Source organism: Rhinolophus ferrumequinum, chromosome 4, assembly GCF_004115265.2.
Source record: "Rhinolophus ferrumequinum isolate MPI-CBG mRhiFer1 chromosome 4, mRhiFer1_v1.p, whole genome shotgun sequence".
Classification (NCBI taxonomy): domain Eukaryota; kingdom Metazoa; phylum Chordata; class Mammalia; order Chiroptera; family Rhinolophidae; genus Rhinolophus; species Rhinolophus ferrumequinum.
In genome coordinates, this window is record NC_046287.1 from 68,811,864 (window position 1) to 68,883,952 (window position 72,089).

The window sequence follows — 72,089 nt, forward strand, 5'->3', positions numbered from 1 at the left end:
TTTTTCAGGGCTTTGCGCTGTTACCTTTCTTTTGTACAGTTTGCTGATCACCAGCCAAAGAAGATTGACATCTCAGAGCTGTCGTTACAGACCCAGGGTCACGAAAACCTAATTCTGCCTAGGTGTGCTAGGGAGGCAGAGAGGGAGTCCTCTCCAGAGAACAGCCCCAGAGACCAGCAGGCACAGCGTTGCCCTCAGTTTGGAAGCTACTGAACACCTGCTTTGCAGCGGGAGGTCTGAAAGCCAGCAACAAAGACGTCACCGGTGAGTTTGTTAAAATCTCACACCCCGCCCCAGACCTGCAGAAGCGGAGTCTGCGTATTAAGGAGCTATCAAGTGATTCTTGGACATATAAAAGTTTGAAAAGATTTTAGTTAAGTGTCACTGACCACCCAATCTTGTCCCCAAGTGTAGCAAGGGCCCTCAATTAGCTGGGTGTCTGCTGTTTCACTGCAGGAGGGGGCCCGGCGTCCTGGCCCTTCCTTGCCACCGAGGAGATGGAGAGAGACGTACACAAGGCGCAGCGATGTCCCCGAAGCCTCCGCTCCTACCTGGGCGGCACTCCCCCACCGAGCGACAGCGCCAATTCTTCCCAGTCCCTCGCCCCCAACCCAGCCGTCCCCAATGAGCGGCGGGAGCGGGAATAAAGCCCGCCTCCGGCGCCCCCGCCCTCCTCCCCGCCTGGGGTTTCCTCAGGCGAGCGCGGCTCCATCCTGGAGGCATCGCACGCAGCGCGGGTCCCCCGCTCTCAGTCCCCTGCGGGTCCATGGGTCGCCGGGCGTTCCTTCCGTTTCTGCTGCGGGTGCTGGCCGCGCTAGGCGGCCTCGGGGGCTGCGGGGCCGGTGAGTGGGGCTCGCGGGCGCGCTGGGGAGAACTGCACCCCGCTCTGCGGGGAGCAGGGGGCGCGGGCTGCGGGGCGCTGCAGGGGCGGGGGCAAAGGAGATCTTGGGATCCTTGCTCGTTGTGCAACCATACCTCCCAAACACAAATATTGTACAGTGACCGTTTATCTAGGAGGGCGAGGCTGACCTGACGGGACCGCCAGGTAAGTCTTATGCGGTTATCCTGTACATGCCTGCCCGGCGGGTGGGAGGGTAGGGGGACTCAGCGGAAGAATTCGATGTCTTTCCTTCTGTGGTCCTCCAGCGGGTGGGAAAGAAGCTCTCGCCACACCTGAGGGCAGGGCGCACCTTCCTGTCCCCAACGTCCAGGCCGAGCGGGATTCGCTTTCTAGCCGGTCTCTGATGCGCGCGCCGCTCGGGGTTTACTAGGTAGAAAACTGAGGCACTTCGATGCCAGGCACCTCGAGGAGTGGTGCCTCACTCCAGAAAACCCTCGGTGAAATGGGACTTGGGTCTGAGGTGCAGTTAGGAAGCCACTTCCGGCTGCAGTAGGTACCACTCAGGTTTCAGCCGGCCCCAAGGCATAGGAGAGCTGAGTTGCAATGCCAGGGTGACTGAGACACCCACAGTTCTGAAAGGCCGGTGGCTGGCGACCTAGCCAGGTGTGGTAGGTGCCCAGCATTTGTCAAACCACCTGTCCTGCAGGCTTGCCTATCCTTCCTGACAGGTGCCCCTCAGTGGCCCCCATGGATAGAAGGCAGGCTTTATGTCATTTTAACTTGTGCAGACCCTTTCTTGGTCAAAGTGCTGTTAAGTAGTTTGGAGGAGGAGCCACTTAACACCTGAGTGGTTTGTGTTCCAGGAGGGATGCTAACCATCCCGATTTTTGCCTCACCGGGTGGAGCAGTTCTGCTGTGGCAGTAAGCTCTTGCTCTGTGGGGTGTTTGCACTACTCCTGAAATAGGATTAAAGTTATTTGTGTTCTTTACTAAGCTATGCTTTCCAACACCTTCTGGTATGAAGACATCGTTATAATGTCTGATTTGGAACAGCACATGATCTTTGTGCTTTGTATATTGACAGACTATGAGAAAGCTACCATAAATTTAATGCATAAATAACTATGTTAACAAATAAATTTCTTGTTTATTCACAGCAAGCATTTTCCTAAATTTGGAAAGTAATGTTGAGACCCATCTGCCGATAATGTGTAGAATCTATACGCACATTTAGTCTCCAGACTGAGAATCACCAGGGCAAAGTATTTTTCAAGGTGTGACTCATTTAGTAGTGTGAGTCTTTGAGGGCTGACTGCAGCCTGAATTGGGATCCTTCTGGAAGGATCTGCTGAAAGAGAGAGCAGAAGAATTAATGCCGTATGAGCATTTATGTGGTGGGTACTGTGCCAAGTGGCTTTGTGATCATTTACTCCCTGAATCTTTTTAGGATTACTTATTTACTAGCCTCATTTTATAGACAAGAACACCGAGGTCCAGAGAGAGGAAGTAGCACTCCCGAAGTTGTGTTGTTAGTAAGTGGTCTAACCAAAACCCCAATGTGGGTAGCCTGATGACTGAACCTGTGCTCCCATATTAGTGGTTGATAACATCACCTGCTCTCAATTTCATGGTTTTGGGTGAGTTAAGTGAGATTACCTGGATGGTATGTGAGTAGATGGCAAAGTTATTACCTATTCATTAATAACCAGTACTTCCTGGATATTTTATTTAAAATAGCTTTTATAAGCTAGCCTTAAAAGAATCAAACATTGAGTAACTGCTAACAGCATTATCTTAGAGGTATACAAGTATAAGACTAAGACATGGTGCCAAGAAGGTATATTTATACAATGACCTCCCATTATGTAATTTGCATTACATAGTTTTGTGTACCACTTTCCACTCCATGTGCACGAATTGTGCCTGCGAGTATGACTGCTGGGTCTTGCAGAGACCTCTACTAGTACAGATCGTGTGGCTTATGTTTAATAGGAACCAAGGATTGGCTTTTTCTCTTTAAAAGTTAGAACAGTATTGTAAATTAATTACAGTCAGCCTTCCTGGAGCTTCCCTCTGAGGACCACATTACATAACAGGCTTATTTTTGACCACTAATCATTCAAGGTTGATAAACACATGTTCATGACTTAAATAAAACTGATAGTATAGATCAATTTCTTACAAACATCTGAAAACTTTCAAATATTTGTAACCAGGCTATTTAGAGGCATTTTTATAAAGATAGTGTGTAGGACCAAACACCCAATCTCATTTGAAGATGTGTCTCCACATGTCTAAAAGTAAACAAGAATCAAGTACTTTGAACCTAGATCTCTAAACTTGCAACTATTCATACACCGAGTCTTTAAGACCAAACCAGAGCTGGAAGACGTATGCATGTCGCTTTAAACACAAGTGTTAAGTCTGCCCCGTTCTAATAGGAAAACAGGGAGACAAATGGCAGTGCTCAAGCAACAACTCCACAACATTAGAAAGAACCCTTCCCAAGGGTCGTCACTGGCACACTTGCATGGGTTTTTATGGTAACGAATTCCCTAGTGTTCCCTAGTGCTGGAGGAAGGTCTATCAAAATGACCACTGACAGCAGCTTATTATAAAAAGGTGCTCTCTTGTACCCAAGGAAGCCAGGAACCCTCATGGCTCTGCCTCTTGGTCGTCCAATGCAGATGAAATACATTGTAACATGACGAGGCAAGTTGCATGTGGAGAGAGATGCATTCCTGTGGCCTGGCTGTGCAATGGAGAGCGAGAGTGCCCTGATGGGACAGATGAGCAGTGTGGTAAGCACTTGTCATTCCTGTGTCACGTACGCATCCATGTCTGGCCCTTACTGCTGTGCACTCAGCCGGTACTGTCACTTCTCATGGTTTTCACCCTCCTGGGGAGTATTCCGAAATAGTGGGTGTTCTGTGCTGCTGCCGTCTTCCAGTGGGTGCTTTTTAAAGTGTTAATAGCAGTGCTATCAACACAAGTAGAAGACTAGTTGGGATGGAACATCCAACAAAAGTCTGGCGCCTTACCTTAAAGTCAGGCACAGACCCCTGTGGCAGTTACTCAAACCGGAATAAAACAGAAATTCCTTTATAGGAAACCCTTGCCGACCCCAGTGAACACAATTAGTTTTATATGCGATAAGCTAGTTCAACTTTTATGTACTCAGAGATTTTATATGGCTAAAACACAGCTTTGCAAGTTGAGTTTAAAGAAAGCTACAAAACCAGAGAAGCCAAGTTAGCCATTTGGGAAATGTCTTGCTGCAATAAGGCTTAACTAGTTCCGTGCTAAAAGTGCTCAAAGCCCCAGAAGGGACACATGAGCGCCTGTATATGAGGAAAGCCTGTTAACAGATGCCTCGCGTCCTTGTGCAGTGAATATGGAAGGGGAAAATTCCTCATTAAAGGAGGAAAACCCCCAAAGTACTTGGTGAGTGCTACATTTTTCTCTATCCCCCACATCCACATTCCTGGTGCTCATTTACTGTAGCTAATTTGACATGAAACCTCTGCTATTAAAATGAGTAATATTATAGGTTAAAAGTGCATACTTGCAGAAATGCCTTGTGCTATGCCCCCCATACACTTCAACCCGGTTCCCCGAGTTTATATGCTTCTGCCAGTAGGCATACTTCGGTGGAAATACTCGAAGGTCTAATTAAACCAACAACTAACAGTTCCCAGGTTGTCCTAGATCTTAATATAGTCTCAAACGCCTAAGGAGTTTGAAGAAGTCAACCTATAAACCTGTACTCTCCAATACAGTGACCACTAGCCCCATGTGATGATTTAAATTAAAATAAAATAAAATATTCAGGGTTGTTTTTTTTTTTTTTTTGTCATGCTAGCCACATTTCAAACACTCAGTAGCCACATGTGATAATGCTGGACAATGCAGATATAAAACGCTTCCATTATAACCGAAAGTTTTACGGGACAGTAGTGTTCTAGAAGAATAGTGGGGAGGATAAGCTTTGTTGTTCTGCTAGGTGATTGCCCCTCGGTAGGGGAAGGGTACTATGATATCATCGGGGTAACATGAAAAGGTCAGGCAGGTTTTGGGTTGACGCCACTGGCAAATCAGGAAATAATTATTCCATAGCTGATGAAAATAGTTCGTCTGAAACCCAAATTGTGTCCTGACAAACACCTCTTCCTTTCTGCCTCTTCTTGAACATGGCTCCTGGCCCACAGAAGAAATCTGTCGCGGACATCCACGAGCCTGGCAGTGTGATGATGGGAAATGTATTTCTCTGAGCTGGCGCTGTGATGGCGTTGGTGACTGCTTAGATGGCTCCGATGAGGTTAATTGTGGTGTGTACCACTTATTGTTTTTTTTTTTATCTCTAATCATATTCTCTGTTTATTAACAGCATTGATTAATATCAACAGTAAAAGTGAAACAACCAAGTCACTATATAGCCTTATGCCATTATGTGTTAAACCCAGATGTTAAATTGGTTCTGGTGTCACAGGTGACTTTTTTACCCACTTCTCCATTTTTCAGAATTACCTAAAATAGGTTGTTAGCTTTACTGAGGTTTTTTTTTTTTTTCTCCTAACTTCTTTGGGGTGAAACTTCATTGCACAAAGTTGTGGCTATGTCTCCAATGACTACCATCCCTCTCAATTCTTGGTTTTCTATAGACGAAATCCATGACCAAACCATAAATCCCTAAGTGAACAAGTCTGAAGTACAGCATTTCTAGCTCACTGAGCCAACTCCTGTCTTTTAGAGATGGTGACAGCATGTCCAGACCAAAAAATCCAGTGTCCAGGAAATTCTCAGTGTCGTGATGCTTGGGAACTCTGTAATGGCCCTATGGACTGTGAAGACGAGTTTGACGACGCACACTGCCCCTGGCACCGTTGCCTGGCTGGGCAGTGGCAATGCAAAAACAAGGTGTGTGTTACGGAGAGCTGGAAGTGCGATGGCAGCAATGATTGCGGCGACTCCTCGGACGAGGAAGTCTGTGGTGAGTCTCGCCCTCCCCCTTCTGCTTCAAGAGAAGGTTGTTCCTGGTGGGTTGCTTTCTGCAAATTGCATTTTCATTCCTGTGACTGAGACTAACATCCTATATCTAAAAACACGATGTTTCCCAGCAATAACCAACATTTAGTTATCCATGGAAACAGAAAGCAATGCTTGAATAGTAACTCAAGGCATTTGAATGGACACTCAAAGCATTGCCTAGAATGTTTCCACAATTCAGTTATGGCCAATGGCCAGAACACCTGAGCACCAATGTATGAAGGAAGCCTCCTAACAGATGCTTCACATTCTGTGCAGTGAATTATAGAAGGGGAAAATTTCTCATTAAAGGGGGAAACCCCCAAAGAACTTGGCAAGTACCACATTCCTTTTCTTTAGCCCATGTGCACAATGATGGTGGAACCTCCAACTAGTCGGTGAACCTCAAGCCTATTTTGTCTTACCTTTCTACGGTTAAATCTGCAATATTGAATATATTCAGATTCTAACATTTTTATAGTAAGTTATAAACCCGGTTTCTTTTTTTCCCTTCTTCCGCCCCCCCCCCCCCCCCCCCCCCCAGTTCAAGCCATTGTTTTCTCAGTCTAGTTGCCAATCTTCCACAGCAGCTCACGTCGACCTCGGGCTGCTCACAGCAGCCCAGCTCCAGGGAGAGCCGTTGTTCACAATCTTAGCTGTAGAGGGAGAAGCTCACTGGGTCATGTGAGAATCAAACTGGTGACCTCGGCATTAGGAGCACGGTGCTCCAACCACCTGAGCCACCAGGCCAGCCCTAAATCCAGTTTCTTAAGAGAATATGTCTTTTAGGGCTAGTGTTAACTGACTTTAATACCATTTTAATTAGAAAAATTTAATACTAGTTCAGCTGAGTTTTTGGTGCTGTTTTAACCTGATGTTCAGATGTCTTAACATGTTTGTTTTCAAGTCTTAAGTTCCAGTTCCCTGAAAACTCTGCTTAAAAAGGTAAAACATTCTTTCCTACATAGACTTCTTTGGGTTATGCAAAGATTGCCACCTTCCCCACTGTAAGATTTGTCTATTTCTACTCCCCCCCCATAATTATTAGTGAACAAGAACGCTTAATTGCCTGTACAGCTTCCTGTCCAGAAGGCATGGTTAGATGTGATAAAGAGAAATGCATCCTAGAATCCTTGATGTGTGATGGGGAAGCAGACTGTGCAGATGGTACTGATGAGCCCACTACATGTGGTGAGAACCCAATTGCTTGGCTTTATGTGGGAGAGGGGAGAAGGAGATTAAATAACTTGGTGCCTTAGTTATCATTGCGGGGTGTGGGGGGGCGGGTCCACACGCTGAGAGAACACTGGGACTAAAAGTCCTACACAAGCAATTATTCTTCAGGGATGGATCCCTTACCTTTTACAAGGTCCACTCCTTGGCTTTGTTCCTGAGTGTGAGCAAACGTTCCCCGAGCTGTAAAACTTTGAGAGTTATTTTCATGGTGTAGCTTTAGGGAAACAGACTAGCTAAACACCTGAAATTATATTGCTCCTCAAAAGAACACAGACTCCGCCACTGGGAAGCAAATCATTTGCTCAAGACAAAGTGGCCGATTCTCTAAGGTTTAACAGGAAGGACTGAGGCAGATGGCTTCCAGGTGAGGAGGGAGGCTACTGAGCAAGCAGCTCTGGCCTTTCCACCCTGTGGTTCTCACTAAAAGTCACCATTGCTTCGAGTTGAGGCAGAGGGAGAATGGACATTTGTCTCCATGTCATTTTGTCATTTTTCTCTTATTTCCCCCCCCCCCCCAAATTTTGTCTTAGACATGTATGATGAAACCTTTTCAGTACTGCGAAAGGCCACAAAAAGCTTTTTTACTTTTTAGGGGAAGGAACAAAATGATACCAAGAACATAAACAATGGGACAAAGTACAGGTTTCTGGTTCCATAGAGATAAATCATTGGAATTAGTAAGTTATTGTATCACTTCCTAAAGTAAGGGTCCGAGTAGCCCATACGTTCTAAAGAAAATAGAGAAGAGGTTGCGAGGCTGCTGGTTCTTCCAGGGATAAATATACCAACACTTGAAATTGTCCAGACTGTCCACCTAGAAAGAAATTCTTTTCCCCTGCTCCATGATTGCTAACTTTCCCCAAAGTCTCCACATTCCTAGGAAACAGGTCAGGGTCAAAGGTCATTCTTCTTTTTTTATTTAATTTTTTTAATTGGGGAAAATTGGGGAACAGTGTGTTTCTCCAGGGCCCATCAGCTCCAAGTCGTTGTCCTTCAATCTAGTTGTGGAGGGCGCAGCTCAGGTCCAAGTCCAGTCGCTGTTTTCAAACTTTAGTTGCAGGGGCACAACCCACCATCCCATGTGGGAATTGAACCGGCAACCTTGTTGTTGAGAGCTCACGCTCTAACCAACGGAGCCATCCGGCCGTCCCTCAAAGGTCATTCTTAACCAGTCATCCATTCCTCATCAAGTATAGAGGGTTGTGACACAACATAGTTTATAAAACATTTGATCTTTACTATGTTCAACTTTACTTATCACTTTTCTGTCTCTACCAGGTAAAAACTGCTCTCTGGCCAATGGAGGCTGTGAGGGTCAGTGCAGTGACACAAACTGGGGTGTCCAGTGTTCGTGTGAAACTGGATGGCAATTGCAGCCAGATGGTCAGAGCTGTGGAGGTCAGAATTCATTTGGTTCATCTTTTTTAAAAAAGTTTTATTGTAGTAAAATATATATAACATAAAAGTTACCATTTTAATCATTGTTAAGTGTACAATTCAGAGGTATCAACTACATTCACAATGTTGTGCAACCATCCGCAATATTCATTTCCAGAACTTTTTCATCATCCCCAATAGAAACTCTACCCAATAAACCATAATTCCCGAGGCTCCCTCCCCCATGCCTTGGTAACTTCAATGGACTTTCTGTTTCTATGCATTTGCTTATTCTAGTACTGTAAATAAGTGGAATCATACAATATTTGTCCTATTGTGTCTGGCTTATTTCACTTAGCACGTCTTTAAGACTCATCCATGTTGTAGCATGTATCAAAATTTCCTGTCTTTTAAAAGCCAAATAATATTCCATTGTATGAATGCAGCACATTTTATTTACCGATTCATCTGTTGATGGACTCTTGGGTTGTTTCCACCTTTTGGTCGTTGTGGATAATGCTGCTGTGAACATTGGTTTACAAGTATCTGTTTGAGTCGCTGCTTTCAAATCCGTGGGTATATTCCAGAAGTGGGACTGCTGTATCATAATGGTAAATTCTGTGCTTAACTTTTTGAGGGACTATCAAACTATTTTCCACAGTTACTGTGGAAAATTTGGCATTCCCACCAGCAATGCATAAGGGTTCCAGTTTCTCCATTCTTGAAAATGTTTGTTATCATCTTTTGTGGGAATTGCCGGTCAACTGTTGACTAATGAGAAAATATTAAATTTAGCATCTTTCTTTATGGGATTTAAGAGTTTCTGTCATGGAATATATACACTTGTCACTTCACGGACATGTCTAAGATCTACGGCATGCGTGGCAGGACAAATTCTGAAGTTAGAGCCCGTTGTGTGTTTATGCCCGCTTGGTCTTCCTAGCTGACTTTGTTTACGTCAGAGTCCAGTCTCATTTCTCCCCTTTGTAGAGTGGGATTATGATGCCAGCATGACTAAAATAAATTTCAAATATCTTCACCATTTAGTAATAATCTGTAAAGGTTATGGCTGTTACTTTGTAACACTTGTCCTCAAAAATATAGAACAGTATTTTAGGTTAAAATGTGATTAGGAGGGTAGAAGATTTATTGGCTCGATGCTTTGTCCTAAAGGATAGATTGGCCCTGCCACTCTGAGCCTAGTCAGTGACTCCTATTCAATAGTTCCCCCAGTTTTCATGGATTCCACCTGTAGCCCTACCCAGTTAGGAGGGAAGGATATAAGAGAAAAGGCCCTGGTGTATTAGATAGCATCAGAGTTACATTCAGTAGTGACTGTTTTTTAAATTGTTTGTCTCGATATGGTTCTTCTTTATATCTTTAGCTATAAAACTTCTGTTCGGCTAGACTCCAGGTAGTTCTCCAGGTTGATTGTTCTATAATTTAGTTGTAATTGTAATGTGGTCACTGGAGGAGGCAAGCACAGCGTTTATTTACTCTGCCATCTTGGATCCTCCAACAGTGACTTTTATATTGAGAATTCAACAAAAAGTACAATGAGCCTGTTTTGGGTAAGACACCTAAACTTATTAATTTTTTGTTAGAAGTATGAAGTCAATATCTGGTCATGGTGTTGGAGGGGTCTGGGTTTTATACACATGCCAAGGCTCCTGCACTGTGCTTCTTGAGTTACAGCTCCTTGTAGTGATTGACTGGACACTGAGCTTGACTTGTAGCCATATAGTGATAACTCTTCTCCTGGGCTGGGAAGACATTATTCTACTTTAGGCCCCTGTGGTTTTGGAGGAATAGTATTTTCCTGGAAATGCCCCCAAGAAATCATATTCTTTCCTGCTAAAAAACAAAACAAAACAAAACAAAAAAACAACTCTCCTAGTCCTATGACTCATACTCTAAAGAGTCCCTGCCATCTGGCTTTCAGAAATGATAGTACCTAATCTAAATTCTGCCAGTTATACCTGTAAGGCTTAAACTATTTCTGTCATCTTGGATGAGCTGACCCATGGCACAGTAGTAAACCTTAGCCCCTAACATTTGTCATTCTGAATTAGGCTCTGGCTAGCTTGACAAGTGACACATTCCCAAGGGTATGTGGGAATACATAGGGTAACATAGATAGGTATTCTGTACCAACCAAATATGTAGAGTCCCTATATGGACATTTCTGCTGAATTATACTCAAAGGCATGGGAATTCCATGGAAGCAGAGATTTTCTATTCCAGCACCCAGCACAGTGACTTCCACACAAAACATGTCCAGTGAGTGTCTGAAAAGTGGCGCAAAAGAACAAAGATACTCAGTGGGGTACCTGGGCCTTCTCTAACTTTTGGCTCTCTATCATTAGATGTAGATGAGTGCTCTATGGCATACAGTCCTTGTGGCCAGCTATGTCATAATACACCAGGCTCTTACTCTTGTGGGTGTGTTCAAGGTCACCAGCTCTACAATGGAACTGACTGTCGAGTTACAGGTGAGTTCCAATATCCAAAACACAGCATATCTCCAGCTCTGTTCTTAGCAGTAATTGTAGCTGAAATGGATATATACGAGGTCTGACAGTTAAGTTTGTGAACTTGTTGCAACGATGTTGCTGACCTTTTTTTTTTTGATATCAGAGGGACTATTCATTATGAATTTGTACCAACTAGACAAACAGTTAACCAAGTTTACTATTTGGAAGTGCTGTGTGAAAAAGTTAGACGACCTGAACTTTTTGCCAACAATTCATGGCTCTTGCATCACGACAATGCACCAGCCCACACGGCACTGTCTGTGAGCCAGTAAATAAATAACTGTATTGGAACACCCTCCCTACTCACCTGATCTGGCTCCCAATGACTTCTTTCTTTACCTGAAGATAAAGGAAATATTGAAAGGAAGACATTTTGATGACATTCAGGACATCAGGGGTAATACGACAACAGCTCTGATGGCCGTTCCAGAAAAAGAGTTTCAAAATTGCTTTGAAGGGTGAACTAGGCACTGGTGTCAGTGCATAGCTTCCCGTGGGGAGTACTTCGAAGGTGACCATAGTGATATTTAGCAATGAGGTATGTATTAATAGCACTTTTTCTAGGATGAGTTTGCGAACTTAATTGTCCAACCTCATATTATAGATAAAATGGATGAAAGACTAAGTGCTTTAAGGTCTGGTATTAAAGATGACTTTATTCTTTCCATAAATAAGCTGCTATTATAACATTCCTTAGGCAACTTGAGTATCGGTTCCTATCAAGCGTCTTTAAAATGACATAGTTACTCTATCCGCTGTCCAACTGGGTGCTTCAGAAACCCAATCAATACCATCTTAACTTGGCCTGTACTTTTTTAATGATGGGATACTTAATTACATTTGAATGCTGTGTATGAGGCTTGGAGAACACTTCTGTGTAGGTGGGAAGAAGGGTTGAATCTGCAATCAAATAAGGCAAAGAAGTTCCAAAGATTATAAGATACTGGGATTTAGGGGCGGAGTTGAGACTTATGGTGGCAACTAGATCTCCTCTGGATACACCTTAGTCCAGACTTCAGGAATAAGTAGATGTTGGCATGGGAGGTGGGACAACATCTTTAGTTAAAGAGAATGGTGTGAAAGAAAGTTTCAAGGTAATGTGTCACTGATTCTCTTCTACTTTTGTAGATGATGCTGTTAAAATTCTTATAGCAGCAGATCGAGAGCTTGGCATCCTGGATCGAAGAACAGGCCTCTACAAGACTCTGATACCTATAAAATCAATGCCTACTTCTGTTGCATATGATCTTGAGAGAAGCATGTACTTTTGGGTAGATGAAGTGTTAAATGTGTTTGTCCTTGGAAAGCCGAGCTCTGTTTCTCTCTATCCAGGTACATTTCTTGATGTTAAGAGCCCCCACTTCTTAAAGGTACTTAGACATAGTATAAGAAGCATATGTATTTATCCAGACACCTTCCTCTGTGACTCACTTATCATGAATCATGAGAGTACATAAAATCCCGATTTGAGATAAGACTATGTAGTTTGTACGCTCTACAGGAGCTTTAAAGAGTATAACCTGAGAATTAAATCACGAGCAAGCAGTACGGAAAGTTTGGGGACATGAGCTCAGGCCAAGGTTAGTCTTAGACCCATACTAGGTATGTGACCTTGAGCAAGCTGTTAACCCCTTTGAGTCACCCTCTGTAAGATGAGAGTACTAGCACTTTCCTCATTGTGTGAGCGGTGGGGTTACACTGGCCAGTGCATGTAAAGAAGTGCTTAGCATAGTCCTGGGCACATAGAAATCCTCTGATAGCAGTGAAGAGGTGGAGTTCATAAGAATTCACCTGAGACTTCTGGAATAAATATTGCCCCAAACTGACGCCACATTCTCTTGGATTCCTTGGTGATGCTTCTGCTAAGGCCTTTCCATACTGCCCACTGTGTATTGGCAACACCTTAGCAGGTACTCCCTGTGTCCCGTTTGCCTCATTGTATAGTCTGAAATCAGAAGCTGTAGAAAAGTTTTGTCCAAGTCTCTTTTTTCAAGATAAGATGGGGGTAGAAGAATACAGGAGCATAATACTATTTCCTATGTCCCCAGAACTTAGAACAGTGAACAGTGTCTCTTTGGACTGGTTCACGGGACAGTTGTATTGGGCTAGCAGCTTTGCAAGGGTCATCTGTGCTGGTTTAAGTGATGGCAGAGGCTACGTCAAAATCCTGGAAAAGGATCTTGTGCCAGAGCAGCTAATCGTGTTTCCTGCAAAAAAGTAAGTAGTGTTTCTTTTGGAATATATCCAAAATCATTGGTAATCTTAGATAGGTACAGTGATAAGAGAACACTTTAACCCTTTCAACTTAGGTCTCATTTGCTCCAAAAAAAAGTCTTAATTTTGAAGTCTACATTCAATATTATGGAGCCAAACTTTTCAACGTCTGCTGAGTCTAAGAGCAGAAATCTCCAGCATTCTTAGTGCAATGATACGAGGCCTGTATGAGAGAACTGAGGAAGCCCGACTGTTCAGAACAATGTGCATACAACCGAAGGCATTCTCAAACACGCTGTGCTTCTGCTTTCCTCAGGTACTTGTATTGGGTCAATCGAGGTCATAAAGGCATGAGGACTATTGAAACTGCAGGGATGGATGGCTCCGATAGAAAGGTGCTTGTGGCTGTGAACATGGAGGAACCTGTAGGACTGACACTTGACCACGTGACTGGCAGGCTCTACTGGATCAGTAAATACAAGCAGGTACTGCAGAGAGGTCAGGAGGAAAAGGTAAACTCTTTTACTGGCATTTGGGATGACTATGGGTAAGTACAAATTTCTCTAAAGTCTTACATCAACTCAGTGAAGCATCTTTTGGGCTGTGAAAACTGAGCAAAGCAAGCTATAATTGCCCAGTATCTTTAGGTAGAGCCAGACTGGATCAACATAGGTTAGTGTGACTTTCTTAAACACTCTCCAGTCAAACTTAGCATTGGGATTTCCTGGTACTATAGGTCATGTTGTATGTTGTGCCTAGGATACAAAATCTCTTAAGATGGTAGAACACTTCCTTGAAAGCATGCAGACACTTAGGTACCTCACTGTTTCTAGTTCTTAATATTACAGTTCGTATTATCTCATTTTTGAAAGCGCAAACTGAAATACCAGTATGACATGGTGTCTAAAAGCATAGCCTTGGGAGTCACGTGTTTAAGGCTATTACTCCCAGCTGTGATTTTGGCTACTTATGATGCCTCTTTGAGCTCCCATTGATTGCCCTTTCTGAAAAGAGATAGAATGCCTACCTCAGAAGGCACTTGAGAAGGTAGCAGAAGGACCTAGTACAATGTCTGGATGCAGATGATAAGTTATAGTAGCTTCTTGTACAACATATCTGTGGCCCCGTTTTGTACAAGATGCAGTCCAGTCCACTGGTTTGGGCACTTGCTTCCATGAATCCTAGGATGAGTTCATCTCTATCATGTTGCTGTCACGTGAAGCTATTTTATCAGTGTCCAAGAAACAGAGGTGCACTAACATTGTCATTACCTCTTGCTAATGTTTCCATGCTCTCATGAGACTCTCTAACCCTTCAGTCCATAGAGATGGTGAACGTGGATGGCAGTGGGAGGTACACCTTTCTTGAGATCTTCTTGGAAGATGAAAATCCAGTAGGGCTACATGTGTTTGAGAACTCTTTCTTCTGGGCAAATAAAATACAGCTGTTTTATGCTTCAGCCCACACCCCAAAGGAGAGAGTGGTGCTGCTAAATGCTTCTATATCTGCTTTCTCAGTCCTGCACAAATCCCAGCAGCCTAAGGGTAAGTCCACGACTTGTTTGGAAATGCTTATGAAAAGCAGAACGCTAAATGGAAACTACCTAAATTTCTGCCGCGGTCTGTAGTTGGAACTTGTTATTTTGAGGCAGAGGAAATGGTCTGGATATAATTCCAGACTTATGTAGGACTTCTAAGTAAGATGAACTGAACAAAGACTCCTATTGGGAAACTCATTCCAAGCATGTGCTTGTCCAGTGTAGTTACCAGGTTTTTTTTAAAAAAAACTTTTATTTTAAGTGTGTTTTTCCAGGACCCATCAGCTCCAAGTCAAGTAGCTATTTTAATCTAGTTGTGGAGGGCGCAGCTCACAGTGGCCCATGTGGGGATGGAACCGGCAATTCTGGTGTTACGAACTGAGTTAACCAGCTGCCCCTAGTTACTAGGTTTTTAATGTCTGAAATACACAGAACAGAGTAGTAAGATATTCACAGAAGAGTTAGAATAGCTTACTTATGGACAATATCCATTGATAACAGAAAATTAAACCAAGTCTAGCATTCTTATATTCCTTCCTTATAGAAGGAAGTCAAATATCCATTGGCTGGGAGTTAAAAGCTTTTGCTCATCTGAAATTGTATGTCACTCAGATGTTGCTTCGTAAATGGGTCGGAGGAATTAACTAAAGTAGAGAGCCTAGACCACTATTTGCTTATAAGGGAGTCTTCCCGTAAGCAACTTGGACAGTCACTTTACTTTAACTCTGAGGGAGAAGATGCTATTGGTTGAGGCATTACTGGTCCAAGCTTAATATAGATAAGTAATTGCCACTATCTGAAAGATGGGAGTCCAAAGGTCAGCATGCCCAAACTAGAAGGTATCAAGTACATGGGGATTCCTCTTTAGGCAAACATGGCTTAACCTCCCTTTAGTGGTAAATTTGGAACTAGTATGCATAAATAAATATGAAATTGTATCTAACCTATTTCTATTTTAAAATAGGCAGATACCCGGCGTGTGTTCCAGGTTCTTGTAGCCACTTATGTCTCCTGTCCCCGATCCTTCCCAAGGGCTATAAGTGTGTTTGTCCAGAAGGGATGTTTCTTTTACCTTCTGGTATATGTAGTGGTAAGTATGCTGGGTGAAATGGGCTTGGCTCAAGGCGGCATATTCCAGGAAGGCCTAGAAATAATGTAGCTTCCATTTTTGGATAAATCACATTTATACTGACAACCTACTCTGATCACAATTTTGTTATCAGAAGACCTCAAGTAGGGTTTTTTTGGTGCTAAAATATACGTAACAAAATTTACCACTTTAACCATTTTCAAATGTACAGTTTAGTGGCACTAAGTGCATTCACATTTTTTTTGCAACCATCACCACCATCCATTTCCAGAATTTTTCATCTTCCCAAACTGAAATTCTATGCCATTAAACAGTAACTCCCCATTTTTCTCTCCCCCAGCCTCTGGCAACCACCATTTTACTTTCTGTCTCTATGAATTTACTACTCTAGGTACTTCATGTAAGTGGAACCATACAGTATTTGTCTTTTTGGGACTGGCTTATTTCACTTGGCATCATGTCTTCAAGGTTCATCTACATTGTAACATAGAATTTGCTTTCTTTTTAAGGCTGAATAATATTCATACACACACACACTCACTCACACTCATATATATGAAATATATACACACACACCATACACACTACATTTTGTTTATTTATCCATCAGTGGATATTTGGGTTTGATTAGTTTTAAAACAGGAAAACATAGCTTATATCACTCAGTGTCTGTCATGTGAAAAATTAATGACTAAGTTGGTATAAGAAAGAAATGCTCTATAGTCTCAGGATTATTGTGTGTTCTGACTTATGTTTGTAAACAGTGTGTACTTCAATATTGTTAGCATGAACCCTTCATGCTGCTGTTCCATCTTTGAAATATTAAAGGCTATATAATCACTGAATGTTTCTATCCAAATTACTTGACTTTTTTCTACAGAACACTGAGGTTTTAAGAATAATAAGTGACGTAAATATGTTCATGTTCCAACTACCTCTAAAAAACGTACTTCACGGGGTAGCCATGGGATACAGTCAAGTAGAGTTTAAAATTCTTTGTACTGAGACTTATGTGCTGTAAGCAAGGATTTGATGACATCACTGAATCAAATGGACTAGTACTCCAGCCCTAACCCTCATGATTCTGTGTTAACCTTTCAGCAGAAATTCAGAAGACTTAGTGCTTTGGGAAAGCTGATCAACACTTTATACTTTCATTTGCCCAAATGACTCCCTTCTCTAAGGAAGACAGGGCTTTCATGTGTGCTTAAGGGATTCCCTTAATAAAGGGAACTTTATTTAAAGTTCCCTTTCTAGGGGTGCCTCAGCTTGAGACAGGAGCATTGCTCAACAAGGGAGTGTGGGGCTGATCTGACAAATGGTCAAACGGTAAATCTCTCCTTTTCCCTTGTAGAGTTAAAACTAGTGTTTTCTTCTGGCAAACGTCTCTACTTGTTGAAAGTTGGTTTTATGGGAACTGCGATAGAGAGAACCCTAGTTCAAGAGCATCGTAGGAACATCTGTCTACTGGATATTGACTGGAAAAGAAACCTCATCTACTGGGTGAATGCCGAGGGACATCTGTTCTGCTCAACTGGCTATTCAGGAGAAAAGCAAAAGATTTGGTTGGAGCATACAGGTAAGTTGGGGTGGCTGGTTTTGATTTTTCCTTTATTTTCTGGCTCTAAAATGAACTAGGGCCCAAAAAACTTACTTACCTGTTCCTGATCTGAATCAACCTTAATGCCAATGAGTGGTTTTTAACTAATTTAAATATTGAGTGTCTCTGATTTACCCTTGTTCTTATCAGGGATGTACCGACTATTAAAAGGCTACCATGATTTGGGAAATCCTAGGGTCAATGGTAAGGTTTTTACAATTCTATTTTTCTGGCCTTACGTCTGGGTAGAATAGAAATGGACCTTGAATACTTCAATTTTGCATTGCAGATTTTGTTACACTAATTTAGAAGTACTTTGCAATGCAGATTTTAAAGAGAACTCGCAAGATATTTTCTTAATATGGTAATCTATACTTTCTCTCCCCTCCTACACACCTAAATGCCACACCTCACTCTTAACTCCTTGCACTCAGCCTAATGCAAACATCTCCTTTATAAAGGAGAACAGACTTGAGCTCTCCAGTTTCTGAATGTCTGTGCCCTGTGTACTCTAAGTACCAAAGATATACTTTACTACAAAAAGTGCTCTATTGAAATACATGTTCTGAGATGTTCTGCAGAGCAGTAGATTTTACCCAGGGTCCTGTGGGCAAGCACAGTGCCTGGCACATAGTACCTGTCCTAGAGAACGTTCAGGAGAACCTGAAATGGGCAGTGGTCTTTGTGATACATCTGATGGCCATCTAGGAAACCCCTGATGGTGAATTTCTTCCCACTTAATTAAACTGTTACCTTTCCCCAGCTGGCTAATCCTTGCTAATTGGTTTCTGTGTGACAATTATTATATCAGCGATTTGTAAGAGGATGACAATTTGATTTGAGCTTCCTCTAGTATTGAATATTCAGTCCCTGTGGTAGGTGGCTGTGAAATTATGTAAAAATATATATATTTGTCTCTGCCCCAAGTTTCTGGCACAGAATTCTTAAGACCTTTGTAATTTCCTGAGTGATAGAAGGATCCTCAGACACAGAATTCCTAAATCCCTTGGAGTTTCCTGGGTGATAGGAGAATTTTTATTCTAATGAGGTGACTGTTGGTGGCTCCTGCATGGGGGTCAGTCATCAGAAAGACCAAGCAATGATTAGAAGCATAGAACTTTCAGCCCCACTCCCCATTCTCTGGAGAGGAAGAGGGGGTGGAAATGGAGTTAATAATCACACAAGTGTGATGAAGCCTCCATAAAATTCCCCAAAATATGGGGTTCAGGGAGCTCCTGAGTTAGGGACCATTTCCATGTGCTGGGAGGGTGGTGCACACCAACTCCATGGGGACAGAAGCTCCTGGGCTTGGGACCCTCTGGACATTTCCTTGTGTATCTCTTCATCTAGCTGTTCATCTGTATCCTTTATGTAATAAACTAACAATGTAAATAACTGTTTCCCTGAGTTCTGTGAGCCATTCTAGCAAACTATGAAACACAAGCAAGGGGTTCTGGGAACCCTGATTTAGAGCTCGTCAGTCAGAGTGCAGGTAACAACGTGTGACTTGTGATTGGTGTCTGAAGTGGGGGACTGAGCTCTTAACCTGTGGGGTCTCTGGGCTTCCTTAAAACCCATGAGCATTAGCTTTCAGCTTATTCTTTCGTCAAAGCATCCTGACATCTGTGTTGTTTCCTCTTGGGTGTGTTAATCTTGGCCTCAGATTGAAAATTGAGACTGGAAAATACAGATGAAATTCCTAATCAAAAATGATACGGCTTCAAAATTCTGTTTTAGGAAAGAGTGCATGTCTTTGAGAACCTGTGTAGAATTGCTCAAAAACATTCTGTGACCCTGGCAACTGGACTTTCAACCTTGAATCTGTGTAGCGCCAAGGTTAAATCTAACTTCAGAGAAAGCGCGTGCTCTCTGCAGATGGCAGAGCCCAACAAAGAAGAGAAAAGCTGAACTGAGTGTGGCCAATCTGTTCTTAATAACTTGCCAATCTTAAGTCACTTCTTTCCTGGGCAGGAGTGAGTTGACGAATGAGGGGAGAATTCAGAAGTACAATTCTAGGCAAGTTCCTCCATATGAAAATGTGAGGGAGAGTAAAGAAGTGCTCCCACCCTAACACCCAGGAAGTAGGAAGAACTTAACAGCACATCGTGTACAGTACACACACTAAGCCCTGTGTGTCCTGGCTTCTCCGTTCTGTCACTGTGCCCAACTTCTGTATCTTGCCTGCTTGTCAACATACCCTGGAGTTAATGTATAGGTTCTTAATACCCACAGGTATACTGAGATATATTTAACTACCACTCTCTGGGGGGAAAGTGCGCGTATTCCCACCTACATATGTTTATAATAAAGCTTACTGATACCGGATGTGTAATACAACTTACAAATAATAAGGTGTACAGCATTCTTTATTGTAAATTTTATATAGCCAACTGGTTTTCATAGATTGCTTTTTTATTCTGAATTCTTAGATCTGTAGCCCATCTATAGTCGCAATTCAAACAAGATTTAATACAATCCAACTATGAAGAATTGCTCGACTGCTGTCTGCTATGACAAACAAGTGGATGCTATTGTGGAGTGAATGTAGTCTGGATGTGAATGCTGTTTGACACTTTCTATAAACAAGATGAAAGTGAAGCAATGAAGACTATTTGGAATTAGTTCGTCAATGACATGAATTACACTTGTGGAATTGGATAATAGTTTTCAAATACTAGAACAATATTTCCTCATTTTGTTGTGGTCTTTAAAATGTAATGAGTATAGACAGGACACATGTACCTGTCCAATCTACAATATTAACATGTTCTCTAGCCTAGATGAGGCATTGTAAAGTTCTTTCTGTAAAAGACCGGACAGAGATATTTCAGGCTTGTTGGGCCCTCTGCCATTGTATCTGAATAGCAGGCATAGACAATATGGAAGTGAGTGGCCTTGGCTGTGTTCCACTAAAACTTTCAGACCATAGCTGGATTTGGCCCAAGAGCCATCATTTGCCAGTCCCTGGTTTAGAAAACAAAACCAAAACCAAATCAAACCCTTGTAGTGTTTGCTTATTTCTGTGGTGTAAAAATCCCCACAGTGCCAGATGTCAAGCTCTGAATGTACCATCACTAAACGTGGAGTTGGGAGGGCTTGTGCTGCAGCAGTCCTTAAGGTAGTTTTTCCACCATACAGACACAATAGGCATCAGTAACCACGAGCATAACTAACAGTAAGATTTAAGAAAATAATTAAGCGATGGTTGGAGCATTTTAATTTTGTTTCAAATATGACTTAATTTGATGTAATCTAGTGTTTAATAATGGCTGTGTTGAACACCAAGCTTACAGAATTCCTGAATTTACCAATTGGCTGTGATGAGCTCATGTAAGCCAGCTCCAGCACACTGCTTTAAAATAAGGGACATTATGCTAAGCTTTTCATAGGTACTAATTCTAGTCCTCAGAACAGCTCTATGAGACAAGCATTATTCCTCTCATACGTTTATAGAAACCGAGGCTCAGAAATTGACACCTTATTTTGGAGCAGTATTTCAAACAAGGCAGTCTGATTTGCTACCCTAATCCTGCTCTTAACCCTTATGCTGTACTGCATCCCAGAGTAGGCGATACCTAGCTTAGAACCGACTGTGTAGCCACAGTGGGAGGGTTGGGAGGAGGGCGGATTCTTTGTACGTTGGTGCCTATCTCTGTTCTATCTGAAAACCAACACTTGACGGTTTTTATATATTTGGTCCCTATCCTATCTGTGTCTTCTAGTTGTAGATCTCCTCACTAACCATTCTGCTGATGACCTTTCATACCACTGCTGGATGTCACTTTGGCTCAATCTTTGCTTTCCTATAGCAATTTTAGTCCTCGTCAGTCGCTGTGTAATTGACTGATTTTTATACTTAGCTAATGAAGAAGAAGGAATGTGCATCCAAAGTTGTAGACCTGCATTCCAGGGCAAGTCTTGCAACTTAGATATCTAACTTATAAAATGCAGTGAATTGCAGGGATCAAATGCACTCATGTGACAGACATGGTGCTGGAACCAAAGTAGACATGATGGCACTCATCCTGCAAACCAGTATGTCGGCTCGTTGTGTCTCTCAGTCTTTGTGTCTTTGTGTCTCTCAGTTGTCTCCCTTCCACCCCTGACCCAAAGCTCAGGGGCATGGACATATTTGAGTGCCCTTTCTAATGGGAGTTGTTTTTTCTCCTTACAGTCTGCTCAGCAAGTGTGGACATATCAACTGGGAACTTGTACTGGCTGCCCTGTGACAGAAGCGCTATTCAGAAGACTAGAATTACTGGCCCAGAGACACATACCCTCTACAGAACGGACAGCAGTATACGTCATCTTCTTCTTGATTGGCCGAAGAGGGTGCTCTACTGGGTAGAAAGTGGGAAGCACCTGCAAAGTATGACCCTTGATGGCAAAAACAAACAGGAAGTCTGGACAGGCACCTGGACGACAGACACCCACATGGCTTTAGACCTTGGCTCATCTAGCATCCTCTGGACTACCAAAGGGTTAGGTAAGCATGACATAACCAGTATCATTAGAGAAAGCTTGAGGGGATGAGTGCGAGTCTTGCTTTTAGTATAATGATATCAGGCATTCTTAGAACCAGGCAGACATAAACTCAAGTTCTGATTTTTACAAAGTTTGGGCACGAGTCACTTACCTCAAACTCAGTTCTCATCTATAAGTCTAGACTTACTAGTTAAAAGAGAAAACTTCTGAAATAACATACTTAGTAGCTTTTTGCAGTGTTCGGCATTTGTTTCTATTTCTATTAGAAGAAGTAATGGAACCAAACTTCCATTGCAAATGAAATACAGGTGCTTCCATTATAACCTTGATAACAGGTACAAGTTGTACCTTGGAGCCAGATTTGATAGTCTTCTCACCGACAAGCCATCCTTGAGGCCTAGCAACTATACCAGTTGTTTTAGTGTAAAGAGGGTCAAGTCATATCTGATGTGCCCACGGGGCCAACCTAAGCCCCTGGCTTTCCCGAAGCTTTAAACATTTCAGTGGACTATTTTAACTATGTAACTAAAACCTACAAAACTTGATAGGAAGAAGCTGTGTTTATTTTCAGTGTGAGGTCATTGAACCTCAATCAAATGGTACTCTCGTCACATGTTATTCTAGCTCAGCTTGTAAGAACTTGATTCTTCCTTAGGGTTGCAAAGTCTGAGTCTCCTGAAAAATAGAACCTATACTTTGAACAAGACCTGGAGTGATGGCATTGTAGCGGCCCACGAGCCCTACCTGGTGACTATGAATGGAGCCGGTGTTGTGCTGTGGAACAGAAGGATACTGGAGCCCTTCTCCGTGTCAAAAGAACCATACATAAGGAAAATCATCATCCTGGCAGAGAACCTGGAGGTTCCAGGCGAGTCTTCCTCTGTGGGGTTATTCGTTAAGATCCACGTTCCCTGGCTCTCCTCAGTGTGTTTTTATAGGATAAAAACCTGGGTAGCTTTGTGTTTGTATTGGCAATTGTCCCAACCCATAGTATAGCAGACCTTATCCCTAACTTGTCCATGTCCTGGAAGAGTAAGAATCTAACACAGTTCTCAAAGTTGCTAAATGGCACACATCCCTGAGACGTCTGCATGGCATGGCCCCTTCTGAGAATCATCTTGTACATTAGCATATCAAAGCTCTTGGTCTGGTCATAAAGAGATCCACCAGATTTGCTCTAAAGCAGCTTCCCAAAATGATTTTACTGAGGAACCCCCTTTGCTCATAGTAGTAACATCCTGTAGAAGACCCTTTGCGAAGCGGCTCTGGAGCTGTGGATGCCAGGAAGGGCAGTGCTCTCCTACAGAAGCTTCACTTTTTCATTCAGATTAACTCACTTAAGGCAGGTTTACTTTTTTTTTTTTTTTTTTTTTTGTATAAGCCTCTGGCACATAGTCCAAAATCTGATCTTGGATCATGAGGCAGAAAAAAAAAAGAAATCCTATCACAGGATTCAGGGGACTTTGTCAGCAGAAGTGGCTGGAAATCCCAAGGGAGAGTAGGAACAAAGAGGGACAAAAACATTCCTCTTTTATGTACCCAATCCGCCGAGGTCTCTCATTTCCCTCTTCTGTATAAACTGCCTTACTTTTTGAGTCATTGGTTGGTTTAAACTGATCTTAAGGGTTCAGAAGCATTCGGCATAGGAGGTAAAGTATGCCAATAAACAGTTAACTTTTTGGTAACAAACCCAGTTTTAATGGTTCTATTGACAAATCTGTTAGGTTGTTGCGATACTTGCTGAAGAATATTAATTGGTAACTTTTTGTATTGTAACTTCAACATCTCAACAAATGTGTGTCCACGTTATGCTGGCCCCTATCCTAGACCATAAGATGCTATAGCAGGGAACCAGACAGAACAAGTCCCTTTCTTCAGAAACTACCAGTATTATAGCATCAGGTGGTGAAAAAACTAAAGTTAAAGTGAATAGACTTGAAAGGAGAAAAAAATTTGCCCAGATTCAAAGCCATTAGATGATGGGTCAATGTGCCAACTTAGTCTAAATAGTAGGCTTTGGGTCAGTTTCACTTTTTCTTCCTATGAGGTAGGAAGATGTAGCTACCTAGCCATGACCTGGTTTTCTGGAGGAGGAAGACACTAGAAGCACATCTCCATTGATGAAATCTAATGGAATGACTTGCTGAAGCAACTGCTTATTCTAGATCCTGGGGTTGAAGGAGCAGCCACAACCTCCCCTCCTACTCTTCCCCCACCACCCCCTCTTCTTTGCACCCGATCCTCTGTCCCCTGTCGGAATGGGAAGGAATGTATTTCTCGGGAGTATCTCTGCGATGGCAGGCGCGACTGTCAGGATGGCTCCGATGAAGAGAACTGTTCCCAGTTCTGCAACAGACCAGGTCTGTTACCATCTCCTCTTTTGTTCCCGGTATACTGAGTCAGTTTCGGCTGCATGGTATGAATTGCCAGAGTGTTTATTATAATCATATTTGCTTTCCCTAGATAAATGATCATAAATGAATAAATTATCATAGAAGTCATAGTCTGTCAGATTACTTATTTTGTGCGTGTCAGTTTTCCTCCTTGCTTCCTCAAATTTGCTTCAGGACTCCCATATTTGCCTTTGTATAAGCTGAGCCGTAGAGGGACTTAAATGGACCACTTGGTAGTGTTCTAACAAGTCATTAAAGTAACCAAACAAATATGAGACCATATTTAAACAGCTTAGTTCAGCTTCCTAACTTACTTGACCCAAGCACTTGATTAAAGCCTGCTTATAGATGAAGTAAGATATAGAGCTCAAATAATGTGCAGTCGATTTACTCCTCAAACTCCAGAATGAGGGTGAGTTCACCTAATCTTGACCCTTCAGTATGACTGAGTACACGGTGCTAGCTTTTGGCCCTTTCCATTTAAGGGGTCTTCCAGTGTCTGGACGGAAGCAAGTGCATTGAGGAGAAATACCATTGTGATGGGGCTCAGCAGTGCTTGGATGGGTCTGACGAGTTGGACTGCTGGAAGCCCGTCGAAGATTGTTCTCTGCGTTGTGACAACAAGACCCGCTGTATCCCGAAGAGCTGGCTATGTGATGGCAACCCAGACTGTTCTGATAAAAAAGATGAACAAGGATGCAGTAAGTTTCATGAAACTGTCTGGGAGTATTTTAAACTGCATTTCAGTTGATTCTCATTCATGGTAGTTATCTTCTATAGTTGCTATGAACACTGAATTAGCAGATATTGAATCATGGCTCCCAGCAAAAAATACAGGGCAAGGTGTCTATGAGTCTCTGGTCGCAACATTTTTGTCAACCAATCAATATATAACTTGGTTTTATGTGTGTCTGTTTAAAGACAACTGAATGTACATTGTTGGCTTAGTAACATTAAAGTCACAGCTAACAACACTCTATATCATGCCTGAAAAAGCTTATCTAGCACACATTTTTTCCTCCACCATGCACGTCATGGACTTCTTGCTCTTAGGAACACTGGACTGCACTTCAGCACTGTAATTGGGGGCCATTTTAAACAGCAAAATCACTGAAAAGTACAAAACTGAAAAGTGTGGCCCTAGAGAGACTGCAAAAAGGACTCCTATTTACAGTACGAAACATGAAACAAAAAGGCAGAACATTGCCTTGTTCAACCTCAAGTGGGAACACATGTGCGGGGCAACTCATTTTCTTTTTTTTTTGCTCCTTTGCATATCTCGGCAAATGACCATGAAAGTGTGAACATATTGATTTTGGGGGTTACAAATAAATTTTAGCAAGGAGGTGAACGTACAAATACTGAATCCACAAATAAGGACTGCCTGTAGTTACTACAGAGTTAACAAACTAAGATGAAAGTTTCTGAGTTAGAAGCGCCTCAAAGATCATGCTGTAACTTTCTCCTTTCCATGACGAGAAGATTTCTATTAGTGGAAAACCAGTCTACTAGCAAAATAAAGTATTATTTCTTGTTGACCTAAAATCTGCCTCCTTGAGGATTTTAATTTTGGTCCTATGCCTTCTCATGGGATGGGCCATCTCCTCTGGAGGTGTCATTGCTTTTCCCTCATTTTTATGGGATACACAATCATTATTTTTATTCTGCCTAATGACGTGTTGCAAAGACCTTACTCACATTATGGGATACAGGTAGAAGAGAGAATGTGGAGAACTGATGTGGGCAGAAGAAGAGGCTGGGTAAGTAACCATGACAGATTTGGATATACTACAGGCAACTGGGCAGCTAGAAGATATGACGGCACTTGGGCTTTATGAGAACAACATCGGGGAAAGAGATGAAGGAAGGAACTAGGGAAAAACCCAAGGTATAATTTACTTTTCAATACATATTTATAGTTTTGCAGAGGACTTGACCCTTTTTCTTGAACCAAGTCAAACCACTTCTATCTGTAAGAATTGAGTCCAAGAACATAAATTGTAGGGTATTTTGGATATTGTAGGGGAATTTCTTTTTTCATGGGTGACATTAAGGTCCCAGAGGAAAATCCTACTACCCTGCCTATCCCAGTGTCCTTCCATCCCTGTCCATCAGCCATTGTTCTCCAGGACAGAAAATATTTTCCGGGATAGCTTAGTAAGCCTTTTCTGCCTACTCCTTGGAGCACCTCTCTGCCCTAATACCTGCTGAGGCTTAGTTCCCAAGGTGACAACAGAAAACCAGGGAGTCTTTAAAACACTTTGCCATCCAATCACTTCTACATCTAGCTGAGTTCTTACCTAACACTTTATTTTTCAGTTCATGAAAAATGCAGCTCATCTGAATTTACCTGTGAGAATGGCCAATGCATATCGTATTCTCTGCATTGTGATGGGAACCGAGACTGCCTGGACCATTCAGATGAAGCAGGCTGTCCTGTTGCCTGGTCCCTGCCGTGCCCTGCAGGGGAGATGAAGTGCCCCAGGAGTGGAGAATGTGTGCTGGCAGAGTGGATATGTGACCATGACTTAGACTGCAAAGATGGAAGCGATGAGAAGGTACTCCAGTCTTCTTGCAGAAAAATAAACTAGATTTCAAATCACAACAGTAACACACACTTCCCTGTAGAAAACTTGGGAAACAAGAACACAGACATCTCCCATAATTACTGCCTGGGAAGCCAGTTTTCACTATATCAAAGTGTTAACATCCTCCTGTTGGAAGTCAAACTTTCAAGAGATTTTTTTTTTATTGTAGGTTTGCAAGTGTTAGGCCTTGATGGCCGTGGGTTAAATGTCCTACCCAGAGAGATGCTTACCTGTTACCACAAAGTACACTGAAGCTCCCACGTTGTATGAGATGCAGCCTGGGCTTGAATCTTCTTGCTTGGATTTGACCTTAAGAAAGTAATGACTCCCTAATGCTCTATTTGCTCATTAGTGAGATGGGTATAAGATATGCCTTGTAGGTCTGAGGGGTCAAGAGTGGATCTAAAGGCTCTGAGGTATAGCAGGTACACAGATGTCCCCTCCCTCTTATACATCCTGCACGACCCCTGAGTATCCAACTCAGATTAGGCACAAAATATTCTGTAAATATTAATGTGCTGGGGTGTGTGTTAGACACAGTGGGAAGAATTCTAGAGAAGAGTTTCTAGAGCAGAGTGTTTTGCTTATGCTTCTTAAAGTAAGACTTCCTGTTTTGACAAAATAAGACATTTCTTCCCACTTCCCACTCATGTTTGTGTCCCCTAGAACTCCTTGTGTAAAATCCAGCTACAGAAAGAGTTTCTCGTGATTCGTGTCACCTCCAAGGTTTTAGCCTCTACCCGGCCTGGTTCCAGAAGGGTCTTGAGAGGTGTCTCATACAGGCAGGCATCCGCTGCCTCCGAGAAGCCCTCCCTGGGTGCTGAGTGCAGGTGTCGCTGGCTGATCATTCACTGTCTCCTCAGGACTGTGACCCTAAGGAGCTTCGCTGTGGCTCCAGGCAGTGGTCCTGTGCCAGTGGGGACCAGTGTGTGCCTGACTCGTGGCACTGTGATGGGCAGCGTGACTGCAGGGATGGCAGTGACGAAGCCGGATGTAAGTGTGGGGGGCTCTCCCTGAGGGGAAGGTGAATGGCTTCAGGGGGCACCTGCCGCTTCCTTCCGCTCTGCGTGAGAAACCACCTCAGCAAACAAAGGCTACGGGACCTGAAACCCATTCCTTTACCAGAATAGAGGTGTCTTGTACACACGGAAGCCTTGCTGGGGGAGGCATGTTTGCAGGGTAGACTATAAAAGTAGAAAGTCATCCTCTCCAGGTCCCCCCACGAGGTGCCAGAGTTCTGAGTTCCAGTGCCGCTCCTACGGCTGCCTCAACTTCAGCCTCGTGTGCAACGGGAAGGAAGACTGCGCCGATGGTTCTGATGAGGGTGGAAGGTGCTCGTCGTCAGCATGTCGCCACGCGCAGTGTTCGCACACCTGCTACCGGTCCCCACACGGGCCTGTGAGTTCTTCAATTACTGTTCTCTGCAGCTCTGAGCTTGCTTTAGTGAAGCGGGGGCAACTTTCTCATTCAGGCTGTCCCTGACTGCTCCTAAGCTCCAAGTCGTACACGGCAGAGCTGACTCTTCCACGGATGGCCTTTCAGGGATCCCGTCTGGTGCCTTCCCTAGTTTGTGTCTCTACCACCCAGCCTCCAGAAACTCTGCTACCATGGTCCTCCCCACCCCAGCTGTGAGCTCTGGTTGACACTTAGGGCTGAGCAAGGAGATTTTGTCAGTCCCTTCCATACAAGTATTTCGAATGTGACCTGCCCGTACATTGAGCACTGCCTGTGCTTTAGTTTAGCATTATTGAGCGGCCGAACATCATGACCTTAATTCTAATGGGCGAGTAGAAGAAAATTATGTTCTGATGTCTGGTCATAGTAACATTTCTATTGGTAAACAACCAGTTCTGTTAAATCTATGTACGTCTTCACTCACTGATTCTGCTGGGGGTCCGGGTACCTGAGTCTGAATTTGGACACCTCTGGTCACTCAGGAATCAAGGATGTGAGGTGTGTGGCAGGGTTGGTAAGAAAAGAGAGTGACTGTATTCAAAATAAACTTGTCCTAAGAACCATTTGAGTTGCTGAAATTGAGTGTATTGCCCTGGGCCTTTTGTAGCAAGCTTGAGGCCTTTTATCAGTGTTGTAATGTCTTCAGAAAGTCTTCATGTTTCCCAACCTCTTTCAGGTATGTGCTTGTGAGCAAGGATTTGAGCTGAAGAGTGGCGGTCAAATCTGCAAGGATGTGGATGAGTGCCAGAAGCTGGGCCGTCGGCCTTGCAGTCAGACCTGTATCAATACTGAGGGCTCCTATAGCTGTACCTGTCATCCTGGCTACTCGCTAGAGCCTGATGGCCATACCTGTAAAGCAACAGGTAAACGAGCAATATCTCCTAAGCTCTGGAACACAAGATTCCAAGTCCTAAATCTTCCAGGAAGACCAATGCAAATCTCTCTTTCTCAGGTCTTAAGTGCTCAGGCCTGCTTTATCCATCTTCAGAGAAAGCCTAGCACAATCCCAAAGCACCCTTTTTATACCTTGTACTGAATTTGAGTCTGAAAGTATCTACTGATAAGGCATTGTTATAACAAAACCATAACTCTGGCCTCTGTATCCAAGGTGAGCCTCACCTGAAGTTAGAATAAGTGTCTAGAGTCCTGACAAGCACTTCTTTCCTGCCTACCTACCCACAAATATTTAGTTAGGAGTGTGGTTTTCAATTTAAGCTAACCATGCCTTTATTCTAAGTATCTTCAAACTGTGGATATTAGCTTAAGCATTACCTTAAGGGAAGAACTACTTATATACCAGATGGCTGGTATCACGGCCCTGGCAATGAGAAGGCAAAGACTACTTTGTGCTCTGATTCCTTAGCCCGGGCTAGGGTACACCCTTCAAACCCCTTAAGGCCATACTGAAAACAGTTCTTATTCAATAGGTACTGAACCAATCCTGCTTGTGGCAATTCAGTTTAACCTACTTCTCTATGGATTGCGGAGCTTGAAAGAAGATATTCTGGCAACCACAGACAAGAACCTGATTATTTCCTCTATGGACTATGACTTAGTGGATCAGAAAGTCTTCTGGACAGACCTGGGTGCAGAAAGTATTAAGTGGATAAGCATGGACACACAGAAGAAAGGGACTGTGGTCAAAGGTGTGTCCCTTTGTGTAGAGAGCAATTTTCCATCTGGCCCTCACTAAATACACACACATGGAAACTATAATGAGTGGTCATTAGCGTTCTATTATAAACATTGGTTTACTTACATCTCCTTAGCTAAAAGGGATCAAGGCTTGCTAGTTGGTTACAAATGGAAAGATGCAATGTCATCTCAGTAGACACGGGAGTCAGCCAAACTATCAGCCAGTGGCTATTGTTTATAATGGCCATCTTCCTCTACAAATAATACATTTTAAAGAAGACTGCTGTCATGGAGATGCATATGCCAGTTGAAAAATGAGTTAATATGCTAGTTTGATGCCCATGAGCTCAAACCTAGTAAAAGCTGTAATTTAACCTAAGTACCCATGTTGAGTGGTTTCCTCTCTTCAGGAATAAAGCCAGACTGTATAGTGGTAGACTGGATTGGAAGGAATCTCTACTGGACGGATGGGACAGCTGGCCAGATTTTGGCGATTCCGCTGACTGCTGTTTGGAGAGGAAAATCTGAGTACACAATTGTCCTAGATGATGACCTGAATCAACCACTGTCTTTGGCTTTAGATCCTCTAAGTGGGTGAGTCCAGGCATCACAGTGCCTGGTGAAATCCTTTATGTTTGTTTTTCATCCTTAGTTCTTCTTTGATTGTGGTCATTCAACACAGAACAAATGAATAGCAACCTTATCTGACTTGACTTTAGATCTTATGGTGATGTGGGTCAACCATACACATAAAGCGTCTGGAAAAAGTCCTTTACAAAAGTCCACTTATACTTGCCTTTGCCAAAATAAATATACCTCTGAATGGAGAATTTTATGGCTTTAAACTTATAAGAGAAGGGAGACTGGAACTAGAGATAGTGTTTGATTTACGGTAATGTGCTTAGTGGTGGCGGCGCGGGTGAATAATTGTGTGTGGTTGAACCTCCGTTCTTCTGTCTAGAGTCCTTTCTCTCAGCAAAGGACCAGGAACTTAAGAGATAACACTTTTACTTGGCAGAGCCAAGCCCTCATTGGGATGGCCATATGTATATCAAATGAAAGAATCAGAGCAAAACTCAGAATTCAAAGATAACCCAGACTGGGTACCCTCCCTCTGCTTTTCTCACCTTTTCAATTCCTTCAACCAGGGATCTGTTAACATGGTCCTCAGGAAACTGGAAGTAGTTTCTGATGCATCTAATGGTTTGTGGCCAAGAATAAGGTCTGAGGCACATGTCTGCCCATGGAACTAGCCTACTTTCCAGCCCAGGAAAGCTTGTCAGACTCCCTGGATATTTTCTATGGCTTAGGCAATAATGTATTCCTAGCCTTCTTGCACAACTGTCATGATATCTTACCCCCAAATGATGACTAAACAATCACTATAAAATATCAAGGGAAATCTTTTACTACTTCACAATTACGCTTATGGAACAGGCCAAGTTTAATTTTGAGGAAAAAATAACTGGGCTGCAAATCACTGTTTTAAGGAATGAATTGATGTTATTTTTTGTGATGTGATACTTCATCTCAAAACTGACTTTTATCTTCATAGGTTAATGTACTGGTCTGAAATTGGAGGAGAACCTCACATAGAACAAGCTGGAATGGATGGTAGCAGCAGAAAAATTCTCATCAATCAAGGTCTTGGCAGGCCAACTAGCATTGTTCTTGACCAGTTGAGTTGGAAGATATTCTGGTCTGATGACAAATTTCACTGTATTGGTTCTGCTAACCTTGATGGAACTGGTATTAGCGTGAGTGTCCTTTTGGTATTAGGCTTGTGTGAAATGCCATGTGCCTTGTATAGAACTCATCTCAGGAACCTCCCCTTCACCATTTTAGACGTTGCAGCTAACACAGATCAAGAGTCCCTTTTCGGTTGCTGTATTGGAAGACGAAGTCTTCTGGTCTGAAATGAAGACAAGAACAGTACAGCGTATGGAGAAGATGACAGGCAAGAACAGGGTTGTCCTCCTCAAGCGTTTGGAACAGCCTTATGGACTCAAGGTCTATCATGTGCTCTTCAAAATATCCCCTAAATTCTCCCTGAAAAGGCTCCATGTATGAGCAACCCAAGTACAAACTGGAGTGACATCCATCTGTAATGATGAAAAAGCAAGACTTATTTACCTGCTATTTTTAAGGATTCAGTAATGTGCGGTGACATGTAGCTGTTTTCTTTCAGATAATGCACGAAGTGCTACAGCCCAGGTCTTCTAATCCTTGTCTGGACACTGGATGTTCTCACTTGTGCCTTCTGAGTCCACGATCCAAGGGCAGCTGTCACTGCCCGATTGGACTCCTGCTTGCCGATGATGGGCTCAGCTGTGTTCCTGTCAAGGAGTCTGCGTTTCTGTTCCTTGTGCTGCCCACAGTTGTCATACAGGTACTGTCCCTGGCTTCCTCACGTGTCTGTGCCTGGGGTACATTCTATTTCAGACTGAGTGATGTGAGTTCTCCATGAAGTTAGAAAGACTAGGGGCTCTTTCCCTTGCAATATTCTTCAAATACAACTTACATTTTAGTATTCTCTGTGTGCTAGGAACTATCATGACCAAAATAAAATCGCTATGGAATGAATACCACTACTACTTAAATTCCCTTAAGAAATGCTTAGTACATCAGAACACAGTAAGGTTAGTTTCGTTTAGACAATGTTGCTTAGTTGTCCAAGCACCTAGCTGATGTTATAGAGTAATTCTGGATACAAGCAGCTTTGCTGGTTCTAGCTTGGGGGCGGAGGGGAAGTACATTTTGTGAGGGAGCTTTTCTCAAATTATAGGAGGATAAAAGGTACTGACAAGCAAATCACTCCTAACTTCTACCATCTAGATGACTTGTCAATTTTGGCATTTTAAAATGACAAAGTTTGGGGTGGAAGATCGACGTCAGTTTCAGTAAGATCTTAATAGTAGAGTCCCATTTAAAGGGGAGGACTTTTAACAAAGGAGTAAATCTTCAAAACACATGAATTCAAAGAATTTTGAGTGTTTGAAGCTTGAGGAAGGGAGAGAAATAACTGCTACCTGCTTTTAGAAGATAGAATATGTGGAAATCTAAACTTAAGTACCTTAATATTAATGCAAAATCAAGATGACACATTAAATTGGACTCAACTGGTACCATCTACCTGACTTGTTTCCATAGATTTATCTGAAAAATCTAGAAGCTTTACTAGGACAAGCAACTTTACCAGAACATAGGATACTTCCCTTTACCAATGTGAACCAGCTGGCATCAGTGGACTACCTTGTCCAGGAGAAGGTGCTCTACCTTTCAGAATTGGATCGTGGTGATATTAGGCTACTAAGACTCAAAGAATCCGGGAAGCTGTCTTGGAAGAAACTCTTATCTGTGGAGGGGACAGTAATCGACCTTGCTGTGGACTGGTTGAGTGGAAACATATATTGGATTGACAGTGCAAATCCTCACATCAACATAGCTTCCTCAAAAGGCCAGTATTCCACTGTCTTGTTCAGTGAAAACCTTTACCGCCCAGCCTCTGTCGTGCTCCATCTACCTACTGCAATCATGTGCTTTGTGGATCTGGGTTCCCAGGATGATGGGAGGCGTGGTTCCAGCATTGAATGTGCCTCCATGGATGGCAGCAGGAGGAAGGTACTGTGGCAGAAATCCCAGGTCCCCGTGGGCCTGACCTTTTCGGACTCAGGGACCCGAGTGTACTGGGCTGATACTGGTAAGCAATTATTACCTATACCCTAAATGTGACGTGAGGGACCTTGGTCAGAGTGATGTCATTGATATTCTGCTTTCTGATCATCAGCCATAACTGCAAATAGCTTTTAAGTCTGAGTTCACATTTTCTGCACCGCCTTGCAAACAGGTACAATCATCCCCCATTCTGAGTAGCGTATAACAGGCCCACAGAGTCATGCAATAGTCCTTTTGTGAAGAATAAAATTTAAAAAAACTTAACAAATATGCATGAGCAAATCTTTGTGCATCACTGTTAGAGTAGAATGATGGAAGAACTGGCCTTCAGAGAATGCATGGCAGACGGTGTCCCCCTGGATGGGAGGCAGGGTGAGACCTGAAGAGCTACAGGATAGATAGCACAACTGTTTGGGCTAAGTGAAATGAACCAAACCTCTCTTTCTAGGGAGAGGACTCATAGAAAGTATTCAACAAGATGGCACTAGATACAGAGTGGATCGCACAGGAATTCAGGGCCTTAACCTCTTTACATATGGCCAAGGCATGATGTTCTGGACAACGATTGATGATGGTAGGTCTTAATTCTACATCTGATTGTCTTTGTGATCTGAATTTACTCCTTAGTATCCAGTGCTACTGCTTAGAGCTGCTCTTTGGTGGTGTCTTTCTTTTGGAAGAATAGCTAAACAACTTACTTAATCTAACATGTATGTGTTAACAGTGATTTTGTGACTTGGGGGAGCTTTAACTTATTTGGTTATTCTTTATATCAATATACTTAGTCCTGTTCTGCCTGAGATTTCTGACATTATATGAGGTTCTGTGCTTTGGAGGATGGTAGAGAGGAAACTGGACCAGAAATTAGAACTAGGTTGTGTAACTATTTTGTTAGTTAGTAGCTAGTGCTATAACCGTACCAGTAAAATGAAGACAGTACCTGTTTCTGTTGAGTAAATGCACATGAAAGCACTAGGTGAATTATAGAGCATTCTATACTTGCAGGATATTTCAAATATTCTAGGATATTTGAATATTTAATATATTCAAAGACGTTGTCCTAAACCACAGTGTTCTAGTATATTATTTCTGGCTAGAGTCTAGATTTGCTAAAACTGGAAAATGCTGTTTAAAATAAATCTGTTTCTTTATATTTCCAAATGCTGGTCCATTGATCAGTTTGGCTGGCAAAAACAAGCTGTCAGGTCCTACTCCAGAGGTGCTAATTTATTAGGTATGTAGTAAGACCTTAGCCATCTATTTTAAGATCCCCTGGTGACTCTTGCTGCACATAAGTCATTTTCAGAAATGTTCTAGAACAATGTTTAAAATTATTATCCATCAATTGTATGGGTTGCATTTAAAGTGTCACATATCCTAATTTTCTATCTTTAGATATCTGGACATAACATATATGAATGTGCTCAACATAGCTTATTAACACCTGATTTTATTTTGGAAAAAGTTATAGAATATTTTTTATTTATCTTGAAATTTCTTCTCGAAACAAGATTTAGAAAAATAATATGCCTCTTCTGTGAAACCCTTGTTACTCAACTGGAGTTTATGCAAACAAGTGATAGTTTCATATTGAACAATGTTCTTTGCCCAGGAAGTTGTCTTAAAATAAAATTTCACTTTTGTTAATGATTGTTCACTGGCTTTTGTTTTAGCCGAAGTCACTAAAGTTTGGTACAGCAAGGCAGAACTTTCAGAAAACCGGTGGTTCCAAGTAGATCAGAAGATTGTAGATTTAAAAGTTTACAGTAAACTTCGTCAACAGGGTAAGTAAGCAACATTGCAATGATTATGACAACACTGAAGTCTACTGCATTTCCCCAGGGAGGGGAGGCTCCATCCTGCAATATCTCCTTGAAATATCTTTGTGTTTTCCATTAAATATTTCTCTGGCAAATCCCTGCATAACTCTCTTGTCTTTATGTGTTATGTAGAGTCTAGTTCTGGTATATAACTAGTCCTGTTATGTATCTAGGAGACACAATAGTGGTAACTATATGGGCTGCGGTTTGGTAGACTTCGGTTCTATTTTCAGTTTTTATTATTGTAGGTTAATTACAACAGTGATATAATTGAAACCCCCTTTTAGATCTAAATTGGAACTGGTCTTCGTTCTACTTACTGTCACTTGTATCTACTTGTGATGTTAACTAATCCTTGAAATATCAACTTGGGGTGTTCTCAGAGGTTTTTCTCCACCCTTCTTATAGACACAAATGGAGTGCCTAACTGAATGTTTGGGGAGGATGATGATGGGCATAGTTAAAGTAGTAATAGAAGAAATCTGTTCCTAGTGGAGAATAACACCAACAATGTAAGCTCAAATAGTTAACCAAAGCTACCACTACCATGTGTGATGAGTATATTGGTTTTACGGGGATGCTGCTCCATTGTCTTGTTTTTGAAAGCTAACATTTATACTGGTATTAATCATGTTTAAACTCCTCAAGTCCTGGCTTTGTGAGGAGAGCCTTTTTAGAATTGTTCAGTGTGATAATGGTCACACAAATAATCTGTTGCTTAGTTCCACGAACCATAAGGAGGGTCTCTGTTACCCTTAAAGTAGGTTTTATGTGCCCTACATACATAACTATTCCACAATTCCTGGAATATGTCAAAAGGGAAACCCCACTAGAAGTTAAAGTTTAAGCTATAAGCTTTGGAGAACTATGGGAAGCTATAAATGGCTGACTAAATCAGATTTTTCTTTTTCCATCTTCACCCCCACCTCTGGCAACCACCAATCTGTTCTCTGTAATTTTGTCTCTCAGAGGGATAATAGAGTCCACCGTCCCCATGTTTCCATCTTAAGAGAGCTTTATTTCGAGGACCTTTTTACTTCTGGTCTTGGGTGCTTAGTGTGAGAGGAGAAGATAACTCATAATGGGGTCTTGGATGAGCCCGAGTTCACCTCAAGTTTTCTTAAGCCAGTCCTTTATCTGAACTCCTAGATTTTTTTAAAGCCATCCTTATCCCTGATGAAGAATAACCAATCACTTGGTACCTAGTTGACTAAAAGGAATTACATTGAAGAGCTGTCTCCTGTGGGGAAAACATCTGGGTCCTATAACTCTAATAGTCCATTTACTTAAAGTTTGCAGAAGGCCCTTCTGAGAAAATCTAAATCAATATATTTTTTTTGGGGGGGTGAGGGGATCTACAGGTACTAACAGCTGCTCAGAAAACAATGGAGGATGTAGCCATATTTGTTTACCCAAACCTGAAGGACAGACTTGTAAATGTTCCAGTGGGTACTACTTGGATGACACAAACAAATGTATTGAAGCTGTCCGATGCTCTGCGCCATCACAATCCTGTAAGGATGGTCAGAAATGCATTTCCACGGAACAAGTGTGTGATGGTCGTGCTGACTGTCTGGATGGATCTGACGAAATGGGCTGTGAGTAACTCCTAACCAGGGCCCACTGTTCATCACCATTAATGACTTATTTTCAGTAATATCTAATTCCACAATATTCCTTAGGTTGTTATCCTCTAAACTGTTACCTTGTTTTCACCTGTAGGCTATAGCATTGAAGAGGCAGTGGACTTGGTGTTGAAAGTGGTCATAACTAATAAAGAAAATAATTGCAGGGGGCGAATGAAAAGAAACTCTTACAGTGAAGAGTTCTCATTGACTTCTTAATTTAAATTCGTATCTTCCTAAAACCTCACTAGCTGGAAGACAAGTTATTACCCCTAATCACTTCTTCTTAAATAGGAAAGATAATGGATTTTCCCAGAGTTGATTCTATGGTCTTGCAAATGAGGGTGGGTCTGTTGAAAGCCCCATGTTGGCAGTGACTTGAGAAGGGGTGGGGGAATCAATGAGTGAAAAATTTAGCAACTTCACGACCTGGTTTTAAAACTAAATGAGAAAGCTAACATACCTTCACTTACTCTTCCATTTCTGATGACCTAAACACAAGAGTTGGCTTTGCTCCTTAATAATTTTTTACCCTGACTTTTACATAACTTTTTGGAGGGAATGGATTTGGGTGTATAAAGCTAGACTGGCTTCCTCTGGATATACCTTACCATGAGGGATCCTAAACTGCCCAGGAGTGGAAACACTCCTGTGATACCATCTTAAAGCAGAGGCAGGAAGTAGTTTCATTGCTAATACTACTGTCTTCCCTCTCTGTAGTTTGGTCTTTAGTGTTCGTGTGAGGAATAGCAATGGTGCCAATAATAACAGAAAGTATGGTGAAATGCCTTAAACACAGCTTAACTTCAGATTGCTCTTTGGTTAGAAGCACCCTGTTGCCTGCTACTTGCCTAATGTGTGTCCCTCTCACCGTGGCCACAGAATCTGGTTCAATATTTGCAACTTAAGTTGTGATAAAAATATATGGTGAATGCTTATATTTAAAAAAATTTATTACAGTAAAAGACACATGGCCATTAATCCCCCTCAAAATACTTCCCCTTGCTTCGAACATACTTATGCCATTGCTCTTGCCACTTTCTGAAGGAGTTCTGGAAGTTATTTCGTGAGTGTCGTTAGATGTGCTATTATGGCTGCCTCGATGTCATGAATCGATTCAAAACATTTACCTTTCATGGTCATTTTGACTTTGGGGAAGAGCCAGAAGTTGCTCAGCGTTAGATCTGGTGAATAAGGTGGATGAGGACACACCGTAATGTTTTTATTTGACAGAAGTTGCTGTATACCAGAACTGATGTGTGACACAGAGCATTGTCATGATGGGGATGATTTACGGCACACTTTAAAACACACCTTCTCTCAACCTTAGCTCACACCCGACTGATGGCACCAAACAAGTTGAAACTTGTCACACACTGTGACTCAGCTTCAACTCGCCGCTTCCCATATTAAAGATCCCTGCCTTCCCGCTGGTTGGCACTTGGCAGCAGCATTCCCCCTAGCTTTTTATTACACCTCATAGATCTTGCTAAACCTACAATTTATTTGGACTCAAAAAAGTTTTAAGTATGTATAGACAAACTTACATTTAAAAAAATCTTTCTAGTCTATACATTTAGTACTTAGATCTACCACACTAATCCTTATAGACTAAAACTGATGGACTATACCGTGGCTAAAACTATGTGTGTCATCATTTAAAAGTAGATTGGTATCATAAATAGATTGATCCTGAAACCAAACATTTTATGTGCTTTAAGATACGCAGTTTTTTAATATAAATTTTTAATAATTTTTTATTTAATCCAAAGTAATGGTAATGATTTTTGATTTCATAAATTCTACCTTATCTTCTTAAGTTCATTGGAATTCTTGTTCCTCTGAAATAGTTCTGAACTGACAAATATGTGTATATATACCCACACTCATACCTACTGTTTTTGTAGGTACCTATCCAGATAAAATACATTCAATACCAACATCTGAAAAGGCAGAGGCTGGAAAAAGGGTGACTCCAAAAGCTGTCCCACCTCTCCAGGCTACCAAGTCCACCAATGCTAGATATCTGGGTCCAGAAGGGATGAATTATCCTGTCAGAAAAACACTCATCCCTTCGATTCTTGCTAGAGGAAGCAAGACCTCAGAAACCAAGGAAAGTGGGGAGTCTGTTCAGCCCAAGGACTTACAGAGGACAAAACATCTGCCCTGTAGCAGCGATTTCTGTAATAGGAGGGGAATCTGTACAATGGAAGGAGAGCTGAGAAAATGCAGCTGTTTGATGGAATATGGTGGAGAGTTCTGCGAAGAGGAAGTGCATGGACCTGCCCCTGGCCATGTCGCCCTCAGTTTAACCATTGCTTTGTCAGTTGTTCTGGTAACTCTGGGAGCATTTGTATATTTCAGAAGAGAACATGAATTAAAAAGGTGAGCAGCTATTAATGTCCTCATAGGAGACTTTTATTCCAAAGGAGTCACTTATAAAATAAGAAAAATAATTTTTTATAAAAAAATTTTATAAAAAAAATAAAAATAATAATTTTTTCTTATTTTTTATAAAATAAGAAAAATGGGGTTGGAAGCATGAATCCACTCAAGAAACTTGTCCTATAAGGAAAGATTTAGGTGATGAAACAGCCTCACCTGTTAGATGACCTGGAAAAATAATAGAGACCATCTTTTGAGTGAGACCTAAGGCAAACAATATTATTGTAAAGGGCAGATAAAATTTGCCTCAAAAGCAACCTGTGGCTCCATCTCAGGGATAAAATGTGGAGATTCTACACCAATGCGGCAGAGTTAGTGCCAATGATTATTTGGAGGAAAAATTAGGTGTATTAGTTTGCTAGGAATGCTGTAACAAATACTACAGATTGGGTGTCTTAAACTACAGAAATTTATTTTCTCACAGTTCTGGAGGTTGGAAGTCTGAAATCATTGTTAGGGGGGTTGGTTTCTTCTGAGGCTATGGGTTGGTTTCTCCTTGAATTGTAGATGCAAACTTCTCCCTGTATCTTCTCATGGTCTTCCTTCTGTACATGTCTACATTCTAAAATCTCCAGTTCTATCAGAACAACAGTCATATTGGATTAGGGCCCAAACTAATGACCTCATTTTAACATAATTAACCTCTTTAAAGACCTGTCTCTGCATATGGTCACATTCTGAGATAGTAGGGTTTATGACTTCAACATATGAATTTGGAGGGGACACAATTCCACCCATAATAGAAAGTGAAATGAAGAAACTCAGGAAGGATTTAAAGCAAAAGCAGTAAGTTTGGTCTAAGAACAAGAGTCCATTGGATTGAAGAAACAAACAAGAACAACAAAATGATGATTTAGAGTAGGAAGGATTTTTAATTTTTTTTTTAATTTATTGGGGTGACGTTGGTTAGTATAATTATATAGGTTTCAAGTGTGCAATTCTATATAACACATCATTTAGAGTAGGAACGATGACAAAATAAGCTTTAGAGTAGGAAGATACAATAACTGAAGAAACTGATTAAATAAACATATTGGGAAGGGACATTAAAGAGCCTATGTATCAAGAAATTTAGAGATGACAAAAATTTTAAAAGTTACATGTCTGTCCAGCCTTCACTTTACAGACTGAAGAAAAGGACAGGAGAAGTGATTTGTCTTTTCCCAAAGTAACACTGGTTAATATCAAGTGGTTAATATTAAGATGACTGAGATGCTACCCGTGGGGTTCTGATTATCACCTCAGGTTTTTCTACCACATTAACTTGCTTTCCTAACTCACCTGTCCAGTTGCCTCTTACCAGTCCTTGGATTCAGTACTCATTGACTCCTATTACCTAGTTTTCTTCAATTGAGATGATGTGTCATTTTAGAAGTTAAGTGAATGCCTAGTGATAAATCATAACTGACTCAAGTATTGTCCATTTGAGGTCATTGTTAAATGAAACTATTAAACAATGTTTCTTTGTTAAAGAAACTATTAAAATGGCATAATTCCTATAAAAATAACCTTTGATAAGGGACGAGTTAGCCCTTTTTAACCATTCCCCAATCCCAGCTCCCATCTCAAGGAACAACTCTTTTGACTGTTTGATTTGTAGAAATAGTACAGCATCATCAAGAAATTCAACCAGCCATAAAGAAAACGACGCAGAAGAGAGTCTGCTGAACAGTGAGACTTTTGTCAATGAAGCCTATGAGGAGCAGGTATGCCTGAAAGTCTCTGTAAAAAACAGATTGTGAGAGACAGTTAAAGGATGCCCCTCCTGAAAAATCCTAGCTGGGTGAAAGTAGACAAAGCTAACTAGCGAATGATGCTGTTGTGTATATGCTCAGCAACTTTCTTACCTTTAGACTGGTCAGTCTTTCGTTGTCCAAACCAAAGTGAAATGTGCATGATATAACAGTCAAGAAATTCAGCTTTTGGGACTTCCACAAAGGGGCCCAATACTACTGTGAGGTGCTATTACGGTTAGTTGCAGTTACCCCTAAGATTCACATTCTCCCTGTTACCTCGGCTAACTTCTGTATAGCTCAACCATCTCTGTGTTTTTGTTTTCATGTACTGCATGTTCTCTAACTTCAGGTCTCTTTTCCTGCAGGAATTGTTAACCTCTTTGCAAACTGACTAACCTGATAAAAGAGGAGCTGAAACATCTCCATAACAATTGTTTATACATTTCATTGTATACTGTTTTAATTTCTGGAACCGTTTGTGGTAAAGGGTAACTTTCTATTAAAATCACTGCTTTTAAGATTGGAGGAGGTCATCTGGTTTTGTTAGTGTTAAAAAACTGACCATTCATAGGCAGGGTCAGATTTCAGTACAGTCTCCATGTACCTTAGGTTATGGCTTATCCACAGAAGCTTTCTAATCCTGATACTGGCCCAGAACTAGTTGGGAGTTCTGGATTTGAATCTTGGCTCTGACACTAACTTTGAACTAGAGTTATCTCTCTGAACCTGTTTTCCCATTTTACAAATGGGAATAATCTCTCTTGAATTTTTACCTTTTAGGGTAAAGGTCAAGTTTCTGCAGTGTAGTAAATGCTCAAGTGTTGTTAGTTCCCTACTGCTCTCTCTCAGTTACATTTTATTGCAAAACTAGTACTTAATTTTTCTGAAAATTTGTAAAATCAGTACTTTTCTTATGCTCTCATTTGATTCCAAAACTAAACATATGTGAATCTGCTTTACAAATATAGAAACTCAGACAAATGATTTGTCTAACTTCTTTGAAGTAAATTGGGTGGATATTGTGGGCAGCAAATACAGAGCTACAAGGGTGGACCAGGACTCATCTCAATTAGCTCTCGCTTGCTGGGGAGATACGCAGATGCTACATCGATCCCAAAGCCCCTTTGACTGCTAGTACCTCTGCTTGTCTTCCTGGATCCACTTTATTCGCACCCACATAAGGAATCAAGTGCATTGAATCTGTGGTGGAAGACAGGTAACAAAGCAAGACTAGGGTATAAAATTTGATAATGGCAAACTTGGGCAAATCGCCTAATTATTAAATTGTTTCCCCAGGATAAAAATGGGATTAAAAGAACCTACATCAGGTTAATTGGGCATTGACTGAAAACATGAAAATGCCTGTATGCTTAGCCTAGTACCTGAGTCGCATGATAACATGAGCCCCAATTAAAATAAACACAACTTGACTTCGAAGACTTTTCTTGCTTGGATCTTTTCTAGACTATTTAGTTTCTTGCAGAATGAGTTTGTATGGACTTCCAAGCATAAAGAGAAGTCCTAGGCTTATTATTGTGGGTATAGTACATAAAGTAAACTGTGCTTTGCAATCAAGTATAAAAATTCACAAGTACAGATCAACTTGACCTGAAGAACAAAATCTGGGGGCTCTGCCTTTCCTCAGGCTGAGAGATGCAGCAATATCATTAAGTTGCATTAAGGAGTCAGCTGTATTTGAGGAACCATTCAGCACCAGAGTACCCTGGACCCCTCTCATCCACAGGGTGAATCTTAGGTTTCTCTTGCTACCCTCTCCCAAGAGCCATCCTCACTGCCAAGTTTGCCCTTGGCAAACCTCTGCCTCTATCTGTGCAGGAGTGCAAGAAAATAACAAAATGATCAGGCCCAAATGCATGTACCAATGATGTACAACACTATTACCATTTTCTCTGGACACGCTTAAGCAGCTGCCTTCATCTCCCTCAAACCTTAAGCCTCGACCGGACTTCCTGGGCTTTCGTTCTGGATAGCTCACTAGCTCAGCCTACTTCCACAGGTGCTGGTTTTAATATGTCAACTTCATAACCTTGTCTATTTGGAGCAATGGCATGTTTTCCACCATAACAGCCTTCCATTGTGATAATCTCTATATAAGGTGTTAATTTCTTACTTAATTTTTCTCCACCTAATAGATGGAGCAGTAAGCTTGTAGCAGACATAAAACTTGAATTTGCTTATGGAAACTCAACTTCCGTAACTTGTTAATAGGTTTGAGTTTTCTTCTGGAAGAACAAGGAGCTTTGGAAAAGTTAAAAGGCTCATGCTTTAGACTCAAAGAGCCCTATGCAAAACTTGACCTTTTGTGTCTATTGCTAGCAATTAAGAGTTAAATAAAGGCGCTTTATACTTATGGGGAAGGGGTCGTGGATGATGGGAGGGATGTGCAAAGTTCCTACTATTTTAACTGCTGGGAGGCTTGTGAAATTCAGAGAAACCTAGAACTAGAACTTGAAGTTTGTTGCTATCAGATCAATCACTGATTTTGCAGGTATATCAGCTTCCCCAGCCTTTACTGCTCAGATTTCATGTCTTCTCTAATTCTTAACCTTCACTCTCAGAATACTAAATTTAGACAGGCCCTCAGATAACATCTAATGCAGTTGTACAGATGAGGAAACTGAAGGCCAGCAAGGACAGAGCTTAGGCTATTAGGAAGCATATATCACCCAAGTTCTAGAAAAATTGCAGTGACTTATTGAGTTTCCCTCAGCCTTTCATGTAATTGCCTCTCAAAGAGCTGCCACTCACCACAGGATGTAACCCAGTTCACAAATTTGCTCCCGTGGCCCATTCGCCACCAGTATCAGTGTCTGCACCCTGGTTTGGGGCCAGTAGCCTTGCGCCACAAATCGTTTTCTATGTACATGACAAGGTGTGTATAAGTTGAGGAAGTATTTGGGTACAGACATAGCTTTTAGAGGTAACTTTAACTTATTAAATTGCTAATAGGCACTGAAGAACTGTTAGTAATCAGTCTCGGGTTACAAAAATAAACAGAAACCGTCTATGCCCTTACCTTCAATTTAGAGGTAAAATGGGAACGTATACCAAGAAAAACACACATTGAATGTGTATATATGTTCAAATATGATCCCTCTAAGCTCCTGGGGGAAAGGAGTAATCGAGGATACCACGTGTGTGGGAGAGAGTAATGAGAGTGAAAATCTAGGCCTTGGCCAAATCCTGAATGGAATTTAAGCGAAGAGTGGAGGATACATAGGAAGAGCCTAAGGGTTTTAAAGAGATGAAGGACAGACCTTCATTTTAGGAAGGTCCGAGTGAAGATGTGTGTGTGTTCTGGGCATGACAGGGGATTGTGGTTATTAACCTTTTCCCAGCACTCTGGGGATGTGATGAGGCTCTGAGGTGCAAATTTCTCTGCCTACTGCGTTGTGGGGCTGTTTATCCAATGGCAGACTGGAATGTTCCTCACCAGCTATTTGTATATCACATTGTTTATATGTGATTCTGAAAACATTCTATAAAAAGATTGAATTCGTTCCAGAGTGTATTCCTTCCTGAAGGAACTATTAGCCTGATAAAGGGTAGATGACAGGATTTCGCAGCCTCACTCAATTGTATGACCACCTTCTTCCTGTCCCTACCATCCTGTTCTAGAGTGAAATAGAAGCAAAACATGCTGGAGCCAAAGCTGCTGTGCAGACCTGTTTTAACCAATATTTCTTTAGCGGGAACTTGGAGTTTGCTGTTCTCTCTCCTGGAATGCTCTCGTCTCCCTCCTTTAAGTTCTCTGCTCGAGTATCACTTCCTGGCTGACCACCTTTCCTAAAATATCACCCTTTTATCTCCAGCCCTTAACCCCAGGTTTATTATTCTTCATTTTCCTTGTACATGTCTCTCACACTGGAGTATGTGAGTTTCACAAAGGCAGGGCCTGGCATTGTTTTACTTTCCAAAGTGTCCACAAAATGCTGACAACATGACAGGTGCCCCAAAACTTACTGGAAGAATGAGCTAGGCATTGAAGAGGAGGGTGGTGGCTGAAGCATCTTTGACAGAACCTCCCAAAGCATGTGACCTAAAAACCTCACCCTTCCCTAGTGAGGGCGTGCATCTCAATCACAGCCAGACTGGAACGGGTGGAGCAGGAGCTGCGTTAATGCCGTGTGGGCTCTACTTTCACAGATTCCTCAGTCCTCAAGGCATAACTTGAGTCATCTTGAAAAGATTTCACCCATAAAATGAGAACACATGCTTTATTTGTAACTAGGATAATTAAAAATGAGTTGTGATGGCATATGAAGGCATATTGCCGCAAGCCCTTGTTATGCCATCTTGTGGGTATATGATGGCACATTCAGGGCTTGCGGCAAGGCAGCCGTGCTATTTCTCATCAGTGCCTTCACTGCGGTGTGAGTCTCAAGCCCATCCTCAGTGGGTGCCGCTGTGGCGGGGGTCGACCCTCAGGCCCAACACAGATCAGGCCTGATGCAGGAGCCTCTTTCCACGCTGTCTTGAATATTTCTTTTATAGCAGAAAGAAGTTGGTATTTTTAATGGGAGTTTTGGGTTTATATCTGTTGATAGGATAAAAATTGAGTTCTCTAGACAACAAATCTTAATCACCAGAGAGGAAATGTTTTGAATATAAGCCAGTGGAGAATAATTGGGGAAGAAGGAAAACGAAAAACAAACAAAACACCATTTTGTTTGTTTTTTATCGTTTCCCTAGAAATATTTGGAATTGTGATGCAGAAAAAATTCAGTAGATTTGCTACTTGCCAGAAACCCAATATCTTTATGTTGTCTGCTAGGTCCTGTCTGTCAGGCGCCTAATCTCTGCTTTTGAGATGTTAGCTGAAAAAAGCCGTGTTACCTTTTTTCCATTCTGGCTCTGTTCCCTAGAGGAAGGCCCCTAACTCAGCGAGAGGGCAAGCTCTCAAAGGTCTGATTATATGCTGCCTGTTGGGGCTGAAATTTGAGTGAGACACCGGCCCAGTGAAAACCTGGCAGCCCCAAGTGGGGGCCATGAACCACTTGGCATCTCCTGGGAGATCTTAGGAATTCAGTTTCAGGCCTCTCTCCAGACCCACTGAATCAGAATTTGCATTTGAAAAAGATGCCCAAGTGAAAAAGAAACAGGTAATTCCAGTACAAAATGGCAAAGGAAGTAAATTGTATTACCCCTCCACTGCTGTTTAGTTACTTCTATGGCTCTGTTATCAGTACTCACTGAACTGATTGTCCCTACCTCTGAATTGGCTCCCAACAGCAGGTTTTAAAGATGAGGCTCCTTAAATGAACGGCACCTTGAAATCAACCACTTGGGATCAGAGCCAGCCCTGCTGGAGATTTAGTTCTGCTCGTGGGACACAGAGCTGTCTACCTGTGACTTTAGGCACCACTGTCACAAGAGGAAAAGATTTCTAGTTTCACCTCATGTGAAAACTGGTGCTTCTAGTTTTTTCAACAATAGACCTGGCTTTGCACAGAAAACAGCATGGACCTGAAAATAAAGCAGTCAGGAATTCAAGTGGGGCCCACTGGCATCTTTTAGTAATCTTATGCTAAGAGGTGCAAAGATCTGAGTGCTAGATTTCAGGAACAGTGCCTAGGCAGCCAGGAAATTGTTGGTAATGAAGGCTTAAACTGCGAGGAAAGTTGTAGTGGAGACAAAAAAGCTTTTGTGGGTATACTGAAACTCGTTTTCAAATTTTATTTCTAAATGAGATATATACACCTGTACTTCAACCAAATGTGATGAACAAGTTCCACTGTGCTCCAAATGTTTAATCTATACTCTTCTACGTGTAGGGTGAGGTAGCCAAGGAACAAAACCTATAGCATCTGTCCTTTCATCCTCCTTCTGGCTTTTTAGAGAAAACTCTGGGGTGACCTCAACGTTCACACCGAAAATAAGTGATAACAAAGATAAATCCTATTTATACATGAAGAAATGTAAATATGAATTAACCCGGTTATTTCATTCCATAAAAGCCACTAAAGCTGCAGGTATTTGCATGGCTCTATGTTTATTTTAAGAGCCTCATTCAAACATAGCTAGAAATACATTGGACTCTTGAGAGTTTGTATGAAAATGTATTATACAGTAGGAAAAAAAATAATAATTATGTCGACAAAGTTTATCAGCATTTCAAAGTATTGTTTCAAGGTGTTAAAATAGAGGTTTTTGAACCTCTCTTTGCTGATTTGGACTTTTTGTTGTTGTTGTCCCGGGTCAACACGGTGCAAAGTCGTTATCGCCTTCAGCCAAAAGTATGAAAAGTCTATCACTCTATAAAAGGACCCTGATCCCTCTGGAGAGAACAACTAAATTCTATAAATTCTATAAAAAGAAAACCAAACCCAACCTTAACTAATCGTCCAAGGAGTCTACCACAGGAAAGGAAGATTGCCCTCCAAACCAGTTTCAGGAGCAGGAATGGTGTCCCGCGTTCCTACTCCGAGCCAGGTGTTTCCAGCGTAAAGGTAACAGACAACTTCCAAGTTGGACCGTGGTGGGGCGAGTCCTTCGTCCTGACAGAGCCTGGGGAAGGGCAGTCTACAGGTCGGAGTCGCAGGGCAGGGAGCTGTGGCAAGGCCGGGTGCTGCGCGAGGAGGCGCCCTGGGAATCGGCCGCCGTCTCCCCATCCAGAACGTCCACCGGGTTGGTGTAGGCCTTGGGCGGCGGCCTCGGCATGGGAAAGCCCACCTTGGGCTTGCTGGTGGCGCCGAGCTCGGCGGGCCGCGGCTGGTGCTGGCCGTCACTGTAGTACTTGATGGCAGGCGTGAGTGCGGGCTCCGGCCAGTCGACGTACACGGTGCTGATGCTGGGGCGGCGCAGGCTGCCAGGGGGTGCCTTGCGGCAACGGTGACAGCGCTCCTCACACCAGGGCGCGAAGCTGAGCGCCAGCGAGAAGCCGCCCAGCAGCAGCAGGCAGCTGCCCAGGTAGCCCAGCACCAGGCTGTAGCTGACTTCCACCGTGACCGGGCTGTCCGGGGCGGGCAGGACGGAGCGGTCAGCCAGGAAGTGGTTATACCAGGAGACCGGGATGAGGCTGAAGAGGCCCGCGATGAAGAGAACGACGCCCGAGAGGCCCGCCAGCACGAAGTGGGGCTCCTCCTGCCAGCAGCGCACGCCCAGCGACGCCAGCAGCAGCCCCAGGGCCGTGGTAGCCAGCGACGTGACCATGAGTCCCCGCGCCGCGAGCACCGGCTCGGCTGCGAAGTAGCCCCACTCGTCCGGCTGGCCGCACTCGCGCTCGCGGCTGCTCTGCTCGCGGCACATGTCCCACAGTCCCTGGTACAGCACCACGTCCACCGGCTGGTTGAGGAAGCCCCTCACCAGCCTCCAGCCGGGCGCCAGCGTGCTCGTCAGGTTGAGCAGCAGCCCGCAGGGCGCGAGCACCATGCCCAGCGTCATCACCACCGGCGTCCGCATCCCCGGCGCCGCGCCGCGCTCCCGCGGGTCGGCGGACCTGTTGTTTTCTCCAGGGACGCCTTCTCGGCCGTCGCTGCCTGGCGAACTCAGGCCGGGGCGCGCCCGCAGAGCCCCGGGCCCCGGCCCCCCAGGTCAGCACGCGCGCCGCCGCGGGCCGGACACCTGCGCCCTGCTCTCTCCGCCCGCTCCGGGTCTCCGGCGTCGGACGGTCCCCACTCTGCGGCCCTCCCCGAGTTCCCTCCTGGCGTCCCCGCCGCCCCGCCCTCCCGCCCGGCCTTCGTCCCCAATCGAAACCAGTTCGCGGGCGGGTCTGACCGAAACCGCGAGCCGAGGTGCGGGCGCCCAGAAGCGATGGCCGCAGCCAAGCTCGTCCCGGTGGGAGGGGCGAGCAGGCAGCAGCGCGATCCCCGGCAGGCTCGGAGGAGCGCCAGCACCCTGCTCGGCGGCCTGGCTACCCTGGGGACAGAGCAAAGGTCGCCCCGCCCCTGGCTCTTCTGGCCGCTCCACGGGCCGTGGGCGGGGAAGGAAAGAGGCGGCGCCTCGGTGGTAGAGCAACTTTCCTGCTTCTCAGCGGATCTCGGTTGTCTAAGTTTCTCTTCCACCCCTGCCCGTCGGCCCCGGGGTGCTGCCTCTCCTCCCTCCACTCCCAGAGGGTACCCGATGGTCCCTCGAAGTTTCACGCTGTTGACCTGCAGCCACTCACAGCCGAGTGGGCGGCGCCTCCGCTGCCTGCGCTGCTTAAGATGCGCTGGGCAGGTGTGCACCAGGGTCCGCCTGGTAGCGCCCCAGAACACTGCACTGGATAATTTTGTTGAATAAACCTTGTTTAATGTGCTTAATAAAGGCTCCATACTCCAGATTAAGTTTGACTCACAAGAATGAAAGTGAATGTGTTCCTGGAATGAGCGGTGACAGGATTTTTGTTTTCTTTTTCAGCTTTGTGAAAGATTTTGAAGCGAACAAAAAAGGAGGACTGTTACTGGGTGTCCACTTTTCAGTTTTACCTAACTATATAGGAACCTGTAGTCTTTTATTGTTTTTGAGCTATTTTACAACTCTGTAATTTGTAGAAAACCTGTAGTAGTGCAAGTGATTTTTGTCCACATAATGCAAATAAGTTTGTCAGTAGAATGTAAACAATTATTGTCCAGTTACTGACCAGTTTGGCATTGATTTGTAAATTCATTTTAGCACGCCTGTTTTCCTATAGGTTACATCATACTGGTTTCCTTATTTATGAGTGAAATAAAATCTTTGACACGTGTTCATTTTGTAGTGTGTCATAATTTTACAGTTTTCTAAAAATTATCTTTTAACAATATTTTTCTCATATTCTGTATTTCTTAAAATGGAAATGTATTGGAACAAAAACTCATAGACCCGGACAATAGTTTAGTGGTTATCAGAGGGTAAGGGGTGAGGGGGGTGGTAGAAGAGGGTAAAGGGGATCAAATACATGGTGATGGAAGGAGAACTGACTCTGGGTGGTGAACACACAATGGGATTTACAGATGATGTATTACAGAATTGTACACCTGAAATCTACGTAACTTTACTAACAATTGTCACCCCAATAAACTTTAATTAAAAAAAAGAAAAGAAAAAGAAACAATGGAAGTGTATTACCTTTATAATTAGTTAAAATCAAAACTTTCTAAAATATCAAAGTTAATTAAACATTGGTTGGAAATAATTTTGAACATCTTAGGATAGATAATAAGAATCACTACCTTTCATTTTGGAAAATGTTTTAGTTTAAAAAAATTTATGGTAAAATAAGCATAACATAGAATTTACCGTCTTAACCATTTTTAAGTGTACAACTCATCGGCATTAAGCTCATTGTTGTCTACCATCACCACCATGGTGTCTCCAGAGCTTTTTCATCTTTCCAAACTGAAACTACCCATTTATCAATAGCTCACCATTTCCACCACTACCCCTCAGACCCACAAAGCCCTTGGCAACTAACATTCTACTTTCTGTCTCTGTAAATTTGAGTGTGCTAGATACTTCATGTAAGTGGAATCATACAGTATTTATGACTGGCTTATTTCACTTAGCATAATATCCTCAAGGTTTCATCCATGTTGTAGCATGTGTCAGAATTTCCTTCCTTTTAAGGCTGAATAATGTTTCATTGTAGGTATATACCATGTTTTATGTATCCAGTCATCCTTTGATGCATACTTTGCTTGCTTCCACCTTTTAGCTACTGCAAATAATGCTTCAGCGAACATGGATGTACTAATATCTCTTGGAATCTCCATTTTCAGTGCCCGGGAAGTGGAACTGCTGGATCACATGGTAATTCTAATTTTAATTTTTTGAAGAAACCGGCTACTGATTTCCATAGCAGCTGCATGGGCACTATGATATAAATGAGTGTGTTAGTTTTCATCTATACACTTGGTAAAAAATAAAATTTGACTGAGTAAATTTAAAGATCTAATTGGCTTTATTAAGTGATTCATGAATTGGGTTGCATCCCACCTAGCAACTAAAAGGGTACTCCGAGGGCTTATGAAAAATGGAAGGTTTTTATTGGAAGAAGGGTGGGGCATGGGAGCTATATTCAAAAGAAAAGAAAGTGTTATTTGGGGGCCGGGACATCTTTTTCTGGGGGGAAGAGAAGAAGGGTGTTTATCTTAATCTGTCACATGGGAAGTGGGCCCATGTGACGGATTATTTTACTGGTACTGGATCAGAAAATTCCCGGCTGGTTGATTAAGATTATATTTCTGAGAGAGGTTGAAACTGCAATTATTAGTTTGGTGCAAAAGTAATTGCGGCTTTTGCAATTATTTTTAACCTTTTTATTTTGTTTGTTTGTTTTGTTTTTTAATTTTTTAATATTTTTTAAAATTGATTAATTAATTAATTTTTTAAATTTATTGGGGTGACAATTGTTAGTAAAATTACATAGATTTCAGGTGTACAATTCTGTATCACGTCATCTATAAATTACATTGTGTGTTCACCACCCAGAGTCAGTTCTCCTTCCATCACCATATATTTGATCCCCCTTACCCTCATCTCCCACCCCCCATCCCCCTTATCCTTATTTTTAACCTTTTAAACTGCAGTTACTTTTGCGTCAACCTAATAGATCAGGTATTAAATCTAGGTTTGGTATCATGAGCTTTTAGTATGAGTGATGCCATTTTGGGTCTGTGGTGTTCTTTTTAACATTCTAGTAGAAGTTGGTTGCCCAGATTAGATTTAGTTGCTCTGAAGGTAACTAGCTGATATTTCAAAGACTCTAATCGAAAGCCGCAACCCAGAAGCAGAATCTACAGGCTTCAACCATCGTTGTCTCCAACTAGTACCAGACACTTTGATAATTAACATAATAACCATTACTAATGCTCTTTCACTAATGAAAGTCATTGCTTCCAAAATTTGTGGATTGGCTAAAAATAGCAGCAAGGCATTTTTACCTCCAAAAAGGTGTTAGGATCTAGATAGCCCAGTAATAATACCTATAAGGATGAGGCCCAGACTTGATTTATAAATTGCCCTGTGTTTATTTGACCCCAATCAGAACGTTAGCTAATCTTGCTGCTAGAATATTGCCTCCAGTGAACTTCCTGACAGATGCCTTTGGAGCTTCTAAATGGACAGAGAACTAACTGGGCTTCATCTAATTTACAGAACAGGTTTAATTAATGTTTTTATGCCTGCTCACTAATAAATGGATGAGTATGTTCTTAAATCTGGTCTGAGACTTTCTCTGAGACTGAGCATTGGAAGCTATTGCATATATACTTTTTAATGAGGTGTAAGTGATGTACAATTGTTAAAAAACAAAATTCAACCGCGTAATTGGCTTTTTTTTAAGCAACGAGAAGAGCACTCCCAGGGGTTGTACAAAATGGAAGGTTTTATAGGCAAAAAGAGGGTAGGACTAGAAGTTAAGAGTGGATCATTTCAGGTAAGTCACTTTTCCTTAGGGGAAAGCAAAGGGTCTTATCAGGAGGGTTTTTACAGGATGAAGGGTGGGACAAGGAAACTATTGGGGGGAAAAAAGGATTATTTTTGAGCTGGGACATCTTCGCTTTTGGGGAAGAGAATGGGAAGGGTTTTTATCATGCAAATTGCCTCTTCTTTCTTTAGGGGATGAAATGGGCCCATGTGACAGATTGTTTTCCTGGTGCTGGACCAAAAAATTCCAGACTGGTTGATTAAGATTATGTTTCTGGGAGAGGTTGAAACTGCAGTTAGATCAGGTGTTTAATCTAGGTTTGGTATCGTGGACTTTTAGCATGAGTGATCCCATTTTGGGCCTGTGGTATTTTTCTTGAACACAATAAACTACACATAAATGAGGTATAACTGATATATAATGCCTGCACATATTAAATTTGCTAAGGTTTGACATATCAATACACCATAATCAAAACAATAAACATATTCATTACCTATAAAAGTTTCCTTCTTCCCTTGGTAATCTCTTCTCTCATCTCTCCCTGCCATCACTATTCCCAGGCAGCTAACTGCTGATCTCCTTTCTGTCACTATCGTTAGTTCGTATTTTCTAGAATTTTGTATACTGAATCATATAATATAGATACCATATAATGTTATGGGAGTCTCTGTTCTTCTTGCTGATGCAGTGAAGAATCAAAGGTCCGCCAGCTGACTAATATGCAAGCAGGGTTTATTAGTGATACTTTCTCAGGGAAGAGAACAGGCCTTGCTGAGGTGGGGGAGGACTGGAGGGAGAGAGAGAGAGAATGTGGGCAAGAGAGCTGGTGGAAAAAAAGGGCGAGCGGGAGCTCTTGTCCCAAGGATTTATTCATAGTTTGCTGGGTGGGGTGAGGGATTTATATATTGATTTGGTGGGAAAGGTGGTGCATGCCCTTCCTTGGGAGGGCAAGACCTCCTAAGATGGGCGGAGGTCTGTTGACTCAGATCCTTATCTTGCTCCAGAGCACCTCTTGCCATCTGTTGTTGTAAAAATAAATACATGGCTGGAGGCAGTTAATCAAAGCTATTTATGAGCTTTTTCTGTAGGCACCGTGGACTACCTCCCAGCTCCATGTTCTGACTTCTACCTAACGATAAGAGGACATCATCAAGCATGTCACCCATGGCCTATCAGCCCCCTAATTTGCCTGAGCATTAGGATCTCCTGGGGCAATCACATTGGGAAAATACAGATTCCTACCCGATGAGACTCCCCAGGGAACTGTGAGGGGAATTTGTGTTTCCAAGCCCCCAGGGAATTCTTAGGTTTAGGGAAGTATGGGACACTAAGCTAGTGTGGCCAAAAAAACTGAAATCCCCATCAGCTCTGAAAGGACATTTTTGCCTTTAATGCACTTTGCAATTTGTCTGTAATTTAGAACCCAAATTGTTGTTTAGGACAGCAGAGGGATTTCATAAAGACTTTTAGGCTCTGAATCCTCTACCAAAAATCCTTTCCTTCTTGCTTAGATTCCTCTATGGAGTGAATGAAGCCCAAGCATTACTTACCTGTGAGGAGGAAGGAACCCTGTATGTTCTGCCTCCTAAATCTCTCCAGTCCTGTCTGCTCTGTCTTTCCTACTGTCTCTACCTAAGCCCAACCCATCCTCTCATCTTTCTGTTTAAGTGGACTCCTACTTGGTTTCCTATACCCAGGCTTTCTCCCTCTCTTTCTATGACCCACACAGGCCCTCAGAACTGATGTTGTCAAATTTAAATCAAACCATGTACCTTCATTAACCCTTTACAAGACCTCCCATGGTCCAGCCACAGCCATGCACCCCTGTCCATCTCCTCTTCCCCTCCCTAGTACCATCTCCTCACTTCATAGCCCAGGAAAACAGGACTTCTTTTTCTCATTGTGTCAGTGTTGTGCTCCCTTTTGCTTCTAGATCTTTGCACATGCTGCTTTCCCCCCACCCCCAGAATCCTGCTTGCCACTTTTACCAACACCAATGCATCCTTCAGACATACACTGTTGACAGACATACACTGTTGTATACTTCCACAACTCATTCTTCTATCATAATGCTTGCTACAATTCCTTATTACCTGAATTGTCTAGTTTTCTAGCTAATCTGTAAATTCTCTGTGGCAGGTAACATGTTTCTCTTGTTCTGTTTTGCCCTGAAATCCATCCTCATGCCTGGCCCACAGTAGCCACTCAACAAACCAATTTGATCTCTTTCTGCCCTGTATTCTCTCATGTAGTATCTACAGAATTCTCTCACAGATGACTGAGTGGCCAAAATAGGTTGTTACGTGCATCTCAGTAGACAAAGTTTTTGTTCATTTGTTTGTTTGAATGTTAGTTTTTCCTCAGCATAGAAAATAATGAGACATAGCTTTGCTCCAGATATCTATGACAAAGTGCAAGCCTGTGAGGGTAACTTTCTATTGTAATAAGAAAAGACATGATTGTGCTAAGTATAGCATCCGACCCGGGCTCTTTGTTCCATGGATTTCCGAGCTCATTGTAAGGCTGAGTGAAAAACAAGCATGAATCATAGGGTGCCAAGAATGAATTATTGCTGAGATTAATACCTGTCTGTGTAAACTGAGCCCCAGGCCCTAGAATAGCTGTCTTTTCTGAAGAGGGGCCCTAGAGTAAGACTAGAATCTGGTTACTGTGCCCCAGGTTTCCAGATGAATAGCGGGCTCCCGACGACTAATTCTAAAGGGACTAATGCTGGGTTCCCTGTTAACCTGTACAGGCTGGGTTTCAGATACCACCGACAAAATCCCCATCTTCTGCAGTGACTTCATCTTGGAAGTCACATTGCCAACTTTGGTGGACAAAGAGGGGCTGTTACGAAAAGCCTTTAGAGTCCCCGTACCAGGTCTTTCTATTCTACTCTCTCCACAGAATAAGGCCCTAAACACTCTCACTAGTTTTCCAATGGCAAATCCAGTTCAGTAGGTTATAGAATAAAAATTAAACTATAAAAATTAAACTGTGATCATTGTTTTTAAATAGCATTAAAACAGCCTAAATTGAACTTAGCCCCTTCAACACAACCTTAGTTTTCCTTGTTGGCATATAGCCTGACAGCTGTTTTTCTAGCCTCGTGTGTCTCACATTGTATGAAATACATAACTTTTAACATCCAATTTAAAGTAGCCCCCAGTTAACTCAGTATCACATCACCCTAATTTATTTTCTTTATAGAACTTATCACTACCAAATATTCTCCTATTCCTTATGTATTGACTTATTTGTATTTTGTTTCTCCCGCTGCATTGTAGGTTTCAAATTCTAGGGACTTTGCTGGTCTTGTTTGTGGCTATATTTCAGCACCAGAAATAGTGCCCATCTCATAGTAGGTACTCAATAAATATTTGTTAAATAAATGAAAGAAGTTTTGTAAAATTGTTGCACAGTAACTCAAATGGAAGCTATACATCATTTTAAAACAATTATAGTAAACTACACAATACATAAAAATACCATCTTAACCATCTTTAAGTATAGAGTTCACTAATGTTAAGTGCATTCACATTGTTGTGCAAACTATCTCTAGAACTCTTTTCATCTTGCAAAACTGAATCTCTATACTCAATGAAACAACTCTCCTTTCTCTTCTCCTCCCAGCCCCTAGCAACCACCATTCTATTTTCTGTCTCTATGAATTTGACTATGCTATGAAATTTATATAAGTGGAATTATACAATATTTGTCCTTTTGTGACTGACTTCTTCTCTTAGTATAATGTCCTCAAGTTTCATCCATGATGTAACATGTGCCAGAATTTTGTTCCTTTTTAAAGTTGAATAATATTCCATTGTATGTGTCTACCATATTTTGTTTACGTAGTCATCTGTCAATGGATACTTGGGTGGTTTTCACCTTCTGACTCTTGTGAAGAATGCTGTTATGATAATCTTACATTATTTTAAATTTATTCTGTTCCAGTTCCACATGGTGATTGGCCATCTCTCTCACACGTGCCAGAAGGTATCATGTGATATCATCTCATTAAAAAAAACCAAACATACTTGCCTAAATTTTATCTCCTATAGGCTTCAAACCCTTCTTGGCTTTTAGCACCAGGGCTGCCTCCTTTCCAAAGGAAGAAATGCAAGGTGGGGGTGGGGTTGCTCCCAGGACTCAACTGCTGCCACTGATGACCTTGCCTGCTTCTCTCCAACTCTGTACGTTTCTGCCTATTTCAGGGCAAAAATATTCACTATGCCATAGACTTGGTTCATAAGGGTCTTTGAGATAGTTTTCAGTTTTAGTATGGTATTTTTTAAATTTGCAAGTGGGTTTTGCTTGTTTGTTTTGCCAAAATTTGTATTGTATGGCAACCATGGCAAACTCATAAATGCAAAAACCAAGTACTATAATAATAGTAATGCTTTCTAAAGTAACGTAAAGATTCCATCCAATTCTAATAAAAAGTCACACTAGGATTGAATAAGTAATTTCAAAGTTCATCCAGGAAAATAAATGAATGAAACACTAAATGAATGAAACCCATTAAGAAACTTTTGTAAAGAACAGCAATGATACGGCATGCACACTTCAGCTGTTACACATAATATAAAGCTGTAATAATTTAAAGTGGGAATATTAGCACTAGAATACAAAGGTAGATCAATAAAACATAGGTGAGGCTTTAATTTTCCTTCTATCCTTCGAAGTTTTACTGAATGGTCTAATACTCAAATTGACATGAGACAGATTAACAGGAGAAAATAACCCAGTTTATTATGTATGTATGAGGACTGACAATTAAGTTCGTGAACTTCATGCAACAATGTTGCTAACTTTTTTTGATATCAGAGGGATTATTCATTATGAATTTGTACCAACCGGACAAAGAGTTAACCAAGTTTACTATTTGGAAGTGCTGAAAATGCTGCATGAAAAAGTTAGACGACCTGAAGTTTCCACCAACAATTCATGGCTCTTGCATCGTGACAATGCATCAGCTCACACAGCACTGCCTGTGAGGGAGTTTTTAGCCAGTAACCAAATAACTGTATTGGAACACCCTCCCTACTCGCCTGATCTGGCCCCCAGTGATTTCTTTCTTTACCTGAAGATAAAGGAAATATTGAAAGGAACACATTTTGATGACATTCAGTACATCAAGGGTAATACATCGACAGCTCTGATGGCCATTCCAGAAAAAGAGTTCCAAAATTGCTCTGAAGGGTGGACTAGGTGCTGGCATTGGTGCATAGCTTCCCAAGGGGAGTACTACGAAGGTGACCGTAGTGATATTCAGCAATGAGGTATGTAGCACTTTTTCTAGGATGAGTTCACGAACTTAAGTGTCTAATCTCGTACATATGGCATTTGTATGGGACCTGAGGACAAATTGGACAGTTGGGACTTATATGCCATTCTGGACTAAGGAGAGGGACACAAGAGTCTAGGACTTCAAAGGGAAAGTAGGCAGTTCACAGGTAAATGAGGATCAAACATGTAGTAAACAAAATCAAAATCTTTTTGTGTCCCAGAAACAATGGGACACAGAGGGGAGTCTATCAAACAAATTTTGCAGGTTTTTCCCTGTCTGCCACACTTAGTTCATATTATGATATTAAGGTGATAGCTCCCTTCCTTTAAGCAGATTTTTTGTTTGTTTGTTTGTTTTCTGAGTTCCTTTACATAGGTAAGAGGGAGGGCCAAAGTTTCTTTCTGAGTCTTGTTTCTTAAAAATAACGAGCTTAAAAAGGAATATTTTGGGGTGGCAAACTCTGCTTCCCCTCAAGGCCAAAAAGTAGACCCTAGGTATGTACAAATTTATAATATGATAAAAGTGGGATTTCAATTTATAGAGAAAGGATTGAAAATTCAACGGTGTGATAATTGCTTTGCTTTGGGAAAAGAAAAAATATCAGTCCCTACATCAAAACATCTGTAAAAAAAAGTTTAGGTGGACTGCATATTTACATACAAGAATCCTGAAAGAATAAGAAGGAAGTAGAGGGGGAGATACATATACAGGATGTGGAAAGGCTTTCTAGGCAAAACATCAAAAAATTTGATAGACTGAACTATATGGAAGCTTAACATTATTTAACATTATTTATTTCACTATGCCTCAAACAAAATTAGGACAAACCTTTTCAGTTTTTTGGCAAAAAAAGAAGTTAATATTTTATTTTTATTAAGAAAATCAATATGAACACAATATCACAGTGAAAAATGGGCAAAGAAAATGTACAATCCCAGAAGAAAATAAACATCTAATAAGCATATTCAAAGATAATCAATTGAATGACACTTTTATTCACATAAATGCAAAACAAAACATGGAAGACCCATTTTTTTCTGTTCTTAAACTGGAAAAGGTTAAAGAGAAAAATGCTACTCAATTTTGGCTAGAGTTGGGGAAAACGTCACTCTTGGAGGTAGAGTAACAGTATATTTATTTCAGAGGTGATGTTGCAATTTGTTTTTAAAAGAATTAAATATGTGTTTTCCCATTCATTTCTCAATTAACCTTCTAAGTATTTGCTCCAGGGAAATAAATAGGTATGTGGAAAGTTTTAGCTATAAGGATATTCTCTGTTGTGTTTTTCATAATAAGCAAATTATAAAATAGTATTGTAACATGAAACCAATTAGTTTAAAAAATATGTGTATAGAAAAATACTAGGAAATATATCAAAATGTTAGCTGTTCTTTCAGTGACAGGATTTACAATTGATTTTTATTTTTTGAACTTTTATAAATTTTCAAATTTTTCTTTCTCTAGAATTCTTTATTTTAATTTATTTTTTTAAATTCTATTTATTTATTTATTTTAAAGATTTTTTTAAATTAAAAATATAGTTAGCATACAATGTTATATTAGATTCAGGTGTACACAACAGTTATTCAACATTTATGTACCTAAAGAAGTGATCACCATAAGTCCAACAACCATCTGAAACTATACCACATTATCACAATATTATTGATTATATGCCCTATGCTGTACATTATATCCCCATGACTTGGTCATTTTATATCTGAAAATTTGGACTACTTATTGCAGTTCACCTCCCCCCCACCCTTTTTAATTTTCAGTTGTAGTTGACGTTCAATATCGTTTTAGATTAATTTCAGGTGTACAGCATATGGTTAGACATTTATATAATTCGAGAAGTGATCTCCCTGACAACTCTAGTACCCACCTGTCACTATACATAGTTATTGCAATATTATTGACTATATTCCATATGCTTTACATTCCCATGATTATTTTGTAACTACCAATTTGTGCTTAATCCCTTCACCTTTTTCACCCTGCTCTCCAACCTCCTTTCTATCACCCTGATAAATCTCGTAACCATCTGACACCATACATAGTTATGACAATATGATTGCTTTTTGCTATACCCTACATCCCTGTGACTACGTTATAACAACCAAATTGTACTTCTTAATCCCTTCCTCTTTTTCACCCACCACCCCAACTCCCCTCCCATCTGGTAACTATCAAAATGTTCTCTGTACCTATAAATCTGTTTCTGTTTTGTTTGTTTTGCTCTTTAGATTCCACATATAAGTGAAATCACATTATATCTGTCTTTCATTGTCTGACATACTTCACTCAGCTCAATACCCTCCAGGTCCATCCATGCCACTGAAGATGACAAGAACCTATTCACTTCCCTGGCCAAACAACATTCCTTTGTATATATGTACCAGCTCCTCTTTATCCATTCTTTTACCAACGGACACCCACACTGCCTCCACATCTTGGCCCCTATAAACAATGCTTCAATGAACACATGAATACACATGTCTCCTCAAAGTGAGTTTTGGGTTTCTTCAGATAAATACACTGAAGTGGGGTTACTGGGTCCTTCTTTGTCTCTTATAGTCTTTGTTTTAAAGTCTATTTTGTCTGGTATAAATATTGCGAACCGCAAATGGTTGCTACCAGTAACAGGTCTGGGGTAGCTAAAAATCCAGGACACTCCGAGGCCTGCTGCCACCTGCTGGCTCCCTTAAGGTCCAACCACTGATAAAACTGCCTGCCATTGGAAAGTTGGTGAGGGAGGGTCTCAGTGAGTCAGCAGGGTGGAGCAGCAGAGCTCACCAGGCCAATGAGATTCAGATTTGGCCTGTGGGGTGGGGTCAACACAGGAAAGATGGCGCCTGCCTGCCGGCTACACGGGAGAAGGGCTCCACACAGGAAAAATACACACTGTCCCTCCAGTCCTCACCGCAAAGTTACTCAACTCATTCTCTCTCCATATGTCTCCAATGCCCCCAGAGTCAACGTTCCTCCGCTGAACCCACGGTGAGTGCTTGCGCAGGCTCTTTAAGAGGAAGTCTGGGTTTCTTGCAGCCTTCCGTCACACCTGGATGGTCGAATTCCCACTGTTTTTCATAGCCAGGTGTTGTGGGGGCTCATTTTCCCAGCACCAGTACTCCGGGCTGGGGAGCCTGGTGTGGGGGCGTGGGGTCCCTTGCTCCTCTGTGGGGAACTTCTGTGGCTGAAATATCTCTCCTGATTTTCAACCACCACATGTGATGTGGGACCAGCCTGTGTTGCGTCTACCCCGCTTACCAGTCTCGACATGGCTTCTTCTCTATATCCTTAGTTATAAAACTTCTGTTCCACTAGACTTCAGATAGTTCTCCAAGTTGATTGCTCTATAATTTAGTTCTAATTTTTATGTGTTCATGGGATGAGGCAAGCACAGCATTTACCTAAGTTGCCATCTTGGATTTTCTCCTCTCTAGAATTTTTTACATTTGAAAAACATTACTTTTAAAAGTTCATGGCCAGTTAAGTTTCTCTATTTCTATGACTTTGAAGTCAAGTCCCATATTCTTATAACACAATTTTTTTCTTCCCTAATTATGAATGTACAGTCTTTTATTGCCACAACTAGGCCTAGTTTTATGTGAAAAGTAGGAGAGCTAAATTCTATTTTGATATAACATCAAGTCAATAACAGAAACGCATACAATATAAACAATATGCATATATTCCAGGAAGTAAATTGAGTGGTATTTTTCTATATTTTCAAGTATTCTTCATGTTTATGCATGATATAGAAACACTCTTTACATAGCCACAATAAGCAAGGGCAAAATTCAATATATAAATCAGTCATGAGTCTCCAAATTCACGTTTGGTATCATTGACTTTGAACTTCAAGAATATATTTGCAAATATGTTGCAGACTGGTAGTGAACAGAATAACAATACATCCTATTTTCTCATTTTTATATTATTTATTCTTTCTGATGGTCATTTTAAATAATATGTTCATAATCATGGTGAATGCTATTTACTTAGAAATATTAAGTATCATATTTTCTCTTTTTTTCTTCCTGGAACTCTGAACACACTTTCCTGTGGCTGTTAGCAGATAACAGAATTCTATGACTGACCTAATATTTACAATGTTGTGCTATGTGAATTCTAAATACATGTGGAAAATGCATTGAACTTCATAACACAGGTAAAAATTGTATACTGTGTGGGGACTAAAAGAAAATTAATGCTTTTCTTCCCACCTTCTAAATTCTTCTAGCTGGGCCAATAATCAGGTTAACAGACACAGATTAACAGGAAAAAATACAATTTTAATTACATGCACATGGGGAATTCACATAAGCATTAACATTCCAAAGGCAGTAAGGCAACATTGGGTATCTAAGACATTTTGGACAAAGGAAAAAAGGGGAAGAATGGGTATTAGATTTCAGAAGTGAGAATGGGTGATTTACAGGTAGTTGAGGAAGAGCAGAACATATAGGACAGCAAATTCTTGCTGGGCAACTCAGAAACAGTTGGGGGATGGAATGTAATCTACCTAACAGGCACCTGCTTCAAACCCTCCTATTTACCATACTTAATTCAAATTAGGTTAAGGTGAACACCCTAAGATTTCCATCTTGAAGCAGGTTTTTCTATCTGAATCTCTTAGGCTGAATGAGGGGTGGGGTTCACAAGTTCTTCAGAGTCTTGTCTCTTAATAAACAGCTTAAAATCAATATCCCAAAAGACAGCTTCAGCGTGGCAAAACTTTGCTCCCCTTCAACTGGTAGTCCATAAACTTCAATTAGGAAGTTTAAATTAGATGAAGGGGAAAATTTTAGATTAAAGATATCAAATAGAGCTATGGTGGCTTTAAAGGGAACTATTGCTTCATTCCATAGGATATAATTATTTAGAACAAAGTAAAAGTTAATAGGTTTAAGAAGCAGTTGCTTTGACTGATGGATCCTCTGGACTTGGGAATGAGAAAGGAGTATTAAAAATAGTGTCTCCCCCCTTATTTTCAGGGCAAGATAATCCCCCTTTGCCTGGACAGTTGCAAGACATGTTGTTTTTTTACCATTCATTGCTAAGAGTAAAAAACAGTGTAGAACTGTGCTGGAAAGTCCTTTGTTCTGTCTTGCTTTGATCACAGTTATGTTTCACATCAATAGACAAAAATAGAATGAATTTCACTGAAACAACTACAACTGAGAAATAAAAGAGTTATACATCACTAACATCTAGATAGTGATCTCACAAGCACATTATATAGACACATGAAGAAATGCTTATTACTCCCTCTATAGTTGGCGTGAAATTTGTTTAGTCTAGTGGCTAAAAACTGATCATCATGAAATAGAGAAATTTCTAAGTATAAGCTATAGAGAAAGAGCATTTTCTCATCAGTTCAGCATTCTTCTCCAACTCCATCTTGTAGAAGCAATTCAAAACAGAACCTGTTAAACTTGCAAAACTTGTCGGTTGTTTGTGAAGTTTGATGCCATCAGTCAGGCATTTAATCAGTTTTTCAGTTCACCTGGATCAATAGCAACACATCATGTTAACAACTGAACAGGCGTACTTCAGCTCCTGACCCTGCTTCACAGCAGAGACACCTGGACAAAACCCAAGAGTGGAGAAATGGGAAAGCCTACTGTGGTATGTCCAAGTAAACACATGTTGGGGCTGGAAGGACCATGAGAACATGAACTTTAACCTTCTTATTTTCCTAATGTGAATTCAGAAGTACAGAAAGAAGAAGCAACTTTCAGACTGATGGAGTGAAGGAAATTAGTGGCAGCTTTGACGCGGCCCAGACCTGAGTGTAAAACCTGGCCCTGCCTTGCATTGTTTGCCTTTGGCAAGTGGAGCTCTCAGAATCTTAGCTTTTTTTTTCAAGTGTAAAATGGAGCAGTTTCTACTCAATAGGATTGCTGTAAGGATGAATGAGATGACCTTTATAAAATGTGTAATATACAGTAGGCACTTGAAGTTAGTGTTTTTTAAAAATTAATATTAACAAAATGAATTAATCTATATTTGAGTGATGTGAGTTTAAACCTCATTTTACACTTGCTCGAGTGTTTCTAAAATGTATAATGACAACTGGAACCTACACGTCAGTGTGTTCATATCAATGAGTGCTAATGACTTGAAATAAAAGGCAATATTTAGGTATATCTAGGTTTCTGTAGCTATGAGACATAAGATAAGGAGCCCACATATGAGGCGATGGCATTAGAACAAGTGTGTTCAGTCCGCAACCAGTAGAGCATGGAGTAGGAACAAACACCTAGACCCTTAGCTCTCGCTCCATTTGTCTTTAGATCTCGATTATTCATTTCGTAAGTCAAATTCAAGTGTTGAAAACCGGGACCCTATTAAAAATGACTTCGTTTCACAGAAGTCGTTATATAAAAATCTTAGAAGTTGATTCTGGCCAATTTTGATACAGAAGTCTAAAGCTAATGAAAAATATTTTTCCTTAGTCATTGAAATGTAATGGAGCATTTCTCGAAGTAGAATGTTTTGATATAATTGGACACTTCAAATGTAAAATTCCAAATTGGAATAATACTTTGTGAAGGGGATACAAAGTACCGTTGGTATAATGAGGAAGATGGGGAATCAAACAAAATGAATATACCAGGATTGGAATCTATCTTTAAGAATCGTAGAAGGATGACCAGTCCATACCCTGTGCTATTATCAGACTCCAGCCACATGTCATTTGTGTTTTTGATTTAAATATGCTTTAAATATTTTGGACAATTGATCTTATTAAGTGTAACTCATGAACAATTCTGCTCATGATATTATGTGGCTGCTGGCTCTACTCTAAACCACAGATTGAATTAATTGGAAGATGTGGTCCCTCTTTTGTCTGGGGAGTACCTGCTGATTCCACTGGGAGGAGGCTGGCTTTAGGGGATTCATCAGCTGCAAGAGTCCCAGGAGAAGTAATGACTTCGGATTCAGAAGTCCTGGCTATACCACTCATTAACCACATCACCTATGAAAAGTTATTTGTTGTAGGGGCAATAAAACAACCTCCTGGAGGCAAAAGTGCTTGCTTATCCATAAATGGATAGGAGAGGAGGAAGTTACTTGAGAGACACCTATAAAGTATGTGAACTGCATGATAAGGCAGGTAAAAGGACGAGAGGACATTGATAAGAAATGACATACTGGTGGCATATTTGGCTCGTGTAAAACCCACTTGTAAGAAACTAGAGAATTTCGCAATGTATTTTACATTTACATATAATTAAATTGAATTATGACAATCCTCACTATACACGTATGATTTCTATCATAAAGACTAAAAGTATTGAATCAGGTGGCCTTCGCTATATAAAAGTTATATCAAAATTTCATGACTTAAAACAACTTTTTTTTTTTTTTTTTTGTGGCTTGGCTGGGCGATACTTCTGCTGGTCTTGCCTGGGCTTAGTCACATGGCTGAGGTGTGCTGGCAGTGGGGCTGGGGCTGGGCTCTACTGGAACAGCTGGGAAGCCAAACACAGCATGCCTTCTCATTCCCTCCGCTCTTATCTTCTAGGAGGCTACCTGAGGTGCCTCACACGTAGTTTCAGGGTTCTAACAGCAAATATTCTTCAAGTCTCTGCTTACATTAGGTATGTCACGTGGCCAAGCCTAGAGTGAGTGTGGGAAGGAATTATCAAGGGTCTGAATAAACAGAGATGAAAACAAACTGGGGCCATACTGCAACTATCTATCACAAGTATGTTCAACTATATTTCTTTTGAGATTTTTATTAAAATATAGCTAACCTACAATATTATATTAGTTTCAGGTGTACACAATAGTTATTCAACATTTATGTACCTGAAGAAGTGATCATCATAATAAGTCCAGCAACCATATGACAACATACCACTCTATCACAATATTATTTCTTGACTACATTCCCCATGCTGTACATTACATCACCATGGCTTATTTGTTTTATACCTGGAAATCTGAACCTCTTATTCAACCTTCACCTTTCCCTCCCTTTTTAAGATTTTCAATTACAGTTGACATTGAATATTATTTTATATTAATTTCAGGTATACAGCATAGTGGTTAGACATTTATATAATTTAGGAAGTGATCCCTCTGACTAGTCTAGTACCCACCTGGTACCAGACATAGTTACTACCAGACATAGTTACTACCATATTATTGACTCTATTCTCTATGCTTTACTTTATACCCCAATGACTACTTTGTAACTACCAATTTGCACTTCTGAATCTCTTTACCTTTTTCACCCTGTCCCTCAACTCCCCTCTCATCTATCACACTGATAAATCTAGTACCTATCTGACACGACACCATACATAGTTATTACAATATTATTGACTGTATCCTTATGCTATACCCTACGTCCCCATGACTACTTTGTAACAACCCATTTTTACTTCTAATCCCTTCCCCTTCATCACCTATTCCCACCCCACCCCAACCCCAATCTGGTAATCATCAAAATGTTCTCTGTATCTATGAGTTTCTGTTTTGTTCGTTTGTTTATTTTGTTCTTTAGATTCCACATATAAGTGAAATCACATTGCATCTGTCTTTCTTTGTCTGACATACTGCACTCAGCACAATACCCTCCAGGTCCATCTATGTCACCACAGAGGGCAAGAACTCATTCCTTTCCAAGGTCAAGCAATATTCCATTGTATATATTCACCATCTCCTTATTATCCATCGATGGACACCCAGGCTGCTTCCACATCTTGGCCATTGTAAACAATGCTGTAATGAACATATGGATGCACACGTCCTCTCAAAGTAGTGTTTTGGGTTTCTTCGAATAATTACCCATAAGTGGGGTTACTGGGTCTTTTTTTGTCATTTGTTATAGCCTTTATTTTAAAGTCTGTTTTTTCTGGTATAAGTATTACTAACACAACCTTTTTTGTTTGTTTCTTTCCATTTTCATGAAATATCTTTTTCCCCATCTCTTTATTTTTAGTCTGTTTGTGTCTTTTGTTATGAAGTGAGTCTCTTGTAGGCAGCAAATGTAAGGGTCTTGTTTTCTTATCCATTCAGCCACCCTATCTTTGGATTGGAGGATTTAACCCATTTCTATTTAAAGTAGTTATTTAAAGTAGTTATTTAAAGTATTGATAGATATGTAGTTATTGCCACTTTATTATTCATATTTTTGACTTTTTTGTTTGTTTTGTTTTAAAGAAATCTCTCTAATATTCCTTGTAATTCTGGTTTGGTGGCGAGGAACTTCTTTAGCTTTTTCTGGTCTGGGAAGCTCTTTATCTGTCCTTTGATTCTAAATGATAACTTTGCTGGGTAGAGTTATCTTGGTTGTGGGTCCTTGCTTTTCATCACTTTGATTATTTCCTGCCAATCCCTTCTGGCCTGCAAAATTTCTATTGAGAAATCAGCTGACAGTGATATGGGAGCTTCCTTGAGGTAACTAACTGCTTTTCTCCTGCTGCTTTTAAGATTCTCTCTTTGTCTTTAATTTTTGACATTTTAATTGTGATGTGTCTTGGTGTGGGCCTATTTGGATTCATCTTGTTTGGGATTCTCTGCGCTTCTTGGGCTTGTATATCTATTTCCTTCACCAGGTTAGGGAAGTTTTCAGTTATTATTTCTTTAAATAGTTTTTCAATTCCTTGCTCTCTCTCTTCTCCTTCTGATACCCCTGTGACACACATATTGGTAGGCTTGGTGTTGTCCCAGAGGCCTCTTAAACTGTCCTCATTTTTTTTCTTTTTGCTGTTCTGATTGGGTGTTTTCTCTTACCTTATCTTTTAAGTCACTGATTTGATCCTCTGCTTCAGTTAATCTAGTGTTGATTCCCTCTAAAGTATTCTTCATTTCAGTTATTGTCGTCTTTGTTTTTGACTGGTTCTTTTTTTATGTTTCCTAGCTCCATTTTTATGTTTCCTATCTCTTTGTTGAAGTTCTTACTGAGATCATTGACCATTCTTATAACCAGTGTTTGGAACTCTGCATCTGGTAGATTGCTTGTCTCCATTTTGTTTAGTTCTTTTTCTGGAGCTTTGTTCTGTTCTTTTATTTGGGATTTCTTTATCTCTCCATTTTGGCTGCCTCACTGTGTTTGTTTCCATGTATTAGGTAGGGCTGCTATGTCTTCCGGTCTTAGTAGAGTAGCCTTACGTAGTAGGCATCCTGTGGGACCCAGTGGTGCTGTCAGTCTCCCTGGTCACCAGAGCTGGGTGTTCCAGGTGTGTCTTTTGTGTGGGTTGTGTGTGCCCTCCTGTTGTAGCTGAGACTTGATTGCTGTTTGCACATCAATAGGAGGGATTAACCCTCAGGCTGATTGGTTGTAAAGACTGGCTGTGACTGATTGGTTTCAGGGACTGACCCTACAGAGAAAGGTTCACTTTAGCAGGGCTCTGGTGACTACCTTGTCTGCCCTTTTGGTGTGTGGTCCTTGGAGGTGGCTGGGTGATGCTCTGGTCTAATCCAAAGCTGGCCACTGGGCTGCCAGCCCCAGGGCCTCCTAGAAGGGGACCTGCTGCAGGCTAAGTTCAGCTGCAGTCTGTGCTCTGCCCAGAGCCACCTGGCATGAACTACAAAGTCATCCACAGATGGCCACTGCCCGTACTGTGCTTGGTGATGTCTTGAGAGGTCACGCCATAAACCAATGCCAGCTGTCACTAGTGCCAGGCTTAGAGCTTCTCAGCCAGAAGTATGGGACATGCTCAAGCCAGATACTGCTTGTTTGGGTTTTATGAACCTTGGAGAGTTTTAGGAAAGTCAGTAGCATGAGCCAAGTCTGGCCATTTATATGGAAAAGCCACTGGAAGTAGCTTGAGTATGCCTGAAAGTTGCGTGGGGTGGTCTCAGGGAATCACTAGGGTGAGACAGATGAAAGGTGACAGCCAGTTTGATGGAGACTCTGATATAGCGTCTGCATACGACTGTGTGCAGGGAAGGGGAGGGCTCAAAAAAGAAACAATGGCTTCCGCCATCTCCTTTTCCCGGGAGAAAGCTTCCCCTCCAGCCCTCACCCTGAAGCTAGACAATTCAGTTCCTCCCTGTATTGCCTGGTGCCTTTCGAGCTGTTGCCTCAGGGCTGGAGCTCAGAGCCAGTGACTGCATCAGTGAGTAAGTTCATGTGCAGTCCTGTTAAGAGGAGCACCTGGGAGTGCAGCCACACTCCATCTTACTCAGCCACAATCTCGGCTGGGTTTCATGGCCAGAAATTATGGGGACTTCTCTCCCCAGCACTGAAACCCTGGGCTTGGGAAATGCTGGGATCCCTCAGTCTTCAGGGTGGGGACCTCTGCAGCTGAGATATCCCTCTCAATTTTTAATGATCACATGTGGGTGTGGGGCCAGCCTGTTCTGCATCTCCACTCTGCCTACCAGTCTTGAGGTAACTTCTTCTGTATGTCTGTAGTTGTAGGGCTTTGGTTCATCTAGACTTCAGATGATTCTCAATAATGGTTGTTCTGTGGTTTAGTTGTAATTGATTTGGTCCTGAGAGGAGGTAAGCACAGTGTTTACCTACTCCACCATCTTGATGGGAAACTCCTATATTCAACTATCTTTGAATAAAAATATCAAAATATCTTAGGAATATTTACAACCAAAAAGTAGAATTTATCTAGTTCAGTGCTGTTCAATTGAGATATATGTAATTATGTATGTTTGTATATATATAAAAGTAATTTTAAATGTTCTGGTAGACACATTAAAAAGAGGTAGAAACAAGGGAAATTAACTTTAATACTACATTTTATTTAATGCAATATATCCAAAATAGTATCATTTTAACATGTAGTCAACATCCCCTTTTGTCATCTTAAACACACCCATTAACTTCCTTGCAGTAAAATTATTAATGAGAGAGTTTACATTTTTTTTATACTAAGCCTTCAAAGTCTAATGTGTATTTTACACTGATAGCACAACACAGCTCAGACTTGTTCCATTCCACGCGACTCATCACCACTGTGTTGGACAGCACAGGGGAAGTGGGACTGGAAGGTTTAGATGAATTGACAGTCTGTGTGCAGAGCAGTCATTCTCCTCCCAACCATGTAGACCCCCTGACAGCAGAGGGTAGGAGGTGGGGAAGGAAGGTTTTGTGTAAGAAATAAAATGAATGCTCAACAATAGGAACATAATCCATCATAATAATAAATCCGAAGAAAACAAACAATCATACTAAAAAAGTATTTTTGTTAACGTTCCACAAAACAAATAAACAACAAAACCCTTAGGGAAATAAAAGAGACATTTATTTTCAGTGGTAAAGAATATCTCCTTTAATCAGTAGCCAACATTACAAGTGGTGAAATAGCAGAAACATTCCCAATAGAACTATTTTTTCAGCATTGACCTGGAAAGACTAACCAATGAAATTAGATAAGAACCTATATTTATGAGTAGAAATATTGGAAAGAAGAAACAAAATAGAAAAAAATAATGTCCCATTCACCACAGCAGCAACAACAAAATTAAGTTAATAGGGTTTCTATGACATTGTGGTGGATTAAAAATGACTTCAAATTCTTTGCCACTTTGCTCATCCAGAGGTGAGTTTCTTCCCACATTGACTAGGTTTGACCATGTGACTTGCCTTGGCCAATGGGACATTGGCACATATGACATAAGCAGAGGCTTGATAAGTGACTCTTCAATAGAGCCTAAGCTGGTAAGCTAGTTTAGTGTATGGAGGATGAGAGGAAGCGTGGACTCTTCCAAGGACCCCAGCTGACATCTAGCACTAAGGTCCCTGACATGTGAATGAGTCCATCGTAGATCTTCTATGTCAGCCAGCTGAACGCAGTTGCATGAGTGAACCCAGACAAGACCAGCAGAAAAATCACTAATCAAACTGTAAAGAAATAATAAATAATAAATCATTAATTCTTGGGGCAGTTTGTTATGCAGTGATAATTAACTGATGCTGAGCACTGCCATTAAATCCTAGAGTAGTAGTTATTTGAGAAGTCATTTAATATGACAAAGGGATCCTGGAAACTAAGATTAGCGAGGTTAAATGAGGAGTGACTTCAGCGGGCTTGTGTCCAGAAATGTTGTTTCCATCAATGCATTAATTTGTTCATTCTTTTACTAAACATTCATTGATTCCTCACTGATCCTGGTGCTGGTGACGGAAAGATAAAATTGGCTCAGTTTAGAGGGAGCGCCTAACACAGAATTATGTTAATAGTCATGATACAGAGTGATAAGCACTATAAGAAAGGTATGTACAGAGTGCTGTTTCCGGGGACATGAGGTCAAGGTGGGAGGATCACAGAAGTGACATTTGCACTGGGTCATAAAGGATTAGTGAGATGTTGACAGTCAGAGAGGGTTGGGCAAGGACATTCCAGAACAAGACAGGGAGAGCAAAGATCCAGAAATATCTAAGTGCAAGCCTGGTCTGGGAAATGGTGAGCACTCTCCAACCTGATGATGGGAGGATTTGATCTGGTTTGACTTTGGCCTTTTATGGGCCAAGTTCTGGGAATTCATTTTGGATTGCCTGATTCTAAAGAATCCTAATTGCAGCGATCGTCTTCACCACTCTTTTTGCAAGACTTTTCAGCTAGTGTCTACAAAGTTAAAAGGACACCTCTTACAATATTTTGCTAGAGGGTTCAAAATTTATACTTTGTGTCCTTTCTGCTGTTCTCTCTTTAGTATGACATAAGTTTCACTGCTAATTTTATTCTAATGGACAGGTGAACATAATTCCCACATGGTTTTTGGAGATAATCTGCATAATTTGAAATGAACTGATTTATTTCCTCCCAGACAGAAGATGGTAGAGGAGAACCCTACGAATTCATACCCGGTCTGCTTTACTACATCCCCTTTTGTCATCTTAAACATGCCTGCTAACTTCCTTGCAGTGTATCTAAGTGTCATTTATTGGAATGTGGCCCAGAGTCAAGTGTTCCTCGTTGTCTACATACGTTACTAAGGAAATGTGTTTCTGGGAGTTTTAAAATTCCAGTCTACAGTCTAGCTAATCTTTTTATTCCTGTAGATAAATAGAAAAAAAAAATGTATCAAACATTGTTTTTATTTGTACTGGCCCACATCCTCATTCAGAGATTGTACTGTTGATAGCATTAAGGAAATCAGGTTCCTTTCCAATCATATGACAAATTAATTGTTCCTGGTGAATATGGAAATAA

At 41.4% G+C, this 72,089-nt stretch overlaps 2 protein-coding genes across 2 annotated transcripts; one reads left to right on the forward strand and one right to left on the reverse strand.

The window, feature by feature from the left end:
- The first annotated feature begins 607 nt into the window (after positions 1 to 607).
- LOC117021031 (low-density lipoprotein receptor-related protein 1B) lies at positions 608 to 43,444 on the forward strand. The gene is made up of 33 exons (XM_033103743.1): positions 608 to 842; positions 3,529 to 3,642; positions 5,050 to 5,169; positions 5,592 to 5,831; positions 6,944 to 7,057; positions 8,381 to 8,500; positions 10,846 to 10,971; positions 12,142 to 12,345; positions 13,062 to 13,230; positions 13,544 to 13,712; positions 14,546 to 14,771; positions 15,729 to 15,854; positions 17,209 to 17,433; positions 21,629 to 21,940; positions 22,595 to 22,807; positions 24,105 to 24,299; positions 24,818 to 25,033; positions 26,652 to 26,890; positions 27,784 to 27,913; positions 28,134 to 28,318; positions 29,052 to 29,238; positions 29,803 to 30,021; positions 30,421 to 30,604; positions 31,566 to 31,767; positions 31,856 to 32,020; positions 32,199 to 32,399; positions 33,161 to 33,710; positions 34,134 to 34,259; positions 35,359 to 35,469; positions 36,867 to 37,103; positions 39,038 to 39,515; positions 41,176 to 41,281; positions 41,677 to 43,444. The coding sequence occupies exons 1-33, from the start codon at positions 767 to 769 to the stop codon at positions 41,704 to 41,706; spliced, it is 6,315 nt and encodes a 2,104-aa protein (XP_032959634.1). The 5' UTR covers positions 608 to 766; the 3' UTR covers positions 41,707 to 43,444.
- Positions 43,445 to 45,686: 2,242 nt separating this feature from the next.
- CLDN23 (claudin 23) lies at positions 45,687 to 48,875 on the reverse strand. Its single transcript, XM_033105175.1, has one exon. The coding sequence runs from the start codon at positions 48,731 to 48,733 to the stop codon at positions 47,855 to 47,857; it is 879 nt and encodes a 292-aa protein (XP_032961066.1). The 5' UTR covers positions 48,734 to 48,875; the 3' UTR covers positions 45,687 to 47,854.
- Between the last annotated feature and the right edge of the window lie 23,214 nt (positions 48,876 to 72,089).

Bases quoted from the DNA above. Each gene is read 5' to 3' on its own strand.
- LOC117021031 (XM_033103743.1), top strand. From the start codon at position 767: ATGGGTCGCCGGGCGTTCCTTCCGTTTCTGCTGCGGGTGCTGGCCGCG. The intron at 32,021-32,198 runs GTCTATCATGTG...GTTTTCTTTCAG, and splicing joins AACAGCCTTATGGACTCAAG to ATAATGCACGAAGTGCTACA. The intron at 37,104-39,037 runs GTGAGTAACTCC...CTGTTTTTGTAG, and splicing joins TGGATCTGACGAAATGGGCT to GTACCTATCCAGATAAAATA.
- CLDN23 (XM_033105175.1), bottom strand. From the start codon at position 48,733: ATGCGGACGCCGGTGGTGATGACGCTGGGCATGGTGCTCGCGCCCTGC.